Source organism: Rhinolophus ferrumequinum, chromosome X (genome assembly GCF_004115265.2).
Source record: "Rhinolophus ferrumequinum isolate MPI-CBG mRhiFer1 chromosome X, mRhiFer1_v1.p, whole genome shotgun sequence".
NCBI lineage: Eukaryota > Metazoa > Chordata > Mammalia > Chiroptera > Rhinolophidae > Rhinolophus > Rhinolophus ferrumequinum.
In genome coordinates, this window is record NC_046284.1 from 20,182,416 (window position 1) to 20,254,504 (window position 72,089).

Sequence of the window (72,089 nt, forward strand, 5' to 3'; positions counted from 1 at the left end):
AGAAGCTGAGGGGCCGGTTTGGGCTCCAGGTGCTCCTCGTTGATTGCTGGGTACTACCTCCTGTCTTCCATGTGTGAGTGCCAAGAGAGGAGCCCGCATCTATTTATTCCTCTGTATATGGACATAGCACAGCACATGGTATGTTGGTCACGCAGTAACTATGTGATTGCATGTTGTATGGAAGATCCATTGTAGGTGGAGAGCTGTGACTCTTCACTCTGACCAGCGAGTTCCTCATCCTCAGTCCCTCCATCGAGTTGCCTCTTTGCTTACTTTTGAGGGCTAAGCTGAAATATCACCTGGTCAGGAAAATCCTCCCTCTTCCCCTACCACCAGAGCGAGTCCCCTCACAGACTCTCGTAGTTTCCCATCATAGCCTTACGACTATTGTGTTCGAAGTTATTTGCTGATTATTTAAGACAGATATTACCTTAACAGAAGGCAGTCTTTCTTGCATGAATGATTTCGAACAACCTGATAGCTGTTAGCATCTCCTTCCTGTAGAATATGCTCTGTGAGAGCAGGCGTTGTTGTTTGCTGCTATATCCCCTGTGTGGCACAAAAGAAGCACTCAAATATTCCTCGAATGAATTAACTTTACGGCTAAGAAAGTGGAAAGGCTCAGCAAAGTCAAGTAACTGGCCGATGGGACACAGTAAGCAAGCAGCAGAATCTGGATTTCAACCCGGGTCTGTATAACGCCAAAGTCTGCATTTTTTTCTGGTACGCCAAACTATGTGGCCACAGAGCCATTGTTCTGACCACAAGCTCTGCCATTAGACATGGGCCCCGTGGTGAAAACATTGGAAAGTGGAGTGTGAAGGCGTGGTGCTCGGCAGGGTGCCCTGCCCACGGGCTCAGACACACAGGAGAGCACTTCACTAAGAATTTGAGAAACATCCCATCCGGGGAACTCATGTCTGCAGGCAACAATACAGCAAGTGGAGGGACAGAGCTGAGACCTCATGCCCTAGCCTGGCCTGATGCCAAGCAGGTGGTGGGCAAGACAAGTCTGCAACGCCCTTCACCAGCCTTGTAGGTCTCCTCCAGCTGGGTTAGCCCGGAGCCTGCCGCTGGAGCCAGTACAGAAAGGGTGAACAGTCCAGTCTTCCGGTCAAGACTGGGTTTGAGCCCTGGCTATTTCACTTACTAGCAGCGTGACAACTTCCCTGAACCTGTTTCCTAATCATTGAAATGAGAATAGAATGTACCCTCATGGCATGAATATGATTAAATTAAAATGGAGATTTAAAAATACCGCATATACACATTGTCTTACCTAAGAGGGGCTCAAAAGAGGAACTACTGTTACCATTTCCAAGTTACTTCTAGCCTCCTACCTCATACTGCATCCTATCTGTGGGGGGTACTTCCTATCAAGGACTTTCTGATTAAGTCAAAACATCACTGCTTTCACCTCCTTACACTCCTGCATTGAGTCAGGTTAACGAATGTACTTGCTCAAATCTAACGTAGCATTTGATCTGAGAATTAGAAAACAGGGGTTTGGTCAAGAAAAGAACCTGTGGTGTGCAGGCCCACCACCTATACCCAGGACCATGAACGAGGAAGCTGGAGAGGATGGTAACGAAACAGTAAGAGTGTGGTTGGTGCCATTACTAGACTGGATAAAACTGCTGTCAGCAAACTCTAACCTACAAAACTTCTCATTTACAAAAAGAAAGACCTAGCTTTAACTTGGAAAAAGGACTATTTGTGTGATCATGTTTTTAGCCAAACTTTGAACTGCCTTTCTACCTAACTGGATACAGAATTTACTCTCTCCATAGAATGAAACTAACATTTTCATGACATTATCCATTACAGAGCTAACAGGCTACAAATCAATGCGACAGGATTCGACTGCTTTGAGTCACATTGCTGAAATGGTCCAATCGTGACCATAAGCAAATATATCCAGCCTTACACATAAGCACCAAAAATTTGCCACCCCATAAGTTACGTTCTGTTAGGTTTCTGTTTGTTTCTTTTTTAAACATCAGTCTTCCTCCTTTCCCACTAGGTATATAGGTAGAAAAATAAATGAAGTCAGCACTATTTAGTTCTCACTAGAATAAACTGTGACTCAAATACGGTGAGTGGTTATTCGCAAGGCTATAATTTTGTTTTTAATGACAGATTTTCCTAAAAGAAACCACTATAACATCTGTCCAAGCACTCCAAGGGGAAACAAAAAAATACATAAAGATTAAAAGTCTATTACTTTAACAGCACATTGCCAAACACAGACAACTAGGATAAAATGTCAAGGAACCTCAAAAAATAACTTTAAAAGATGCAACATTCAAGTCATTCAAACGTGTAGGGTCCACAAATAACAGAAAAACAAGTCCGAGAGCAGTTCTACTTGTGCATGATGGCAACTCAGACTACTTCATCTAGGTTCATTCAGGTATCTAAACCCAGCAGATGGATGAGCAGTTTGGTTTTTACTTCTTTGCTTGCAGATGTGCACACAGATTAGAGGAGAGGAGAATCTTCCAGGTGCTGATGGAAGCACGGCAGGCTTGGTTCCCCTTTGATAATGTATGAAGGCAGATTTAGTTGAGTCAAGCGTTATCAGTTTCCCTAAGAAACAGTCTTATGCATGCTGAAACAGACAAGTTACTGAATTTGTCATGCTAAGTATTTACAGTCATTTTCATAAAGTGAGCTCAGTAACCTGACAGAATAAAAAAGGTAGTTAATTTCTTGTATAACCTTTTACAATGTGAATAACTTCATGGGTAAATGACGGTGAAGTTCAAAGCCCCTCAAACATACATTAACAAGAAATTATTGACTGCATGAAGAGGCACACATCATATAAAATGCACACTTCACAGGTTCCTGCATAGCAGGAAAGTCGCTACCACTACATAACAAATGGCTCTGCCAACAGTTAGAGCTGCCACTCGAGGGTTCAACTGTAGGATTCCCTTAAAATCTCAAGGAGTGTCTGGAACTGCACAGATACCTTTGGGAGAATACGTACATTTTGGGGGGCAAGTTATTTTTCATTGGAAAATTTGAATATCATGTAAATAAACCAATTTTTGAACTGGGTATGATTTAAGGCAATGCTACTAAGACCCGAGCGGGGGGGGAAGGTGGGGGGAGTCCACAAAAGTTTCTGTTTTCCTTCTGAAACATTAACAGGTCAGAATCAACATCAGAAAGTATCCCCCTCCCAAGCGTTGAATGCCCCTTTAGGTATTTTCGGCATTACAAAATAGTATCCACTTTCATACTCTGAATATGAAATGGAAAACTGTTACGTACTCTTCCTGGAAAACTGTAAAAAACAAAAACACATGGCAGCTTAGGTATTTCATATTAAAAAGTAACACAAAAATGAAGACAACTACACCGGTACGCAGACGCATCACGGCTCTCAGGATAAGCTCTCCGGAGCACAGAATTTCTCTTATGACAGACTTCAGTGTAGTGTGCAATGATCATGGATTCATAAATTAACTTTTAACATCAACTACAGACTAACAAATGACAATTAGACACAGTAAGTTCAAAATTTTTCCATTTTGCTCCTGTTGGCTGCTAAAGAGCAGCGATTTAAATTGATATAAAAACTTCTGACCACAAAGCTTACTATACAGATAAAGTACAGAATCAAAAAGTAAGCAGCAATTGAGTTTCTTATTTAAACTTATCCGGTATAGAATATTTACATATTTGGGAAGAAACCTCCGAAACCATCATTCCGTTTATTCCCCTCCTGCCCTCCCAGCCCTTCCAAATCGAAATCGGGTACCCTGAACTATATACACCTGTCCTTTGGCTAAGCTGGCTGGATGCGTCTCCTCCTATGGTCTTGGTCTGAAAGCAAAGAAACCAAGTCTTGGAAGTCATCTGCAGCCTTCTTTTCCCAACAGCAGTGTACTGTCATCAGTGGATCTGGTCTTTCAGAGCAGGGGGGAGAAAGGGTCCTGCACTCCACTCCCCAACCTGAACAGGGCAAGATCCGAATGCCATCAGCCTCTTGCGCCACAACAGGTCACCAGAGAAAACGGAAAGAAAAAGGTCATGACAAAGGCAGCAGCAATCAACACTGAGTTTCCCAACAAAGGAACCTCTCCCCGCTGGGCTCCCCCAGAAATAACACTCCCTCGTTCCTCTCCCCCGCCCCTCCCACAAAACAAAATTAATTTACATCACAAGAACATGGTACTCTGGTTAAGGGTCAGGTAAATACAACAAAGAGTAAATCTGTCACTTTTTATACTTTAACTGAGACATAAAGCTAATGAAACACACAACATCACTGTGAAAATAACTTTCTAAAACAGTGCAGCCAATAAAACATAAAAAAAAGTTTGTTCACAATCTGCCTTGTACAGGATATTTATATTCTTTCGATGCCATATAAATAGCATTTATATAGCTTAAACATTCAGAGACATGCACTGGGACTTTTTAGGTAGTACGAATTTCTTCACAATCACATGTGCAAATTTTACAAATCACTAAATGAGTATTAGTAAGTTTAGGCTGGACTGTGTCTCGTATTATCTAACAAATTTAATGGGGGTTCAGAATCATCCATAGGAAGAACCAGGCGTGTTCCCCGAATGACCAGTTCATGGTCTCCAAATGCAACCTCCCGATCCAAGGCATCTTCAGAACTGTTTCCCACAAATCTCCTCGGTGCACCAGCTGTGGCTGATTCGGTGTTCACAGTGGAATCCCCATACGTCAAACTAATATCGCCATCATTGAGAATAAGATCAGAGTCATCATCTTTCAATTGTTCCTGGTTCTAAAAGCAAATAAAATACGTTTTAAGAATTGTTGTGAAATTCAAGAAACATTTCCAATAAAGACTCTCCATGTGAACGCCTCCGGGGAGGCCTGCTGTCCTTGGGATAGTCTAAAGTCCTTGCCTTGGCCTAAAAGATGCTGTTGACTTTGGCCTTCAGCTTCATCTCCCACCACAGTCTGCTTTCCCTATCCCAAGAGCCCCACTGTGTGCCCGCTGGACTGAACTGCTGACAGCTGCTCAAATCTCTCAAGCTTTCTCCTACCTCCTGTCCCCTTTGCCCTCCTCCACATGATGAGGTCTTGGCTTAAAAGTCACTTTCTCCCGGAAGTTATCCTTAATCTTCCAAGGCTCGCTCAGGTGTCCCTCCTGTGTTCTCCCCTGGCATCCTGTACTTAGCCCTCTCCCTAGAGCGGCACTCGCCCATGTACCATAACTGCATGGGCACTGGTCTGTTCTGTGTGCCCCGCCCCGGTACTAGGCTAAGTCCCTTCTATGCTCTAGTACAACAACCTAACAGTTTGAAGCATGCAGAAAGCATTCACTAAATATAGGTTCAATTGATTATTGGATAGATTTATATAAATGAAGCTTTTACTTCTGTATTAACAATGCCTAGGAATACAATATCCCCCAAATACAGGGGGTGCCAAAACAATGTATACACATGACTTGCATTCATCTTTTGTTACTGGTATACAATGAGTCTTACAATTTTAATACAGTTTCTTTCCTTTCTTAAAATGTGTACACATTTGTTTGGCACCCTCTGTATATTGAACGTTCAACTGCATACTTGTCTCCCAGGTTGATAAGCTTTGGTTCTAATGGAAACTTTATGGCCAAAGGAGTATAATTAAAGTTCTACAAAAGGGAAATAAGTCAAGAATATATAGTGCCATTTTGGTAAAAAAAAAAAAAAATGTATGTGTGCATAGAAAAGTCTGGAAGGGTATTCAGCTAAAATGATGATAGTTAGCTGTGCGTGACAGGATTGCTACTGATTTTTATTTTCTTCTTTATGTTTCTGTACTATCTGAAATTTCATTATAATAAATACATACTATTTTTAAAAATCAGAAAGTCATTTTTTAATGTAAAGAGTGATAATGAGTCTAAATACTCATACTGACCGAGCAAAAACAGTCTGTGACTACACTCCTTGAGGGAAATAGAGCTGATAGAAACATCTTACATCCAGCTGTCCAACCCTATGTGTGTTTGAAAATTTTACATTTATCCAAAAGAGTCAAACAGACTGCGAAGACCATTAGATAAAAATAACAAAAACGTAATTTGTTGTTGCTAGAAATTTGCTTAAATACTCAAAGACATGTGAATTGAAAACCAAACCCATAACCACCAACCAGTCATAATCCCTTCCTGCCCAAACTAGTTAGAACACTAAGTGTAACTAGTGTCTGTCACTTGATTCATCAATACTCACAATAAAGCTCTGTGGCACCTTCACACGTCAGCAGGGGCTCTTTAGCACCTTCTCATGTCTTTATTAAGTTTGAGGTTTGGGGCAACAGCTATCAAATTTTTAAATGCATATGCCTTTTCACCCAGCAATTTAACCTTTAAAATCTATTCTATACACCTTTATATACTTGAGTAAATTTATATGCACAAGGACATTCACCATAAACACTGTTTGCAAAAACAAAAAAGAAAAGGAAACAGCTTAAAGGTCTATCCATAGGAGACTGATGAAATCACTCTCGGCGTAGCCACACAGCGGGCCACTATGAAGCCACAAATAAAGAGAAGGTAATGCACCTCGTGTACTCATAGAAAGGTATCCATGATGTATCATTAAGCAAACAAAAGCAAGCAGCAGGACAATACACTGATTGTGATCCCATTTGTGTAAAACAATAATAAACAGCTGTATATACACATATAAGTCTGTGACCATAAAATATATCAGGAAGTAGCCACAATAAACCCTTAATAAAGACTGCCTCTGGGGGATACAGGTGGGAGAAGGAAGGCAACTTTTATCTCTCACTGTACATTCCATATCGTTTGAATATTTGACCACAGCATATTACTTTTATAACTAAAAAGAGTCGTTAACAACAAAAGTAACATTAAAAATTAATTTTATGGTTGTCGTGAGTTACACTGTGTCCCTGCAAAAGACGTTTAAATCCTAACCCCCAGTACCTATGAATGTTAACATCAGGTCGTTAGCATGGGCCCTGATCCAATATGACTGACTGCTGGGTGTCCTTATAAAAAAGGGGAAATTTGTATGTACACACACCCACACACAGAGAACGCCATGTGAAGATGAAGACAGAGATCTGTGTGATGAATCTATAAGCCAAGGAATGCCAAAGCTTGCGAGCAAAGCAGCAGGAGCCAGGAGAGGAGCATGAAACAGGTTGTCCCTCACAGACCTCAGAAGGAACCAACCCTGCCCACACCTTGACCTCAGACTTCCAGCCTCCAGAACTGTGAGACAATCAATTTCTGTTGTTAAACCCTTCAGTTGTGCTACTGTATTACAGCAGCACTAGGATACTAATACAATGATGTTGTATTTTGCTTTATTCCACAGGACACACGGTTCTTGTGGAACTCGTCTGGCTTTTTGTGATGGCCAAGTGGGTCTCTGGAATCCAAGGGCCAAGCCTCACTGACTTACCAACAGAGCCGGCTGACCCCTCTGCACAGAGCCACGTGGGCTAACAGGGCAGAGGGAACGGAGAATGTGCTTGGGGGTAGGGGGTGGGCAATGAGGGAGGGGGAGACAACATGGGGTGTTCCCCTTACCCCACCAGCACAATCTGTCGGAAATGCGCGTGAGTCAGTGTAACACAAAGCTGTAGGGGACTCCTCCCTGACCCAGGCGCCATCCCCAGTAAGTCTCCTCTTCCCCACACCTTCCGTGTGGGGTCTGCACTAACACAGCACAGAGAAGGCCGGAGGGAACTGGGAGGTGCAGGCCTACACTGCTTCACCACAGCCTCACCTCTCTACTCAAGGTGTTGCATCAGAGTAGTCAAAACTGGTGGGTTTTGTTATCATGGGCACTGTCTTTGATGCCAGATTACTTTTGAAGGGTTAAGTTAGAAGCAAAAGTTTTTTTAAAAAGAACTTGAAAAATAAAATGTTCATATTTTAAAATAAAAGCTGGTTAGCATTTGTCATTCCTTTCTTTGTTGCAATACTTGCTGAATCACCAATCATATCTTGGTAGCTAAGAAAAAAATGTGGTATGTAGATTACATCTAGATATGCACATCTAGATATGCTCACGCCTCCCAGCAATGTGGAACAAAGGTAGATAAACCTTTCCTAATATCCAAAGATGAAAAGTATGAAATAAAAGATCATCTGATTAATAAATTGTTTTATTAATCCTCTCAATATGACTGTGACAATCCTAATTTATAGATTAAAACATACACATTTAGTACTGAGCTCAGGCACATACTGCAAATCAATGAAAATCAGCATGGAAACAGAAAGAAAAAAAAATTGCCAACAGCAAGATGAGGTACTATTCTAGATCTGTTTTCAAATGATGTTTCAAAGGCTATGATTTATAGATTTCAGTGTATTTTCTGGCTGAGCAAAACATGGAGCTTATACCTTAAAGGCAAGCAAAACAAAACAAAACAAAACTAGTAACCCAGCCACAGAGCAGATAAATTCAACCTAATCAAGAACTCAGGTTTTGGATAAAACCCACTTACTTCATAAGCCTGGGGGCTGGTTAGGCATCTCGCAATGGGTCCACAGCAGGCAGGCAGTGTTGTTGTAAGAGGAGGCCCACTGTGTGTGAGCAGAGGCTTCAGATAGCTGTGCTGGTTAAGGAAGAGCTCTGTTCCTTTCTTCATAAAAATTTAAAAGAACAACTCATTTGACACAGCGTATCACAGTGTATCAACCATTTCAGAGGACAGCAAAGGGCTTTCACATATGTCATCTCATTTCATTACCACATTATGTCCGTCAGCTAGCATAGGGCGATTTATTATCTCTATTTCACAAGTATGGAAACTGAGGCTCAGAGAGGTCCATGATCTGCCTAAAGTCACACAATTAAGTAAATGAAGGACCAATACTCAACCCCAGATTGGTTTGATTCCAAATCCTGTGCCCTTTCCACCACGTCTTGTTGCCTTTCTGGCTTCACTGAAACCAAAAAGACAAAATCTCTCTCAATTTAGCACTGAAGGAGATACGAAGTAAAGAATGATTAACAGTCAGAAAAGAGATGAAATATTCCAGTAGTGTACAATACACTAATAAATGGTTTGAATCATTTATTGTGGATTTAGCTGGCCCTTTGCATGAGTTGAAACTTTAGTATTAAAGGAAATTCAATCCTATTTTTTTAAATTATACAATATTTTAATTCTATATAAAACATAATATACACTTGGATAAGCTGCTTTAATTTCCCCAGTAGATAGTTTATAAATATTTGTTAAACTGATATAAAATACATACTCTTTTCACTTTAAAAAGACTGTTTTATTTAATGTTAGTTACATTAAATTGAATAGTAATATTTTAATTCATCTGCAGTTGAATATACAACTGTCAATAACTTATGTTGCTGATTATTCAGATTTAATATTTAGTGATTTAAAATTTTTAATAAGGTTTCCAGCCAAGATGACACAGTAGGTGAATGCTGTATTTACCTTCTCTCACAACCACATCAAAATTACAACTAAACTACAGAACAACCATCATTGAGAAACACCTAAAATCTTGCTGAACCAAAGCCCTACAAGTTCAGTATTAAAGGAAATTCAATTCTAAAAACATTGTAAAAAATTATGTATCACTAGTTCCTCTATCATAGACCCTCACTTCAGTATTTGTTTATTCTCCAAAAACTAAAAATAAAAATAGACGTGATAATATATACAATACTCAGAAGAAAAAAAAAGAGTGAATCAAAAAAAAAAAAGTAAAGAAAGGGAAAAAGACGCATATATATTCCCACTTTCTAAAATTACAACCTAAGGTTTTCAATTAAAAATGAGGAAGTCAGAGAAAATAATGAATTCCCGTATTTATAAATTCTAAGTAAAGATTAAACTACTATACATAAATGCACTTCTGTTACTTTATAAAACATCTGGCCATACAAAACCACTGAAAACCTGGAATGATAAAGTCCACTGGTGCACTGTGTATAGAAACTACCAGATCTTAGTCTAATGGTACTTAATAGGGTAGTAGTGAGGCTACCAAGTCTTGGTTTTTAACTCTATATAAACAAATTCCTTAAAAACCAAAACTTACCAAAGATTGACAGAAGAAAAAAAAAGAAAATCTGAATGGTCCTATATCTATCAAAGAAATTAAAAACCTTCTTATACAAAACACTTCAGGCCCAGGTGGCTTCACTGGTAAAAATCTCTCCAGCACTTAAGGAAGAAATAACACCAATCCTCCAGAAAATGGAAAAAAGAGAAAAATTCTTCCCCACTCATTTTATAACACCAGCATAATCTTGTTATAGAAACTTGACAAGACATTACAAGGAAAAATATCACAAGCCAGTGTCGCTCATGAAAATACACAAAAATTGGACACAAAATATTAGCAAATTAAATCCAGTGTCATATACAAAGAATAACACATCGTGACCAAGTGGGACTTGTTCTAGCAATGCAAGATTGGTTTAACATTCAAATAATCAATGAAAATCAGCACAATTACACAATTACAGGAGAATAAAATAAATACATGATCTCAATTGATACAGAAAAAGTATCTGATAATTATTAAATACCTGTTCACGATAAAAAAAAAACTCTCAGCAGACTAGAAATAGAAGGGAATATTCTTAATTTGAAAAGGATATTTCAACAACTTACAGCTAATATAACACTTTATAATGAAATACCAGAAAATGTCCCCCTGAGGTCAGGAATAAGACAAAAATGTCCACCATCATCATTTATATTCTATACTATAGTGCAGAGGTCCAGCTAGTATAGTAAGACATGAAAAGGAAATACAAGGTATTGGGGAAAGAAAACATTATTATTCACTTGTTTGTATGTACAGAAACCAAAAAGAATCTACAAATTATTAAAAATAATAAGTGAACTTAACAAGATTGCTGGATACAAGGTCAATATCTAAAAATCCAACTGTGTATCTAAAATACAACAAACACGTAGGAAATAAAAAAAAACATTTGCAATAGCATAAAAATATCAAATACTTTGGGATAAATCTAATGAAAGATGTGCAAAGCTTGTCACTGAAAACTACAAAACATTAATGAGAGAAATTAAAGAAGGTTTAAATAAATGGAGGGAAATATTGTGCTCAAGGATTGGAAGACTAGACGTTGTTAAAATGTCAGTTCTCTCCAAATTCATCTATAGATTTAATACAAACCCAATAAAATTGCCAGTGGATTTATTTTTTTGTGTGTGTGAGTATATGGGAAATTACAAACTGTTTCTAAAATTTAGATGAAAGTGCAATGAGCCAAAAATAGCCAAAGCAATACTTAAGAATAACAAACATAGAGGATAAAGTACAATAATTAAGCGAGTTTGGTATTGATGTAAAAATAGATAAATAGAAAGGAGTCCAGCAACAGATCCCCACTTATATGGCCTTAGTGATTTACAACAAAAGCTCCTCTGCAATTCAGTGGGTTAAGGATGGTATTTTAAATAAATGATACTGGGTCAGTTGAATAGCCCTATAGAAAAAAGCAGATCTTGACCCATACTACACATCATACACAAACTCAAATATGATAGCTTAGAACAATCACATTTTTAGAAGAAAACAAGAAAATACGTTCATGACCTTGGGATATAAAAGATTTCTTAAGATATAAAAAGTACTACCCATAAAAGAAAAAGTCTGATAAAATGAAGCTCATTAAAATGAAGAATATCTGTTCCTCAAAAGACAGGATTAAGAGCACAAAAAAATGAGCTAGAGATGGGGAGAAGATATTCATGATACATATAACCAATAAAGAACCCATTCAGGAATATAGAAAGAACTTCAAATCAGACAAGACAACTCAATAATGGGCAAAAAAGAACTGAACAAACACACTTCGCAAATGAGGATATTCAAATGGCCAAGGAAGGTAGGAAAGGATGCTCAACCTCACTGGTTATCACAGAAATGCAAATTAAACCACAGGAGGTATCACCACACACCCATCAAAATGGCTAAAAATTAAAAGGCTGACAGATACAAAGTTTTGGTGGAGATGTGGGACAACTGGAACTCCCTTGGCTTGCTGGTGCAGGTGTAAATTAGTTACAACAACTCTGGAAAACTGGTTGGCAATATTTATAAAAGCTAAACACACACTTGCCCTAAATTCCACTCCTAGGTATCTAACTCAAGAAACGGGTGCCTGTGTTTATCAAAAGATACATACTCGTACATGAATGTTTAGCTTTATTTGCAATAGCCAAAAGCTGGAAACAAACCAAGTGTTTATCAACAGTAGGTGGTTAAAAAAAACCCCAACCCTGTTGTATGTTCATACTATGGAATACTAACTAGCAATGAAAAAGAATGAATTACTGGCACAGGCAACAACACGGATAAATTTTACAACGTTGGGTGAAAGAAGCAAGGCATAAAATAATACATAATATATGATTGCATTTATATGAAGAACAAAATGAGGTAAAACTAATCCACGTTGCTAGAAATGAGAATAGTGGTTGTCCTTTGCAGGTGGATGGGGAAGGCATTACTGACTACAAGGGAACACAGTGGGTGCGTGTTCTGGGGTGCTGAACACGGTGCTTTCTGGGGTGCTGAAAATGTTGTATATACTTTATATGCATGGCAGGCACACAGGTGCATACGTAGGTCAAGATTCATTACGCTGTACACTTAAGATTTGTGTACATTACTGTGTTTAAGTTGTATCTCAATTAAAACAAACAATCTGGCTACACGAAGAAACTGTAATCTAGAATGAGGAATGCTTCATTCCACTAGAGCACTAGGTTTTATAATTACCAGGTCGTACTACTTAATAGGGTAGTAACTGAGTCAAACAAGTTTTGGTGGTTAGTTCTATGAGAATACACAGAAAAAATAAGCTATTATTCTACCCTTTCTCTACATTAGGATCATTTCATTGTTTTGCATATTATGCAGAAAATATACAGGACATTTTATGCAGGAAACACTAAACAATTTTTGTTAAATCAGAGGGATGAAAAGTCCCAAGAGAGATGGGAGTGGCTTATACCCAAAATGCTGAAAATGGAGCCAAAAGTAATGACATAATCATTAAGCAATTTTAAAGAGCCAGGATCTTTTTCCCTAATGGGAGTCTTAATACCACAGATATGCTTACATTTTTATTTCCATACAGTAATTTAATTTTGAGTACTGGAAAAAGTGAACGTAAAATTCTATCCAACAGACTACAGTAAGTAGTAGATTCTAATGATAAGTTTCAAGTGCATTTTTCTTAAATATACAATACTTTGATCAGAAAGGCGAAAGCAGGGGGAAAATGTTGTGGTTGTCCCAAATTTGCTTCAATGGAACATAAACCAGGTTTTGATTCACTTACTGATAAGTGTGAGCCAGAACTCCATGGTACCTCTTACTAGTTCCATTTTCAAATAAATTAATTTTAATAGTGAGTGTTAAAATGTTTTTTTTTAAAAAAAGGCATAATTTAAACAGGTTATAGAATATAACATGACCCAAAGTATAGCTATAAAGAAGACTGTTACAAAGAACAATAAAGAAAGTGGCAAACAGTGAAACACGGGCGTTCTGAGTAGAGAGGAGAATCTGCCGGTTTTTGGAAAGGTCCGAGAAAAAAGGCCTATCGCTGACTGTTGTGGCATCTAACATTACGTGCTTTTTCCTAAGGCAGTCTTTCCTCTCTTATTCTAACAAGTACACTGACAAGAATCGACAAATACTTTAGGATTCACTAAATTAGCTACAGTACAACAAATATTCAAGTTTGCTCAGTAAATAAACCTATATAGCAAAGAGAGTCTATCATAAGGGCTCCTGAATCCCCTTCACACAGCCAGTTTCTGCAATAACCAATCCCTATCTTGGGTTTTTCAGAGGAATTCATTTGTGCGGGTTTCCTTTAACGACCTTCTCTACCTACTAAACTGAAGGGGAAAGGGAAGACCAAAGGCAGGTTTTATAGTCTGCTTCAGGAAGGGAATGGTCAAAAGAGTCGCTCTATTGAACTGTAATTGTCCATGTCCATACTAACATGTTTTTCTCAGTTAAGGATACTTATGATCAAAGTTGTACCACATCCGGAAGAGCCAGGCACTCTCCGCTTTGGTAGTTCTTCTTTCATTTTCAGGAATACCCTGCAAACAAATAATGAAGAAATCAATACATACACAAAGATAAGAACACATTTATTTAGGGTCATTTCTTTATAGAATCAGAAATATAACGCTTTATGTATGAGATACTCTCCAACATAGAGAACATTAGAAGTTTAATAGCTTGTACATTGTGGTTTTGGAATAAGAAATTGAAATGTTTTTCTGAACACTTCCATCACGTAGGCTGCTTGCTGATTTGTGAGTTTACTATCATTTTAAAAAATCAATGTGAGATAATTCATCCCTTAAATGTGAAAGGTTTACACCCACAGTGCGAATTGCACCTTAAGTAGAAAATATCACACTGACAACCCTATCTTGGGGAGTTATCATGGGTCCCAAAAGTAATGGACGTTTTCAAAGTTGCTACTATGTTCTTAGAACACTAGCAAAATGAAAGCAGACACATTTTATGGTAAGCCTGACTGGCTAGGAAGTTTGAAAACTAACATAGCAAGCAGGCCTCTTCAAAAACAGCTTCTAAAAACATCAGCTGGGTCCTTATCTGTAATATGGTGCTGTCAGTAGCGGGGCAGTTAGGCAATCTGGTTCATCTGAGCTCTGACATGAACTAGTTAGGCAAGTCCCTTTCCCTCTGTGGGCCTGAATTTCTTCATGCATACAATGTAAGGGTTAGAGGACTTCGAAGGCCCTTTCTAGCACGAATGTTCTATGATTCCACGATTTTTGAAGAGCACAGAGTTTAGATTCTGGGTTGTGGTTCCTTCCTATCCCTCACGATCTTCGAAATAAATGACAGTTCCTTTCAACATGTATACATAATATAAAAATGTCTGAGAACACTGCATGGCCTTACAAGAGTCGAAAAATACCTGCATTTCCTTTCACATCAGCAGGCCCAGGTTTAAGTGTCTGGCTTTTTGAAGATCAATTAATGTATAAATCTCACGATCCCCTCACCACATAAACATCTGCACACCCAACCTCCACACACTCCATTTTTACTATACTGTTTCTCTGTGCTTCTCAGTGGACCCTCAAAATACTGAGTTAACAATACAACAAACCAAGACACCCACAGGATTTTCAAGGCAAGGGAAAAACGTTATTTTTTTCTGTATGTCACAGGTGGTACTCAGCAACCTGGCTCTCTCCCTGCCACTCTATTTTCATTTCTCCTCTGTGGTGACAGAGGTGACATATGTAGCAGGTGGAGATTTATGAGATAGTGATCCAGCATTTGTCTGGTGGGCTGCATAACTTTGTTTTTGTTTGGATACTGAGTGGGCCCTAAGGCGCTATTACCGCCTGGGGAGCTACCCCCAGCAGCTCAGCATCATGGGAATTCAGCCAGCCTGGTTTGTTCAGGTATTTCAAGCCCATGGAATTACACTTTAAGGTCTGACCACAAAAGAGGCAAATACTACATCACATACACAACGCATCACTCAACAGCTAAGAAAATTTGTATTTAGGAAATAAGCCTGGTGAAGGTTTTCTTGCACCACACACTGAACACAAATAGACCAGGGCTTCTTTCAGAGATGAAACAGAATTATGTTTTGAAAGAGATGCTTTCCATCTTCAAAAACCTGATTTCTGTGATTTCCCATCTAAAATCTAGGGCAGAGCCATGTATTCAGTGGTGCTCGGAAATCATTAAAAAGTGGATAGAAAATACCAGAAAAGAATGGTTAGTCTAGAGAAGGCACCGAGTCACACTGTGCTCGGTCTCCCAGGTCCAGGGGCAGAGGAAGAAAGTGACACACAGAAGCAGGCAGGGACATGTGGGCCAGGCTGAGCAAGGGGCAAGACAGTGCTGTCTCCTGAACAGGCACAGAAGACTGGCTGAGAAGTCCAAAGCTTCCAGGCAGTTCTCAAGGGCAGCTGCTGGTCATCCAATTTGAAAGCTACACAGGAACAGCAGCTGGAGTGGGGCTTACATCAGAGACAAGCCTTCATGCGCAAACCAAAGTGGAAAAAGGCTCCCTGTGCCAGAGAAGTCACTTGAAAACCCAGGAGTGCTTATGGGACTGCTCTCCTCTGTAGCCAAAGACCAGGCTGGACCACAGATACGAGAGCTGTCACCCCTGATAATGACACACTGTCTAAAAGTTGGTTTTGTCTCTATCGTTCCATGAGAAAAGCCAGAAATGATGCTACTTAAAAGCTGAAGAAAATAGGACAGGGATCTAAATAATAGTGGCATGAAGTCTACAGCAGACTGTTTTCTTTCCAAACAACTGCACATTCGACAGAAATGCCAGGGACAACACAAATGCATATTTACCAAATGTTCTTGGTCTGAATCAACGCCAACCCTACAGGAGAAAACACAAAAGGCAAATGAGATTTTGAAGCCAAAAAAAAAAAAAATAAAGTCTATTTACATATGTATATTGTCAGGCAACTACTTATTTCATTGCAGAAGCTATGGAATGGTTAATGTTTTCTTGCTTCTCTGGTTGTTGACATAAAATTTTGGCTCCTGCCACTTTCCTTAGCAACAGCTTGGATCCTCAGGCAAGCAGGGTGTACTAATGACTCTCTTCTTGAAACCCCACTTCCCAGTTTCAGAAGAATACCACTTGCTTCTCTGAATATAAGTCCACTGTAAGAAGGCAGCATTGCCCCAGCTACTGAATAAGAACTCCGGGTAGTTCCAAAAACAAGGCTGGCACAATGCAGTTCCAAGAGGGAGTTGTATGTTTTCAGATCCCTCAGCTCTCATGGTAACATTCTGTTGTGATGACTGAAGAGAGGGTCCAATTACAGTTTTGTTTTGTTTTCCCCCCACAGGCTAATGGATAGACATTAGCCTTGGTTCTTCATAATTTTTTTTCATCTGCTTAGAATCCCTGCTTTCCATATCCCAGGGAACAGCTTCACTACGAAGAAGTTCTCTTTGACTCCTCTCTATCTCCTCAACACGAGCACTCACCAACTCTGCTCGTTCTTTCTCTAAGCTCTCTCCGATCCTGTCTCCTTTCCACTCCAACTGCTCAGACTCAGGCCTCGTTCTGACTCACAGGATCTGTAGCAACTGGATATAAGGTTTGTCAGCTGCCAAACTCTCCCCTAGATTTAGCTGTCTAAAGCACAGAGCTCACTGGATTATTCCCTTGACAAAAGACTCTGAGAGCGGCTTCCCACCAGGAGGGTCAAGTCTAAAGTCCTTTGTGTGGCATTCAAGACTCTCTACAAATCAGCACCTGGCCACCCACTCCAGCCTCCCTTTCCCCTTATTCTATTTTACACACCCTCCATTAGCCATACCCGACTGACTGCTCCTCTCCCAAATCTCTGTCCTCTCCCGAGCCTCCATGCCTTCGCTCATGCTGCTGGGTCCCTGTGTCTAAAATGCACTGTCCCTCATTTTTTCCTACTCCTTTCCGAGTTCCAAATGAACCATCCTATGACCCCTTCAAGCAGAATCATTTTTTTGTCTTTGTGCTTTTATCGCACTTTCTAGATTCCTCTTTATAATATTAAGCACAGTATAGTTATTTACCTGTCAGTCTCCCCAAATAGACTGTGAGCTCCTTGAGGGTAAAGGCCATGTCTCAATTCATGTCTGTATCCCCAGAGTCTAGCACAGTACCTGACACACAATAGGTGCTCAAATGTTTATCGATTAAGGTGACTACTACAGACAACACAGAAGAAACAGCAGTGTGAGAAGCTGTAGCAGTAGCATCCCAGAATACAAATAACACCGAAGGGAAGAAAATGATACAAGACCTCATCTGGAAGGCAAGTGAATCATGGTCAAGCACTTGAAAACAGATGGCCATGACCAGATTCGTAATTCCAAGAAAGGCTTATTTCTTCTTTGTTAAAATGGCCAGAAGCTGTTCAGGATCTTCTTAGCCACATTACACTCTAACCACATTTGTGCATCTAAAGTGACACCTAGTGGTCCTGGAGAGAGCACATCTGTAATGCTCGGAATATTGTTGGAAGCCAATTCAATGTAATAAACACTTAGAGAGCACTTATTATCTGCCAGGCACTGCGCTAGGCACAGGGCACAGACATGAATTAGACACAGCCTCTGCCCTCAAGGGGCTCTCAGACTAGCGGGGAGGCAGACACAACTGGAGCATAATCCATCCCCACGGGCTTTGCAATCAGGAAGAGCTGGGTTACAATCCGCCCACAGCTCCTGTCTAGCTGTGTCAAGTTATGCAGCCCAATGAACCGCGATTTTATCACCTGGGAGATGGGGATAATATCCACTGCACAGTGTTGCTGCAAGGATTAAATGAGAAAATGCATCTAAAGATTTTAAGAGTGTCTGATACATGGTTAACACAAGTGGTGTTAACAATATTATTACAATGTTATAACAATATTATTACAAGTCTGATACCCTGTGTTAAACAAACGGAAGAGGGCAGAAAGGGATATGCACTTGAGCTGTGGCATTTCTTGGGAGTGAAAGAGAATTCAGGCAGAACAGTAGGAGCAAAGGCTCGGAGACAGAGAAGTGTCAAGTATGTGTGGTAAATGACAGGGAGCCAAATGTGACTGTCACAAACTATGCAAGGATACAGGGATAGCTAGCTGGCTGGTTGGCTCTAACTCACTGAGGATCCGTTGTCCACACAACAGCTGGAGTGCTGCTTTTACCCTGCAAAATAGATCATATCAGTCCCTTGCTTTATAATCCTACAAGATTTCCAGTTGGATTTTCAAATCCAAACTCCTTACCATGTCCTACAAGACCTGAAAGCAGAGGTCCACAAACTATGGCCCACAGGCCACCTCTGGTTCACCTCCTTTTTGTGTAAATAAAGTCTTGTTGGAACACAGCCATGCCACCTGATTTACGTACTGTCTGTGGGGCTTTCTCGCTAGAGTTGAGTACTTGAGACAGAGACCATATGGCCTGCAAGGCCTAAAATATTTACTCTCTGGCCCTTTACAGGGCGCATTTGCTAACCCCTGCCCTGGTAGGATTTTGCCCACCCCATTTCCTACCTATCCTTCATCACTATATTCTAGCTATGCGGGCTTTTTTCCTGTTCATTAAACAGGCCAAGACTATTCTTGCTTCAGGGCCTTTGCACTTGCTTTCCTCTCTGCTCGGACTGCTCTTCTTCCTGCTCACTGTTTAACTGGCAATACCTTGTCCTTCAGGTAGACTGAACTTAAATGGAACCTGAGAGAGACCGTTCCTGACCTCTCCTGACCTCTGCCTATAAAATACACTTGGGCCCCACTTACTGTCACAGTACCTTCTTTGTCATCACAGCATGTATTATCATCTAAGATTGTCGTTTTCATTTATTTAGTAGTTTATTGTCTTTTCCCACTAAAGTATAGACTTTTCGAGACCAGGGACCTTTTCTATCTTATTACTACCACTGTACTTCTCTAGAGCAGGGTCTCAACCTTTGCATTACTGACATTTTGGCCCAGATCATTCTCTGTTGTGGGGGGCTGCTCTGGGCACTGCAGTGTTTAGCAGCACCCCTGGCCTCTACCAACTAGATGCCACTACTGGCATCCTTTGATTGTGACAATCAAAAATGCTCCAGACATTGCCAAATGTCCCATGGGGGAAGGGTAAAATCACCCCCAGTTGAGAACCACTAAGTTAGAGCTTAAATCAGTGCCTGGCACATGGTTGGTGCTCAATCGGTATTTACCAAATGGATGACTAAAAGGCACATTTGCAATGCTGTGCTAAGAGCTTTACAGACATTAGCTCACTGAATCCTTACAACAACCCTAGAAGGTGGGTCCTACCAAACACACATTACAAATGAAGAAACTGAGGCTTAAAAAGAGTAGAGCTTGCTTAAGATCACAGAATTAGTAAAGGAAGGAGTAAGAACTCAAAGTCAAGTCTAAGTCTGCATTAATCTTAAATTTTAAGGACTTATCAGCATCCTCAAAATTGTACTAGAAAAATTTCAGGGGAAGGAAGAGAAACTTATATTCCAGTCTTTCATGGCAAAAGGGCCAAAATAACCCCAAAGAATAGCAACAAGAATTAACCTAAGACTGTAAGGTAATGTACATAACTAAGTGCCAAACTACACTTACAGGACAGGCAAGATGGGGTCAGAAAGCTTGCAAAGCTGGTGAGGGGGATTCAACTTTATGTGAGTAGAGGGGTTTTGTGGGGTTCTTAGGGAGGAGTAAGAGTGGGTATTTTGTTTGGGGTTTGTGTGGACGGCAGTTAGGGCAGAGAACTGATTTTACTTAAACAATGAGACTCTGTTTAAGAGTATTATTTTCCCTAAATCATCTTACATTTAATTTTGTTTTTCTTAGTAGAAGAGTCTTCATTTACAAGCTCTTGAGAAAAGGAAGGAGTTTAATCCTTCCAAAATTTACTACCCTCATTTCTTGATGAGGCTCCTCTGTCCAGTATTTAAGTAGACAATTATGACCTTGAGCAACTTTGCAACTTTTTAAGCCTTTATTTCCTCATTTGGAAAATGGAGCTATTGTGATTAGATAAACGTGTAAAATGCACTTAGCACAATGCCCAGCACATAGTAGGTGCTCAACAAATGTCAGGTCCTCCCTGAAATAATAATCAGGGTTATACGAACATTGTTTTGTGTATTTTCGAGTATATACAATAACAGCACAGAAACAGTGATAAAGGGATTTGAATAGTAAAAAGAGAAAAAGAGAATAAGAACAACATTCAAAGTGTGATTTAGGGTTGGCTGGTCGTTAGAATGTTAAAAGAAAGGCATTACAGGACGAAAAAATGGAGAACAGATTCTATAAAATGTGAAACAGTTGTTTTCTCTAATGAACTCTACACATTCTGAAAGCTCAGTAGCTCTTAAGGTCTATGAAATTTCAGCCAAACACAGAACTAAAATCTACAAAGGCCATAGCAACATAGGCTGCTGTATCCATGGAAACACTGCAGAACTCTTGAGATACAAGGAAGCTTTCCAATTGAATACATTAACTAGTGAGTGTGCATTTAAGATGGAGACCTTCCATTCTCTACATTGGATTGGCAGCTTAGAAACCGTGCTGATCACAAAGATGAGAAAGAATGATAATATCTAGCATTGATTAGGGGTGGGATAAACAGGACTGTCTCATGGGCTTCAAATAAAAGAAAAAATTTTGATCCAATCTGGTGATATGGATCAAAAGCCTTAAATACATACATATCCTTTGACCAAGCAATTCCACTTCTAGGAATGCATTGTAAGGAAATAATCAAACAAATGCACATGGGAATGCATTTACAAATGTTCACATTGTTAATGATAACAGTAATAGCAAAATCCTCGAATGCTAATAGTGATAGCAAAATCCTAGAAACAATACAAAAGTCCAACGGTAGGGATTTGGTTAAATAAATTATGATACATCCAGCCATTAAAATAATGATTAACATAAATGTCCATGCTATCTCATATTTAAAAATCAGTTTACAACACTACCTGTAGTGTTGCCCCTTTTTGTTAAAAAATATATATAATATACCGCAAGAGGTCTGGAAAGGCATCCCTCAAAGTGTTAACAACATTTTTTATTTTCCTTTTGCATATTTTCCATTTTTTCTATACTACATATTATACACTTTTTAAAAGGAAAAAAGTGAAAGATAATAGATTTGTCAAAGCTTAAAACCTTTTCATGATTAAAGAAAAATAACCTGAATTTTAATTTAATGTTAAAATGAAGTCCCTGCTCACGACTTACCTTATATGCAAGCACGACAGCATGGCAGTGGTGCCACCCCCAAATACCCACACAGTAAAAAACACAATGAGAAGTGTCGTGCTGAACATCATTTGTCGGGCGTAAGTGGCAGTATCCCGAATGGCCAAGGCAAATGCCATTGCGCCACGAAGACCTAAAAGGGAACGGAAGAGGTACTTCTTCAGTAACTCATTACCGATGCGAGCTTCGTAAACTCAAGAGAAATACAGCACATTCTGAGAACTTAGAAGCATGTGAACAAATACGTGATACACAGAGAGTACCAAAAAACGTACACATTTTAAGAAAGAAAAACACTATTAAAATTGCAATACTATATACAGGTAACAAAAGGTAAATACAAGTCACGTTTGACTTCTGCAATGACAAGAGGTGCTCAAAGTGGTTCCCATCAGCGTCCAGACACTTCTGATTATGGCGAACTACTGCTTGAGTCACGCTGACCAAAGTGTCCACTTGTATACATTTTTTTTGGAACCCCCGGTATATCAACATATGTAAGTATATACAAATACAAAGACTTAGTAGATAATACTGACATGCATTCTTTTAACAATATTTTGAAATTTATTTTTAAATTTACATACAGTAAAATTCACTCTTTCTGGTGTCCAGTTCCATGAGTTTTGACAAATACACAGAGGTGTGTGACCACGACCACAACCAAGACACAGAACCGTTTCATTACCCGCCCTCCCCCCAAATTCCTTTGTGCAACTTTTTAGTCCAACCTCTTCATCAAACTGCCAAAATCCTGGCAGTCACTGATCTGTTCTCCCTCACTATGCTTTTGTCTTCCCGAGAATGTCATATAAGAGGAATCATACAGTATGTGACCTTTTGAGACTAGCTTCTTTCACTCAGCACAACGCCCCTGAGGTTCATCCACGTTATTATGTGGATCAGTTTGTTCTTTTTAGTGCTAGGTAGTATTCCATGGCATGACGTGCCAAACTTTGCTGATTCATTCACCCATTGCCAACACAGACAATTGGGCTGCTTCCAGATTTTCGCAATTGTGAATAGAACTGCCATAAACATTCACATACAGGTTTTTGTGTGAAAATACATTAATCTTTATCTTCTCCATTTATGTGTGACATATTTCTGAACTGGGAATTTGGAACCAGCACGTGAAAAAGTTGCCATAGAAAGGAATGGGTCACTATAAAGAAGTTTTCTACTGGCAGTTGCAATTTCAATGTTTAAGGGAGTCTTATGTTACCAGCATATCATTTCCATTTAAAAGCAAGCTGGCATATACATTGTGAGTGGTTTCTTGGAGTGAGCAAAGAGGGAAAGTGATAACTTACCGGCAAACATCATCATGTGTTGAAAATTTGATCCAATCTTACTTCTTCTACCCAAGTTAAGTAAGAGGGACAAGGGGTAAATATTGGCAGCTCTTCCCAAGAAAATAGCAATCTAAAATTATTAATAGGTTAAGGACAATTTCTTTTCACTATTAATATTATTTAGAGTCTACATTCAAGATTGTGAAAGACTATCTTAGGAAGCTCCGTTTCTAACACACAATCTTTTGATCCCACTGTCTGACACAGAGCAGTCCAATGAACTTTCCGCACTATCCAACATGCTGTGTACCTGAAATGTGGCTAGTGTGACCGAGGAACTGAAAGTATAATTTTATTTCATTCAAATTAATTTAAATTTAAATAATCACAAGTGGTTAGCTGCTACCAATTTGGACAGTGCAGATCTAACATACAGAAAACTCTGAGATGAAAGGAAATATGTTTAAAAGCAGAGCTTCTTTGGTATAATCTTAAGATTATTAATATAATAAGCTAATTCATTTTAATTGTCCATGTTGGTGGATACTTGCCTTTGCTTCCTCAGAACACAGAAAAGAGCAGCTCATGTATACCTGAAACTAATATAATATTGTATGTCAACTGTAATTAAAAAATAAAATATTATTTTTAAAAAAGTAAGAAAAGGCAGCTCAAACACCTCTTATCACTGAAATTTCTGCTAGTCCCAATGTGTTCCTCTGAGTCTGTAACTTCCACCCTGCTTCAAAGGGAAGACTTAATGGGAATTCAGAATAGTTTTAACTAGAAACCAATGCTAGTGTCTTTTCCTCCACTTTGCTGTCTATAGACACTCCTACTTTACAATTACTATGTTTATTTCTGGGGTTACAATATAGCCTCCACCCCATTTTATGAAAGGAATATAAAGGAAAGTCTAAGATTAAAAACAAAACAAGGTGGAAACAGTGCTGTACCTTTGGAAATGGGTAGTGTCTGTGAGAGTAAAGCAAAAGGAACTGCATATAAGCATTGTATGCTCTTTGATGAACTTCTATCTTGTTTAAACCGTGGTTAATTTGGGTCTTTGTCATATTAAACTAAACCCACATCCTAACTAACATAGTCACCAAGAGAACAACTCCCCCTGGTCAGGATAAATTTTCATGGTAGGATTTTGTATTAAGGAACTTCAAGTCCTAACGGACTCAGAAACCTAGGGAAAATATTTAGCCTCATTTCCGGTTAAGTACAGTGGGTCAAGCCACTTGACTGCTCAGAAATTTCTCAAAGACTAGCAAGGTATATGAAGTTACTGATCTCATGGGAGTCTTCCAGCTAAGGTTCTTTTATTAACAGGGCTTTATCTTTTTTGCCTGAAGTTCATTCCCAGAAGACTAAGACTCTGCAGAATGGCATTTCAGTAATAACTCACTTTCTAACAGAGATCCTACTTAGAGTTTTAATTTAAAAAATATTTCTGCTATTCTGTTTGGCAGAATCTGCATTCTTAGGTGGTTTTTTAAAATACTTCTTTTGAAAAGCATGAATTCAAACATCCTTCTTTCTAACCACAATCTCTCCTTTTTCACGTTTCGTGTTCTATCCCACTCAAAAAATTCTTCCACGTCACTGGGACCTCCAGCCCAAAGACCCCACTACTTTTCCCTCAGTCAGTCCTCTCCCTGCTTCACTTCCCTTCTTAGCCACATCTCAATACTCACCAATACCTAACATTCACTCGCCCCTCTCTGTGCTTTCTTTGCACCCACTTGACAAAACCCCACACCTAGACAGTTTTCTCCATGCTTACAGCTAAGTACTCCAGAACAAAGTCATCCAGCAGGGCAGACTGATTCTACTTTTAACAGCTATTCCCCTGACTCAAATGGGTCCCTAATACTGCTCAGCAATCCTACTGCATGTCTTTGATCAACTCACTCTCCCACTCTCTACAACTATTTCCAAACCTTCTCCTTAAAACTCCTGTCACCTGTGGGAACCTGCCTCCAAGATGCTCTCCAGTGACCCCTGCCTGCGAGCACTCATAGCCTTATTTAGTCTCTGCTTGTACTGTACCGGGGTCCGTCTGCGTGACCAACAGAATACAGCAGAAGGGATGATGGTATATCACTTCCAAGATTAGGTTATAAAAGGCACTTTGGCTTCCATCTTGAGTCTCTCTCAGCTCACTCCCTTTGGGGGAAGTTGTGTTGTGAGCTGCCCCAGTGGGGAAGTCCAAGTGGCAGAGCTGAAGGCTCTAGTCAACAGCTGTGTGAGTGAGCTTTGGGTGGATCCTGCAGCCCCAGTCAAGTCTGCAGAGTGCAGTCCCAGCCCAGAGCATGACTGCAACCTCATGAGAGATCCTTGAGCCAGAACAGCCCAGCTAAGCTGCCGCTGGATTCCAGACTCTCAGAAACTGTGTGAGATAATACATGATGATTGTTTTTAAGCTGCTAAATTTTAGGGCAATTTGTTACATAACAGATAACTGATAGGCCACCTGCTCCTACGTCACTTTCAGCAGATAACCTCACCTCCTACTTTGCAGATTAAAATAGAGGTTACAGAAAGGAATACCATCTCGCAAATGTACCTTCATCTCTACATAACCTGTCCCGTCCTGGAACCATGGTGGAGCGGTGCCTCCTCCCGCTGAAGCCCAATCGCTCCTCGCATGCTCTGGATTTCATCTCCTCTTGCCTTCTCATGAGGCTGGCACTACTGATTGCTCTCTTTCATGTACTCAGCCTCTCCCTTTCAACTGGGTTTTGAAGACTCAACAAGAGAGACTGAGTGAGAGAGAGAGAGAGAGAGAGAGAGAAAAGCAGCCTCCTTCCGCCTTTCATCATCTTTCAACTACAGCCCTGTGGCATAGACCGCATTGCTACTCTTTCTTCCCTTTAGTAAGAGAGGACAAACAGTTTTATCTTTTGGGGTTGGCACAAGGGTAGGAGACTTTTTTTCTGTCATTTCAATCTGTCGGTATGATTTGTGCAATAAACAAAAACAAAAATAGAATAAATAAAACAGAGTAGGAAAAAAACAGTTAAAATCCTTACTTGTTATACTCAGAGGAAAACACACCCGAATCTCAACTTTCAAAAAAGTTTTCAAAATTGAACACATAATAAAGGATACGAATGCTCCTACTATAAATGTTGGGTTAAAGACATGGTTCTGAAAGGTGAACAGTGTCAGTCCCATGTAGGAGAAGATGAAATTCTCTGCCAAGAAATTTAGAAGCTCAAACAACTGGAACGAAATTTTAAAAGGTTAGTCCAGTAAATAAGTTACATAATTTGAAAATATGAGTATTACTAAGATAATGAAACACACTTCAAATATGTAAAGTTCACATACATCCCCCAAAACACATGATTCAGAGGGGAGCAAATGTAGAGATGTCATGTCCAGTCCCACAGAAAAAGCCAGAAATGTTGCCTCTCACTTTCCCCAATCAGCTTTCCTTCTCCCCTCCCCATATCCAGCCATTCTTTTCCTCCTCCTCCAAAACCTGTCACTTTTTCTTTTGGAACATTCCTTGTTGTCCCTGCCACTGCCTTCGTCTACCTTTCACTTCCCACCCATCATGCTGCAGAAGGACCCTAACTGGTATGCCTGCCACCCGTCTTCTACACCCCATCCAATGAATAGCTCTAAATATGGCAGTTTCAAGACACTTCCCTCTTCACGGGCTGTAAGATCCCGTTCAAATTCTTCTGTCCTGGCACAGAGTGCTTCATGAAAACTCTCATATCGCCCCCTCGCTGTGTGATGTCACTTTTTCCGTGAAATCTTAGCCCTCATTTAGGAAGTAAGGGCTTGTGCATTATTGTCTTGTGCTCTGATCCCTGTCCAGCTGCCTGCTCAGCCCCCACCCATTCACATCACTGCCTCATCAAGGGGTAGTAACAGGGCAGGGATATGAGACTTGATGAATGAATGAATTCAAGGACCCCGTAACCCGACATCTCTCTGTCCACCAGAGTTATCTACCACTGCTCTTTAGCACGAGCCCTCTGCCCCACAAAACAGGGTAGTCACAACATGGGCTCAGGAGTCAAAATGCCTTCTGCACTTGCTGTGTGGCTTTGGGCAAGTTAGTTAGTTAATCTTTATAAACCAGGGTTGCCTTATTACTGAAAACTGGGAATAAAAAATAAGTGTACATTTAATTTACTTTAAATGACTGAATATGCTATTACTTATTATTTGTTTAATGACAATAGCTAAACTTTATCCAGTTTTTACTATGTGCCCGACACTATGCTAAGAAGTTGGCGTGCATTATCTCGTTTTAATCTCACAGCAACTCTGTGAGGTAGGTACTATTATCATCCTCATCTTCAAGATGACAAAACTAAAGCACAGAGAAGTCACGTAACGTGCCCCTGGTCACACAGCCAGCTAATAGTGGAACCAGGATCTGGAACAATACAGTGACTCCTCAGTCCCTGTTTTAATCCACACGAGGAGGGATCGGCAAACTTTCCTTGTGAAGGGCCAGACAGTAAATATTTGAGGCTTTGCAGGCCACATGGTCCCTGTCACAACCACTCAGCTCTGCGGCTGTAACACAAAAGCAGCCACAGTCCATACATTACAAAACAGGCGCGGCTGTGTGCCAATAAAACTACTGATGGACACTAATATCAGAATTTCATATAACTTTCACATCTCACAAAATATTCTTCTTCTTTTGTTTCCAACCACTTAGAAATGTGAAAACCATCCTTAGCTCGTAGACCTCACAGGGAGGCCTGGCTGACGTTTGCCAACCCCTGCTCTGCACTTCACTGCCTTCCATTCGAGAACGTTAGCTGCCTTTTTATTTCTGCCTGTACTGGTATTGTTTCCCTTAGGCTTTTCTGAATCCTTCCCAGCTTTCTAGGCTCACCAGTTCCTCTACAGTAACTTTCCAGCTTCTCAAGCTTCAAACCATTTCCCCCTTCTCTGACCTCTTATATGACATATAATCTGAAACACACAACTAAAAGTTCTATTAGTGTTTTTTATGTACACAAACTTCATATCAATAAGATTAAATATGCCTAGTTTTTTTTATTCCCCATCCCACTGCCTAGAAAAATGTGAACCTACCCCCACCAGCTGATTTTCTTCTCTATACTTATTGTACTGAATTAATTTGTAGAAGGGATTTGTAATCTCATGTATATGCTTGAGGGAAGGAGCCTAATCTCTTTTGAGGTATTGGGAAAAAACACAAGTCATGCACTAAATTTGTGGCTACAGAAAAAAGAAAAAGTGGGCCAGTCCGGTGGCTCAGGTGGTTGGAGTGCCATGCTCATAACGCCAAGGTTGCCGGTTCGATTCCCACATGGGCCAGTGAGCTGCGCCCTCTACAGCTACAATTGTGAACAATGGCTCTCCCTGGAGCTGGGCTGCAGTGAGCAGCCGGCAGCCAGCGAGAGCTGCTGTGAGCTGCTGTGAGCAGCTGACAGACAACCGGTAACCGACTGTCTCAGCGGGGGGCAGCACAAGGCTCATAATACCAGCATGGGCCAGGGAGCTGTGTCCTACACAACTAGACTGAGAAACAACGGCTTGAACCAGAGTGGTGGGGGGAGGTAAAAGGGGGGGGGGAAGAAAAAAGAAAAAGCACCTTTGCTCCTGCTTTATCATGAGTCCTTTCCATGCTAATCCTACTGTGTTGTAATCATGTGGCAAAACTTAAAGCTTCTAATTCTAGATGTAAGCATAATCAAGTATGCATCTGTTTCTATTGCAGACATTACATATTTGTCATGTCTTTGTCCCATAAACCTCCTAAGACTAGAAAACGCTATGCCTATTTCCTTTATAATTCCCTTCAGGTACCCTGCACGGCTGAGCATTCAGTACCACATGAGGCCCAACCAGATGTTTTGACATTTCTGGAAACACAGCAGCCTCGAAGTGCTTGAAGAAGACGGAAGGAAATTCACCTTCCCTGTTATCACCCAGCAGCAGATCTAGTCAGATCAGAAGTTAACCCTACCTATGTCACACAGCAACAGTTCTAGTCAGACCTGAGTGAGCTTCTAAAACATTCCTCTTAAAAGCCGATAGATTAGAAAAACAGGAAAGGAAGCTAACTGGAGCCACAACAGTAACAATAACCCCTGGCTATTCTGCTGACCTACCTCTACCCGAAAAGCTGTCACCCTTCAACCTGCCAATCCCATTTACTTCTGGAGTCAAAAGAGGAGGAGATGAAATGAGGAGACATCATTTTGAACAGATCAAGAATTATTTTTTCAGTATTAAAGGACTTCGGTTTTGCTGCAGGGAGGAAAAGTTTATTCACAAACTAGAACATTTCTCTTACCTGTTTAGTTCTATGCTGAGACTCCGTGGACAAATTATTGTATGTATAATGGGCCTGTGTGATGCCACAGAACAACACTGCAACCACACCTACAAAGACAACGAGTTCAAAGTTCACATAAAGAGAGTTGCCGAATTTTCTACTGAGGCTCTTCTTTTACAGAAGTGGATTATTTACTCAGTGTTGACATTTTCAGTTGTGACTTACTTTGTTGAGAGGAACCACTTCCGTTGAAAATCTTTTTTACATTCTAAAGTGACAGCATAAATCCTAATCCCAACAAGTGTGTCCAAGTACTTGAGGAGTTGGTCCACTTGTAGAGAAAAATCACTGGCAAAGTCAGTGTAAGGGTTTACAATCAAAAGGAGAAAGTAACCTACCTGTGAAACCCCATGCTTCGGCCAAGAGGAAGGTACTCCAGGACATCAAGAAGAACAAGCCTGTCTCCAACAACTGGAACTCCCGTAACTTGGTGAACTTTGTCACGTAAGACTGTCAAGGTTGGTAACAAGATCTCATAATACAGAAGTGTGACTAGAAAAAAAATAATAGTCAAAGCAAGCCAACTATGAAAGCAAAAGAAGGGTTCTCCAGCCTCTCTAACACAAAAGTCACAGAATAATGGCACCAGAGTGAATAAGCTCTTCAAATGAGCATTTTATTGAGGAGTGAGCAGCCATACCTACTAGAAGGAAGTCTTACAGCTTAGTCAATCCAATTGTTTTATGGATATCACAAGCCTTGCCAGAAACCATGCAGGAAAGGACGGGTAGAGATAGGAGCAACAATGAGACACACAACATGCCAACTCGGACTATAAATGTGTGACCCAAAGCAAGACAGCTTCCATAATTATAGCAATTTACATTTATTACAATTTCATTTAGAGATTTCACTTTTATTTGATCCACTAATAACTCTATGATGTGGAGCACTCCGTAATGAAGAAACTGAGGCACGTCACTCACTTATACTAGTCAAAAAAGTATTTGTTAGTTGACAGTGGAAAGCTCCGTGTTAAGCTGTGACAAATCTTGAGCTGAATTTTACATTCACTTTAACAATGGTGTCCTTCAACAAAAAGATTAATAAGATATACTTCCTACACTCAAGGAACTTGCCATGGGGAAGAAATACTATCCTGGCTCCTCCTTCAGAATTCTTCATACTGCTGCTTTGTGCCTCAGTTCATCTGTAAAAAGCCATTAGACAAATCTCTTCCAGCACAAAGGTGAAGTATAGCAAACTTACAGATTCTTGAAAAAAGTATTTGTTTTATATGAAAGTATCCTAGAAGTTTTAGAGCTGGAAGTTCTTCAGAGATCATCCAGTCCTACTTATCTTCCCCGCTGTCCCTGCCCTCCACTTTCCTACACCAAGGTCCCACGAGGTGAAATGTCAATGCTTCTATACCAGAAGCTCCCAGAAGGTAGAGGCCATGTTTGTCTCGTTTATCTTTGATACCCAGAACATAGCATCTGACATGTAGCAGGCAATCAAGAAATGTTTTTTGAATGAATACAAGAATGAATTACCCAATATTTCAAATAGAAAACTAGTGGCAGTGCTTAGGACTCTGGAGCAGAAGGTTAAAAATCAGTGAGAGCTGAGATGAATTCCCATCTTCCCTAACTCAGGAACCCTATCTTGTTCAATTGGCGTCATGGTCATGTTTCCTATTTGTCCTTTTAAACAAAGAGCAAAACACTGCCAGGCTGAACAGTGGCATGGAATACCCAGAGGCTCTTTGGAGTATTTCTACCTTTATACCAATTTAGTCTACAACCTTAAAATTCACCTCAAAGGGTCCCTGTGTCTAATTAGACTTTTGCAGTTAAAGTTTGAGGACATGGAGCCCTATGCAAAACAATTAAATTATTTTATTTCTTGGTCAAGATGATTGCCTAATGTTTTCAAACCAAGTACTTGGCTGTAATGTTAATAATTATAATACAATGCCAATTATGGAACTCAGAGATATCATGGAACACAGCATTCAGTTACTTTGTTAGGTTAACAAGAAAAGATAAATATAATAGAAGGATATTAAAGCTGTCACCACTCCAGTAGCAGCACCCATTGCAAAAGATCCACTGAAGATCCCAAGGAAAATGCCAATAGACTTGAACATGGCTGTGACATCAAAGGTGTGGCTATTGTCTCCTGCTGGCTGGTATGCCACTATGGAGCTACAAAACAGAGAACACGCTTTTACTTCTAGAAGCAACTTCTACTTTAAAAACATGATCTGAAAACGAGAAAATGAATAAATAAAAACATTATCTAGTGTACGGCTTAAAAGGTGAAATCAGAGGGGGGGAAAACACCAAAACTTTGGATTCAAATTGCCAAAGTAAGCACAAAAGGTTACCAAAACACTCTGTAGTGGATCCAGCTAGCAAGAAAATTCAGCTTTTACTTAAATGACAATTTCAGGAGGTAGAACATTGGAAGGTCCCTTATATGAAAGGTGTACTGAGCCTCTTTCTCCAGCCTCAAGGTATTGTGCAGTGCTACTCTTTTGTGACTCTGTTTAAGATTTACTAGTACTAAGTGCCTAAAAGCCCTAACACATGTGAACAAGCTAATGAAAAAGTCCACTTGTTTCCAGCACAGGCATAAGAATATAAAGAATATTGTTCAACACTCAACCCAGTCACATCTTGTTTTTTTCCTATGGGAAAAAAAGATGACTGAAGTACCCTTTCAATTTTTAGAACACCAGAATGGGCCCAATGCCTAATATCTATTCACTCACTGAAATGGACTTTGACAGAAAAAAGGGCTTGAACGACCTTCCAAGGAATTAGAATCCACTGAACAGTACTGTTAGCATACTCAAATGGATCCTCCATCTGAAGCTTCTGAAAGAAAGTCACTCTGTAATAGGCCAAGACAGGCAATTACAGGAGACACACTCTCCATCCTGAACTCACAGTTCAAACCTGGTCTAAAATGCTTCTTTTAAAGTAGTCACCCTAGGAATAGAAATAGCTGAGAAAATCACTGTTGCCAGCAGGTCTCCGGCAAGAGTGCCTACCATTACTAAATCAGTTCTCATTTCAGTTAATTGAGGTGCCAGTGTTTTCATAAAAAGTCCAGACTCAAAGACATCACACAAGTCATGTCAAAGAAAAGGAGAGAAAACACACATTTTTTTTTTTAATATAATGAAGTCTCCCTGTGGTTACTGCAATGTTTCTGATTCAAGGCTATAAAATGGGCTTGCTATACCATGTACACCAAGTTCTTTTCATACCTCCAAGTTAAAAAAAAAAAAAAAAAAAAAAAAAAACTAAGACCAAACTAAAATTTCCTAATTTTACCTATTTTATTAAAATATAGCACTAACATTAACTTCTGGTAATAGCATCCAGAAATTCCTGACATTTGATCTGCGTTGAAAATTTTTAAACATTTGTGTTTAAATGTTCAAAATAACCAGGTTGTTTTGGGACCAGTAGATTTGATATTGTTTTAATAAATACAAAATGACCTTTAACGTCAGGTTTTCTTACCTACACATAAAGGGTCCCACCACCATAAATGAAATCTGACCACATTATAACATGAAAATATAGCAGCTGGCTGGAGAAAAGAAAGGACATTGCTATGACAACCTTCTTTCTCCCTAGCGATAGTCTTCAAAATGCTGCCGGGAACAAAATATCTAACACCATGCCTCCTGAGACTGCTTTCCCTAGATTAGTTCATGTGAATTCAAGATTCACACTAATCATTATTTTATGCTTTAATCACTAAAATCCATGAGAACACATGAAAAGCATGTGGGCTGAGAACAAATGAGAGGTTTGTTTTCTTTTTTAGTCAAACACTAGCCTCTGGATTGAAATCTTAACTCATCTTTTCCACATCAATCAACATTTTATCTTGAGGCAGCAACATTTTTTATGAATACTTTTTTAAAAATTCTGAAAGTAATACAATGTGCAATTTGGGGGGCATCACCCCATCATTCCACTACTCTGACAGATCTTAGTTTCCTTCCGTGTTTCTTTCCCCTCTTTTTCATGTTTAGTTGTAATCATAGTAAACATATGCTTTTGAATTCTGCTTCAACTGACAATGGCATAAGAATTATTACAGTCTCTCTATCTGTGGTGTTTCAGACTTCAGAAATGGAAATAACAATTTATTTAACCATTTCCCCACTGTTACACATTTAAAAGCTTCTTCTTTTTTTTTTTTTTTTTGCTCCTATTAATAACAGTGTGAAAGAACATACTGGGGGTGTCAAAAAATGTATACAAGTGGACACTTTGGTCAACGTTGCTCAAGCAGCAGTTCACCGTAATCAGAAGTGTCTGGATGCTGATGGTAACCACTTTGAGCACCTCTTGTCATTGCAGAAGTCAAACGTGACTTGTATTCATCTTTTGTTATTGGTATATATTGAGTATTACAATTTTAATCGTTTTTTCCTTTCTTAAAATTTGTATACATTTTTTGACACCCTCTGTATTTGTGCTTTTTACAAATTTTGGACTATTTCTTTGTGCTACATTCCTAGAAATAGGGTATTACTATGCCTATGGCTCTTTTTACATGTTGCACAACTGCTTTCAAATAGATCTGTATTACAGTTTTGGAGAGAAATATGATTGTATCTCTTAAGTTTTTAGTGATCATATCCATTGACTTAGAAATTCTAGTTCTAAAAAATATACAGAGATAATCTCAAGGATTCAGAGATTTACACATAAGTATGTTCACTGCAGTGCTATTCACAATATTACAAAACACCAAACATGAATCAACAAGGCACTGGAGATGTAAGTTTGTAGTGCATCCTTATAATGGGATAATACAGGTATTAATATAGTACAATGTCCAAGTAAAAAAAGCAAGTCACAGGACAGTATGTATAGTACTCTTCCATTTTAGCTTAAAAATTGTTAATATTTACATGTATGTTACTATCCTAAAGGAAAAAGTCTAGATGAAAACCTTAATAGTGGTTATTTCTGAGAGCTGAAATTTCAAGAATTTCCTACTTTCTAAGCCAAATACTTTGAATTTTTGTTACAAACATGTTTTAATTGCATTATCATAAATAGTGACAAAAAAATAAAATATAGAATAGTCGGTAATACCAATTTCAATGTTAACACCAACATACAAGTGATCTTGTTTTATGACACCAGGGTTTCTCAATCCAGGCGTTGGTATTTGGGGCCAGATAATTTACTTGTTGGATGGTAGGTGCTGTCCTGTGTATTGAAGGATATTTAGCAGCTCCCCTGGCCTCTACCCACTAGATGCCAGTAGCAACCTCCTCCCATTCATGACAACCAAAATGTTCCGAGACATTGCCAAATCTCCCCTCAGGGAGACAAAATTGCCCCTAGTTAAGAAGGACTGCACTAGAGCATTACCAGCAGTAACTACTTTCATTAACAAAATTTTCTTATTAACAGAATCGGTACAAATGGCCACATATTTGAACATGTATATCTCTGGTAACTAGTAAACTTAAACAGTCTGTCATATTTGTTTATTCACTGTACTTCCTCTTTTACAAAATGTAAATGACCCTAAAAACATATTATAAACTAGTATGAATTTAGGTCTCCAGGCTAACTATGACATATCCATTCAGCAGAATACTGTGAAGCTTAGGCTTTAGCTCTAACTAGATATATATACTACACTATATCAGTACAGATAGATCCACCTCCTACAGTGATGTATAAGGGAATCCGTTTCACTCCACCCTCTCACCATATTAAAAGTATTAACATTAACAAAAAAGTACTACTACCGTATTTCCCCGAAAATAAGACCTTATAAGGTCTTATATTAATTTTTGCTCCAAAAGACGCATTTGGGCTAGGTCTTATTTTCAGGGAAACGGTAATCTAACAGGTCAACAAACAAACAAAAACAACTTCCAACATAAATTTCAAGACGGGTTGCCTTAACCTGTTCATTGCCAAACAGAAGTACTTCTGTTTGGAGTTCCCCGCTTTATGCAAGGCTACTTCTATAGAATATATACATTAGAGAATTATCAAACTAACAGAACTCAACACAAAGTAGACTATCTCTACCTAATGTACTTTAAAAGGTAAATGAAAGATGATGATAAACATATCACCCAGCACTCCAGCTAGTAACCTCCTACAGCCAGCAACACAACTGGTTTCCCTTCGGTGTTTGGACAGGAACTCATTTGCTCACCTCCATTAAGACACACAGTTAATAATTTCCCTTATATGATACTCTCTAGACGCAGTCCTTCTCATCTCCACTAGAGTTCCACCAAACTATGTAATGAGTTAACTCATCTCTTGTGAATCTAGAATAATATTAGCTATGCACCATCCTTAGGAGAATTAGAAAAGAATCACTCGAATCATTTTTATAAGGCTTTTTCTCTCACAGAACCCCGTTTGAGAAAGGCTGCAATAGACAGATGAGCATGGCGCTTTGTGAGAAGTGTTTTGGGGAGGGCATTCTCTTTCTAACACATTTATCCTTCACCAGCACTAATACGTATACCCCCAAACTCAAAATTTTTCAGTGAGTTATTTTTCCTTTAATACTACTTAACTGTTTTTGAAGTTACAGGAATTAAGTTACTTTACCAATGGAAAAATTAAGGCACAGGGCACATCAGTTTAAGATAGAACCAGAACAGAGATTTTTCTGACTCTTCATCCATTAGGGCAATGAGGAAGGAACACTTATTAGTAAGATGACTGAGTAGCAGAATAATTATTTAGGATGGGGAATTGATGATAAAAGTAACTGCCTGTACTTTTTTTTCTTCATCTGATAGTACTGGTGATCTTACATGTCCCTATGTACTGAAAGCTTCAACAATCTTCGTAGCTTCCTATTTTTTATAACACCTGAATTATAACTACACTATCCATTTCTTCCTCCCTTTAAGTAATATAAAGCTTTTATTTTGCACCTACTGTCATTGAAGTCACATGTGTTCAGTATCAATATTAGTTCTAGCCTTTAGACTTGATTTCTTAAACCAAATTTACATTAGTTGTAGATAGCTACAAAAAAGTCTGGCAATAGATATGACAGAGGGGATGGACTTTACATACATCACATTCACAAAAAGGATTTGACCTTTTGCATATCTTTATATACAACATTTAAGAGATTAGTGTTACATCTCAGAAAGTATAATTTTTCACTTGGCAGTAAGGCAATGGGGGCACCCAAGCTACGCAAACCAGAGTCAGTGACTGATTACTCTTTTATAATTAATAAAATAGAAATTAAGGAGAGAAATAAAAATAAACAGAAAATGTTGTAGGGCTTTTTACTTTTTATCCTCATAGAAAGTTCTGGTATGGAGTAAAGGCAACAGAGTTAGATATTTGCTTAGTAGGAGTTGGTCGGCAGGATCGAGCCCCTCAGATGTTGAGATCCCTTCTTTCACCTGCAAACACCTTCTATTAACTTGTATAGTGATCTTTATAATTAGATTAAAATATTGCTCATTTCAATAGTTGTCTTTAAAAAGTATTAACACGTCTAAAAATTAAAAATGTTTCTGAAATGATTATGTTAAATAACAGAAATACGAATTAAACTACAATGAGATATTTCACAATCATCAAATTAGCAAAATTACAAAAGTCTGACAAATATTCTGTTGGCAAAGCTGTGAAGAAATAGGTACTCCCGTAATTCAGTGATTTCAAGTGCAAAATGGTATAACCCCTTTGGGGGGCAATTTAGCAATGTCTAACAAAATTACAAATGTATTCACTGCAGCATTATTTGGACTGTTTCCAATAATAGGAGACTGATTAAATAAGGTATAGTTCAGTTCATAGTATACTAGTACGTAGAACACTATGTAGCTGCAAACAAAGAATGAGAAAACTCTGTTTTGATATGGAAAGATCTGCAGAATACAGTTATGTGCGAGAAAGCTAGGTATAGAACATATATAACATGCTACTTTTAAAATAAGAAGTAAGTGGCAAATAAGGATATTCATTTATGTGTGTGCTTTCATTTGAATAAAGAAATACTAGGATACACAAGAAACTAACAAAAATGGTTACCTCTAAGGAGCTGGGGGGACAGGCCAGGAGTAAAGGCAGAAGTGGATGAGGACAGGAGTAGGAATCTGACTTTTCAACATTTACCTTTCTATATAGCACTGATTTTTGAACGATGTGAATATATTACCTAAAAAAATTTACTTTAATTCAAAATGTTCATGTTATAATGATAGAACAGAACATAAAATTATATGCTACAATCACAATCACGTAAAAATACTATGCATTGGAAAAATATTAAGGAAATGTCTTAGAATGTTTACAGTAATTGTCTTTCTGTGCTAGGAGTACATTTTTCCCCCTTTTTTCTTCCCTGCACTTTCCATGTTATTCATAAGTGTGCATTTCTTCAAGAGTAAAAGAATGCCTCATTCTTTTGAATGTTTCAGTTCATAATGCACTTCATTCAATAAGTGACTTTCAGTTCCTAGTACCCTAACATTTAACATACAGAATATAGTAAGAAAACAAACACTTACGAAGACAGCACTATGGCAACAGCATCATTGAGGACACTTTCACCAAAAAGAAGTGCATAGAGTTCAACATCAACTTGAAGCTCGTGGAATATGGCAAGAACAGTCACTAGCAAGTAGAAAGAGGCAGAGGAATATTTAGACATTACAAATATAACATATTCCACTCCACAGATGGCTATAATAGTTATTTAGAAATTAATTTCTTTGTCTCAGAATTCAATCTTAATAAACATTCTCTTACCATATTAAAGATTCAATAATTTTATGTATTTTTCTTTTTCCTAAATGTGTACAGGCAATATCTCCTTTCTCCTACAAACAGCTGAAAATAACCTTGGAATACTGAGTTGGCCTATATTCCTCATGTGAATGCTAATAATCTTGTGTTGTACCTTTCTTGTCCATAAAGAAATGTATTCAGAATTTATTACAGACCAGGTGATCATTCATCTTTGAAGAAGAATACTATGAAAAGCATTTCCTGCTGCAAACTTCATTTTTTCCTTGGAGCCTTACAACTCACTTCTATTTGACTTGCAAATTTCAAGCACACTGGTTTAGCAAAGACAGTAGGAAATGAAAACACAAGTTTGGTTTTTGGTTGGGATAAAATTTATGACCAAATTACAGCTGCTATATTTAACTTAAGAAGAAGCCAACTATCAAGCTATTACAGCTTAAGAAAAAAGAACCCTTCTTTTAGGAAACAATTATATGAGAATTCTTAGAAAATCAGATGAGCTTGAAGTTGCATTATAACCTTAATTGCTGAGTCACATACAGCGCACTAAATAAACCCAAGCAGACACAATAGATTATTATAACCGGAGATGGGAGAGCCTCTTCAAATGCCAACCAGAAAACAGGAAACTTACATTTAAAAGACATAGTGTCTACTGCAAAGCATTTCATCTGGAATATGCTGATACCAAAGCTTACCAAGAGAAGGAGAAAAAGAGGGCATAAGCAATGCTGCAGAATTTTGAAGAGAACCTACAGCTCACCCTTCTATCAAGTGAACAATTGCAAAATAAAAGAATTCTTATAGGGGCAAATGCCTTTATAATTCAGAAGAGATATAACTGCCCAACTTTATCTAAGCAAAAGATTTTTGCTTGAGCCATTCAGGCAATACTTCTATCAAAACAAAACCAAAAGGTTGAAGCAACGTAGCCAGTCCTATTGACTTAAGATTTCTCATAGGCTTTCAGTCAAGGAGCTTGCTTCTAGTGAGAGGACTCAGAAAAGAGAGATCATGGGCTCCTTGCAAAAACCATCCTGTCTTCACATTGCTAATGGGAGCATCTAAAAAAACTGTGGGGTAGTCTTGATGGTCTTTAAGGAAGCAATCTGATTTTCAGTTTGAAAAATGCTAAACTACACAAATGTCTCTCTAAAATATCTTCTGGTCTTTTCAAAGCATTTCTTATCGCGCGTAAAACATCTTTTCCTACTTCCTATAACGCCCTCCATTATCAGAGTTAACCCAGAAATTGAGAGACAACCTTAAGATCCTACCTTTAATTGTGCTGGATGGCAATTAGAGAAGGTAATTAACTTAGAAGGTCAAAAGGTACAACAGAAGAAACCTTTACCAAGTTCTAAAGTCTAGTTAAAGAAAACGCGAATCCTTAGTTCAAAAACTGCAGTCTGTGCTCCTATCCCTTTCTCTTCAGCCTATATATTCTCTAAATGCCTAATGTGAATGTAGCTGTAAGCCCATCAATACTATATTTGGAAAACTATGACCTAACTCAGTGCAATTAAATTTACTCTCCAGCTTTGCTAATACCAAAATCATTTTATATTAATAAGGCAAATTTTAGAAAAACAATCCTTTCATGTATATGAAAGCCCACCAGTGACCCTAAGTCACACTTGCAGTAGCACAACTGCCTTCTAACAATCATTTAAAAACTTCTTTTCTTACTCTTAAATGCAGATAGCTGAAAGTAAACAGAAGATTTCTAGGGAACTGGTTTTCTTGAAACCTGAAAGGAAGTATATTGTTATCACTCATTTTAACTAATCTAGTTCATCTCCTATACCGAATCCCTAGAAATAGAGACCAACCTAGAATTCTGAAGAAAATACCTTATAGCATGTATCTAAACAGCATCAAATTATGAACCAGTAACAGGCAAATGTAATAAAGTTAAAGACAAAATAATGTGTGCTGAAACCAAAAGGAACCATGAATTTCATTTTTTCCTCCATAATTGGAAAGTACAGTACTATGGGAAGTACCCAATCCTGAATTCTACACATCAGATGAAGAGTTACCCACATGTGCTTTGCTGGCAAAACACTGTTCCTTAAGTACTTAAACCCCACTCTCATGTAAAACATACCTGGGTCAGTTGCTGATACGATGGCACCAAACAGCAGGCAATCTGTAAAGTAAAAATCTCCCGCAAGTTGTCCTGTTACTTTCATCAGCGTTACACAGCCGTACATTATTGACCTGTTCAATAAATATATTTCTACTTTAGAAAAATATCAACTGTTCAATCAGAATATAGTAAGAATAATGAGGGTAAATGGGATCAAATATATGGTGATGAAAGGAGAACGGACTCTGGGTGGTGAACACAAGATGTGATATATAGATGATATATTTCAAAATTGTACTCCGTAACCTATGTAACTTTACTAACCAGTGTCACCCCAATAAACTTTAATTTTTTTTTTTAAAAAAAAGGGACCAGGAAAGGAAAACAAAGAATACAGTAAGAATAAGATGTGTCTACTGTAGTACTTTGTGACTAATCCCAAATTTAATTCATCTCAGTTAAATATGGTAATACCTTGGCCTTAAGGAAAACTCAAACGACTTCTCTATGTTGAACGCATTTTACTGAAAAAGTCCTTAGACACATTCAGGAATACAATACTGCATACATCAAACATGCATTATTTTAAAACCACAATTTGAAGGCTAAAAAGTGTTTTAAACTTCAAGTACTTACCCAATTACGAAACAAGAAATTGCTGTTCCAAGAAAAGCGTATGCTAGAATAGACCCAAGGTTTCGAAAGAAATGTCTCTGACAAAAGACAAGGTTACACTGTGTTAGAATGCTTACCAATTATTTGAAAAAGAAAAGAATTTCTATTCTATTGTGCTGAGCTAATATTAAACGCATTATTCATTAAAGGAATTAAGAGAGAATTTTTGTACAGGCATAAATTTCAGCATCTAAAAAGGATAAGGAGAGGAAAAGGAAGGGAAACCTGGAAAGAACTGCCTGTTTCTAAAGTGTCAAAGATGAGAAAGCCCGTGGGGTTTCAGGTTGTTCAAAGTATATGAAATACAAAAGCACTTACTCTTTTTAGACTATATCCTGCATAAAATATGATAGGAGGAAGTAATATGTTGAAAAATACTTCCGGATCAAAAGTAACCTGTTGAAATAAAGAATTCTTTTAGATGAATTCCCTTAGAAGACCTCACATTACATTATCACGTTATCAAAAGGAAAAAAGATGAAATGTTAAACTGGTGAAAGGTAAGGATATTACAGTGGTAACTGAAAAATGTTTCATATAGGATTTGCTGTTGTTCTGCTTCTCAACCAAACAACAAGGAGATAGATTTGGAACAACCAGTTAAGTCGTATCTGTGGAAAGTGTGTTAAAATACTATAATATTAAAAATAGGAGAAAGCATGAACATATCTTTGCTTTAAATAAGAGACCCAAAACTGGTAACATAAAATTGAGGGATACGACATTATTGTTGGCAAGAGGAAACAGTCCTTCTTCTTGTCCACGTAACATCTCTAAAGGTATATAACATAATATTATGGTAAAAAGTTTCTGCACAACTCAGATTTCTAATTCGGACAGCCCATTTCTTTCAATACTTACTCCCTAGAATAATACAGACACCTCTTTCTGTTCATAAGGCAGTAGTGTAGGATTTGACATGAACACAAAGCAGCTACACACATACCCATGCTAAAAGTTCGTTTACTAGAACTTTTAAGGAACTGGAATTTTCCACAGGTGGAAAGAACTCTTGCTGCAAAGTAAACTTGAAGTTCATATGAAATTTTAAAAAGCATTCAAGATGGCCAGGAACACAATCAAGTAGTTATAAAAGCCAAGCACTGCCAATGTAGACGACAGAAGTGGAGGGAAATGGCCAAGGGTGGGCAGAAACAAAGAGACCCTGAAAGCCTTCAGCACAGAAACTATGAGGGAGACAGGGGAAAGCAGCTCCAACAATGTCTGGGAGCTGGTAAGACTGCAAGCCAACCTCCTACACAAAGTTTTACATACAGCATGGTACAATAATTGGTACTCAGACTGAGCCCCTGAAATTGTGCCAGATTTTGAATCAAAGAAAGATTAAATTGTCCTCAGTACAGAATACCATCAAGGCAAGAAAGAATTCAAAGAAATATTAATAGAATATTTTAGGTATTATCAAATAAACTCAATGTGCTGAAGTACTATAAAACTCTAAGGACCAGCTGCAAATTGAAAGAAGCACTCATAAATTATGCTTAACTCAATACTGGTCACCATTTATTACAACTGCAAATATCACAGAGTGAAACTAAAAGGGTTATAGTACTTAGCCTCAGTCAGAAAATGAAATGTACAGACATGTCCATTTCCTTAACATTACATTTGGTGAGGTTTTACTCCATTTAAAAGACTAATTATTTTTAAGTATCATTAAAAATTCGTTATTTACTTTTTCTCCTGAATCCCTTTGCTGCTAGTTATATACTAAAAAAAAAAAAAAAATCCAAAGACTCCCGTTAACTAAGAACTTACCTTTCTAAGCATTTCATTATCCTGAACGTTATTGAGTTCATGTGAACTAATCTCTCCTTTCAGCGTATACTCATAAAATTTTCCACTAACATTGACCAATAAGGTAGTCGGGCTTGACTGTACTTCACAGCTCAGGGTCACATTATTTACATCACTTGGAACATGGATGCCATATCGAAGCACAAGGCCCACCAAAAGACCTAGGAATAATAAAAGAACAATATTAGCTCTTCTTTTGGACAGAAATTACTTCTTTTGTACCCCACACATACCTTTGGATTGGTAACAGAAAATCTCTTATGATAGCCCCCTGTGGTTCAGAACCAATTTTTACGCAGAATGCAGTTACATTTTAAAGGATTATTAAATTCACAAATCTAAGAGTCCAATATTCATATAATCTAGTGAGACAGGAGAGAAAAAATATTCCCTAGGGTAACAGCACATATCATTGCATTTCTAGATCAAGATATGAATAAATGATTAGGACGGTAACAAAATGAGAAAATACCTTCAAATCATCTGTACACAGAACGTGCTCCAATGTGTCCCAACCTGACAGTGTAATCATGTTAGAAATGTGTTTACCACCTCCATTCATCAATTCACAAGAATGTTAAACACACATATGTCTCAAGTTATTCCTAAAACACATGGCTGGCCAAATAATACACATTTAACAAATTAGAAAGTCAACAGTATTTGTAGATGAATTGAGCTCTTCTACTCTGAAAAGTTCGGATTTTAATTTAAAAAATATGCTTCAAAATCAAAACATGGAATAGAAGTCTTGATTCTGGAACTATGATATCAGTACATTGCCATAATTTTACCTGGATCCTCATAATGATATTCAAGTACGTACAATGTTCTAAGTACTATAAACCCATATTGACCAAACTGTTTACTAACAGCTTTATGGAGATATAATTCACATACCACAAACTGTACCCTTTTAAACTGTATAATTCAGTGGCTTTTAGTATATTCACATAGCTGTATACTGATCACTGCTATCTAATTCCAAAATTTTTATTGCTCCAAAAAGAAACCCCAAATCTATTAGCAGTCACTCTCTTTCCCCCACCCCAACTCCCAGCCCCTGACAACCACTAATCTACTTTCTCTATATATAGTTTTGCTTATTCTGAACATTTCATATAAATAGAATCCTACAATATGTGACCTTTTATGTCTGACTTCTTTCACTCAGCATAATGTTTTCAAGGTTTATCCACGTTGTAGCATGAATCAGAACTTAATTCCTTTTTTTGGTCAAATAATATTCCATTGCATAGCTATACCTCAACTGCAAATTAAATTCAAACTTCTGGAACTTCTCCTTAACTCCAAGATGCACAGATACTCCCATTAGTTACATTTCACCTTCCTGTCTACTTTCACTCTAACCAGCCAGCCACTCTTTTAATATACGTGTATGGAGCACTACGCTAAGTAGGCCCCTAGAGTTCAGAGTTGAAAACAAGTATCCCCTTTCAAGTAGCTCTCAGATCAAATAAACAATTATAACATGATATATATGTATACAGGTGTTATAAAAACAGAAAACAGGTACCTAAGTAAGCCTAAGGGAGTGGGACATTAGGGAAGTCTTTCCAGAGGTGTCATCTAAGCAGGTAACAAAGTAAAAGGTTTTCCAGGTAGTAGGAATAGTAGTACATATCCAGTCAAAGAAGACTGAGAGAACACAACCCATTCAGGGAATTACACGGAGTTCAGCCTGGCTGGGGTATAAAGTGACAAGAGTAGAAGTGTAAAAGGTAGGCAGGAGCTAAATCATAAAAGACCTTGTGTGTTAAGAAAGGGAATTAGACTTTATCCCAAAAGCAAAAGGAAGTCATAGAAGAGTTATAAGCAGGGGCTTGACATCAGATTTCTACTTTAGAAAGACAGATCTAGACTGAAAAGGCTTGAAAAGGCCAGATAGAAGGCCACTGCAGTCATTCAGGCACTAAGAGTTTCGGTCCTAATTTAAGACAGTAGACCCAGGGAGATAGAGATTTTTAGAAGGTATTATCCTTTAGAAGGATTTAGTAACTAACCAGACTGGGAGGAAAGCAGATGAAAGACTAAGAGGAGCCTAAAATGCCCTGGTACCTAGGCAGGTAAGCTGGCCTGAGCAACCAGGTGGACAGCAGGACCATTCAGTGAGACAGGGAACAGATCTGCAGCTCAGTTGGGGACACGCTGAGTTGGATGTACCTATGACACATGCACCGTGGAGCATGTTGGATCTGGAGCTCAAGGAAGGGGGAGGGTGCCTCAGCCGGAGACACACACTGGGCAGTCATAAGGTGGCCGAGTCAGGTGCAGATGAGACTACCTGGGGAGCAGATAACATGGGAAGAGGACGACAGATATAGGACTGGGATTTTAGTCCAACATTTAACAGCCAACTCGAAGGGGCTGGTAGAGGAGGAGGAGCTGATGAAAGAGTCTACAAAGGAAATGCCACAGGAATAGGAGGAAAAGAGGAACAAGTGATGAAAACTAGCAAATACTCCAGCAGAGTTAAAGTCAAGGAAGACAGATATTAAGGGTCCATTGGGGTTGGCAACACGGAGGTCCTAGGTGACCTCGGTAAGAGCAGTGTCAGCGGAGCAGTGAGGGCAGAAGCCAGACCACTGTGGGAAGTGATGAAACAGAGACAGGGAGTGTAAGAGCAGTAGTTGGTCAGGAAGGGGAAAGGTTTAGTCACCGTATAGCCACACATTGTTTTAAAGTGAGCAGCAATGATTAACTGATGAACAGCACAATCACATCAACTTTTAAAAATCTTTTAACAAAGGCTCATGTTTAAAATAAATGAAAGATACACTTTGAAAATATCTCACCTACAACAAAACAAAATTAAAAATGACAGCTGGGTATCAATTGTGTTTGATAAACATAACTTGAAAGAGAAAAGGCTATAGATCTGGTCATTGTGCCTATATGACGGACAGCGTTTCCCCGAAAGTAAGACCTAGCCAGACAATCAGCTCTAATGGGTCTTTTGAAGCAAAAATTAATATGAGACCCGGTCTTATTTTACTATAATATGAGACCGGGTATAATATAATATAATATAATATAATATAATATAATATAATATAATATAATATAATACTGGGTCTTATATTAATATTTGTTCCAAAAGACACATTAGAGCTGATTGTCCAGCTAGGTCTTATTTTCGGGGAAACAGGGTAGTAACAGCTGTTTTCTCTACTACCCCATAAGAGCTCCTAATTAAGAAGCTCAGTAAACGTTGTCCCCTTATATATGTGCAGAAATCACAGTTAAGCTAATACAAACACCAATAACAGTAGCAAAAATTCTCCCCATATCTCCAAGCCAAACTGTGTAACGAACAGTGCTCACTGGTTCTACTGTACCCCAAACTGATGCTGAAACATTTCTGGGTACCAAGGAGGACTCGGCAATTGGACAAATTTGAGACACCATGGCAGTTAAAACATCAAAAGGAGAATCATTACTTAGGTTGGAAAAAATCAAGATCCTTTTATTACAGCACCAGGCATCTGAAAAATTGGTATTTGTTTCAATCAAATTAATTTGGGTTCTGTGAAAGGTCAAATCCTAATCATGGTATTACAGCAATTCTCAGTAAAGAACATATGTACACAAAAAGAGTATTTGGTTAAGGGGACAAGACAGAAACTTCTAGCCTCCTACACAGGCAGAGGCACAAAAAATATTGGTATCATGAAATTCAAAATGACCACTAACGGGCAACATAGAATACAACCATAAAGGGCTTTCTTTCACAAAACAGAGAGGTCCCACCCCGCCTACATATTCCAGACCCTCTTGTGCTGGAAAGCCTCCTGGGGATAAAGAACTCAGTGTCACCCAAGGCCACACCACTGTATATGAGTCTTACAGTTAGTAGAAATTGGTTTTCTAATGGATTTCAGCCCATACTTCCAGCTTATCACACTACAAGCCTCTGACAGTCAAAAATATGGAAGGAACATCACGGGGGTGTTAAGTGTGGTTAAAATTGATAACATTTCTACATATTGAAAAGTATGTGAGAAATATATATATATATATATATACTATATTTATGTATATACAAAGGGTGACAAAAAATGTATACACATTTTAAGAAATGAAAAAAACTGTATTAAAATTTAGTGCTCAATATATACCGACAACAAAAGATGAATACAAGTCATGTTTGACTTCTGCAATTACAAGAGGTGCTCAAAGTAGTTACCATCAGCATAATTTTAATATAGTTTTTGCCTTTCTTAAAATGCATATACATTTTTTGGGGACACTCTTTTTGGCACCCTCTGTATGTGTGTGCACATATATGTGTGTATGTATATCATGCTGTTAGATTCTGTCTTAAAAGCTTATCCAACTTTAAGATAGCCAAAAGAGTGAAGGCTTTTGCTGACATCAAGTTACCGTGTTTCCCCGAAAATAAGACCTAGCCGGACCATCAGCTCTAACGCATCTTTTGGAGCAAAAATTAATATAAGACCCGGTCTTATATTATAATATTATATTATATTAATTATATTATATTATAGACCGGGTCTTATATTAAAATAAGACCGGGTCATATGTTAATTTTTAAAAAGACGCTTTAGGGGCCGGCCCGGTGACTCAGGTGGTTAGAGCTCCGTGCTCCTAACTCCGAAGGCTGCAGGCTCGATTCCCACATGGACCAGTGGGCTCTCAACCACAAGGTTGCCAGTTCAATTCCTCGAGTCCCGCAAGGGATGGTGGGCTGCGCCCCCTGCAACTAGTAACGGCAACTGGACCTGGAGCTGAGCTGCACCCTCCACAACTAAGATTGAAAGGACAACAACTTGACTTGGAAAAAAGTCCTTGAAGTACACACTGTTCCCCAATAAAGTCCTGTTCCCCTTCCCCAATAAAATCTTAAAAAAAAAAAAAAGACGCATTAGATCTGATGGTCTGACTAGGTCTTATTTTCGGGGAAACACGGTAGTTTTACATGTACTTAATCATCTCTTTGTCTCCTACAGCGCCTCCAACCTTTATCCTCTTCTCCGGTCCTCAATCTCATTGACTATGTTTCTGAGAAGCTGGAGGCCATCTGATATAAGCTGCCTCAATTCCAAGCCTCTCCATCTCAATATGAGCTCATTTCTCTTGAGCTCCCCTCAGGAAAGATCAACCTGTTTTCCAAAGGGAATCCTTTCACCGGGGACTTTGAGCCAATCTCCATCGCAATTGTTTATGCATATGTTATTTGATCATCATAACCTTAGGAAATAGATACTATTATAAATTTCTCAGTCATTATTTCCTCATCTACAACAAGGAAATGAATGACTTGCCCAACATTACTGGGCATTCAGTGACAAAGACAGGATTGAAATCTGGGTTTTCTCTTTCCAGACTGACTCTATAATTTCCTAATCATCTCCTTGCTCTCACATCAGCACTAACTTCTTCTCCGGTGGTTTAGGTCTCCATTCTCTCATAGCCCTCCCTCACAATCCAGTCCAAAACCCCTACAACTTTTAAGTATGATCTCCCTACACGTTTTATGTTACGGCATTTAGTATATAGTATGGTGTAGGAGTAAAAGCACAAGTTTGGAAGTCAGAAAGATGTATGAATTCTGGCTCCACCACGTTCTAGTCTGTGACCTCAGGTTAAAAAACCTCTCAATGAACCTCAGTTTCCTCAAACGTAGTCGATGATAATACCAACCTGTTTCATGTTCCTGGTTAAGTTTTACCATTTCAACATGAGGCAATATATAGTTAGGGGTTAAGAGAATGGGGCTTTTGAGCCAGACTGACAGGGTTTGAATCCTGGATCACTAATTCCAAGTTATGTGATGTCAGGCAGGCCATTTAAACTTTCTGTGCCCTGATTTCCTCATCTGTAAAACGGGCAAGACAATAGTACCTATTTCACAGAGTAGTTATGAGGTTTAAATGAAGTGATACTTGTAGAGCGCCTAGCAGTGTCTAACACATTGTAATGCTCGATAAACATTACCTGTTATTAAGTCACTAGATCGTAAGTGCTTTGTGGGCAGGGATGATGACTCACATCTGTATTTCCCATCGCTCATACATCAAAGGCACTTCAATATTTATTGATGAATCACATTAGTTGTCTAGGACTCTAGATGCTGAAAATTTAAGGCAAAACAAATATTTCCTCCTCATCTTGCTTTTTAGACCATCTGTAAGCACATTGCAGTGAGTGATCACTATTCAGACTTAACTACCCTAACATTTTTTACTACCAGCAACTCACTTTTAAGTTTCTTAAGCAAGCTAGCCCAATGAACAGATCGCTTGGGTGCTCTGACATTGTAGAAACTGACCACATTGGCAATTTAATATATATTTTTTACCCTTGCTTCTCAAAAAGATAAATGAGAGGCTTATTTCTAAATAGCATTCTTTCCAGGATTTAGGTAGCTAAATCAACATCACAGAAATAAAATCATCAGTGGGCTGAATCTTGGATGTCGGCACATTCTCAGAGTAAGAAACCTTTTCATCTGGAAGTCAAGCTGAAAATAAAAGTCTTAAAATCATACATTACCATAATAGCCACAATGGTATAAGAGTTGTAAGAAAAAGTAAATGGCAGACAGTAATTAGGATTAGAAAACATCAATTTCCATGGTACTGAACCTACTTTGACCCAATCCCATCTATTCTCAAACTGGATTTGGGAGTTAGGAGGCTGTTTGTCCACAGCCCCCACTACCCAAACTAAGAAAATGGGATAGTCTAAAGAACGCCAAGTTGTGGCAAATCAACCACTCTTCCACTTTATATTCCACAGGAGATACCCTTGTTTTCCTTTCACAAAATACTAACACCAAGGTACCCCATCACTTTTTATTAACTTAGAAACATCAGGAAATGCAATCAGTAATCCCACTTTTTTACTCCAGCCCAAGAGGTAGATGAGGTTAATGCCATCAACTACCAAAGAGCAAATATTTTCAGGGCAATTCCAAGTCTCCACTTGATTTTTGTTTTTAAATACCGTTTGCCTCTTAACTTACAAGACTGAGCGATTTAAAGAAAATTGTTCTGAGCCTAACCTGAGAAAATGCAGTTATTACAACAGCAAAAACAGTATCACAGTTATCATTTACTGAGCATTTACTTAGGAGTCAGGTACTAAGCTAAAAACATCTGTTCCTCACAATAATCCTACTGTCATTGTTCCCAAGTTATAGATAACAGTGTAAGAGAGTAAGGGACTTGCCTAAGATCACACAGAGCTATTGGGACAGTGGCACAGGAACCCAGATCTGACTCTAAAGCGGGGGTTGGCAAATGACGGTGGAAGTCTGTTTTTATATGACCCAAGAGCTAAGAACCATTTTTACGTTCTTAAAGGTTTGTAAAGAGAAAAAAAAAGAAAACAAAGAAGAAAATGCAAGAGACACAGAGACCTACGTGACCCACAAAGTTGACAATATTTACCATCTGGCCCTTTACAGAAAAAATTTGCAGACCTCTTTGTACCTTTTACCAGTACATCATACTCTCTCTATAGGAAAGAGGTTTCTGTGATCGGTTCCTTATTTTAACACCATAATACTCATTTGGCATTTAACCAAATTTAAGAGGCCATTATTTTCTTTACACGACCTGTCTACCCAAAAAGGAGAAGTTCCTCAGAGGCGGGATCTTATATTTCTTTGTATTTTCTGTGCATAATACATAGTAGGCTGATTAGCACATGTTTGTTGAAGATAGTAAATACATCACACAGTCTTATCCAGAGAAATTATATAGAGATGCATAGCTTATCTGGCCAATTTAGCTTAAGGGGCGCTGCACATCAAATCCCCAAAAAAAATGAAATATGAAAACCATTTAATATGTCTAAAAACTAAGAATCCTAGGAGCAGAGAGGCTTAGAATTTAATTACCTTAAAAATGAAAAATAAACCCAAGTTCATGTATTTTCCTGATGCACACAACTGCTTTCCTTGCTACCCTTGAGATGCATGTTCCAGAAGTCTGTATTTACTGGAGAGGGGTGGAGGTGGTGCATGGGGAAATGTCTTTTTATGTCCAGGCTTCTTCTACCTATCTGCAAGTCTGAGAAACAAAGCTCAACAAGCTCATCAGTGTAAGCCTGTTTCAAATGAAGATAATTTTCACCCATCTACTGCACAGAAAAGACCGTTTGCCTGCATCTCTTCAGCCATATATACCTTCACAGGCATCTTAGATTAAGCCAGTCAACAACACGCATCTTTTCCTCTCATGAGGCCCCAGCACAGGCCAAAATGCCTCTGAGCCCATGGTTTTATTTGCCCGTCTCGCCTCATGACCAAAAAATAGAAATAAGTAAATAAATAAATAACCTCAAAATAAAAGCACACCAAGACCCAAGAATAACTTTATGCCACCAGCAAGTCACACTGCATATGCGTGGGGCTCCTAATTGCTGCTTGGCCGGACCTTGCTGATCGCGGTATAGTACAACACACTGCTGGAAGATCTCTAACTCTTCCTTCTCCTCACCTCTGTACGCCTGAATTGGAAGGGTCGACCCTACGTATGCATATCAGATATTACAAACATAGTACAATACATCAGAACGTCATTAAACAATGTCTAAGCCCTCTTTAGCTTCTTTCGCATTGGGGTTTTTACTTGGGCTAAACCGGAGCAAGGTCTTCTTCATTCTCTACCTCGAAAGGACAGGGCTAGCAAGAACTGGGTGATGGGTAAAGGTGGACTCTGGTTCCAAAAGAACGCCAGGTTCCGAAGAGTAAAGATACTACTGCAGCTTCAATGGACCCTAAACAAACTGACACCCCAGAGAAATGGATCGCTAGGCTGTTCCCCTCCCCCAGTCCCCAGCCCAATCCGAGACACCGCACCCACTCCCTTCCGATCCTCAATCCCGGGTCCCAAGCTTAGTAGGCAGAAGCAGGGGGTGCGGAAGAAAAAAGGGGGTGGCGTCCAAGGAAAAAAAAAGGTGCGGGCAGGCAGAGGAAAGGGGGGGCAGGAAAAATGGGGGCGACGCTGAGAAAATGGGGTGAGGCAGAGAAACGGGGGGCGTAGCAGAAAAAAATGGGAGCGAGGCAGAGAAAAGGAGGTGGGGGGAGGGCGAGACAGAAAATGGAAGAAATCAGAAGGGGAATCCAACGTAGGCTGAGCAGGGCCAGGAGAGGAGGCGAAGCAGCGGGCGGGCAGAGGAAGGGGGAGCGCCAGGGGCGGACGTGGGGGTGAGGCACTTGCCATAAATCATAGCCAGGCCGGTTTCGTGCAGGAAGCGGGCCCGGCGGTGCTTGAAGAGCCAGATCGTGAGAATGGTGAGGGTGAGCAGCAGGATAAAGATGAGCAGGTTGGCGCTGTCCTGCCGGTGGCTCTCCTCAGCTTGCTTCTCGGACACGATCTCCTCGTCCATGGCTCTCGCTGCTCCGCCAGCGCCGTCCGAAGCTCCGGCCCAGCCAAAGACGCCCACTGCGAGGAGCAACCAGAGCGGCCGCGTGAGCCAGCGGGCCCGGGGGCCGCCGCCGCCGCCGCCGACACCGCGGCGGAGGGGCGCCCGCAGCCAGCCGCGCCGAGCCATGACTCCTCCCGCCCCCCGCCCCGCTCCTCACCCGCCGCCGCCCGCGGTCGGACCACTCCCCGAGGGCTCACGGGAAGGGGGCGGGGCCCTGGGGAAGACGGCCGAGCGCGCGCCGCCGTCGCCGCTCTTAAAGGGGCCGCTAGACTGGCAGCTCGTTCTGCTGGGTTCCTTCACCCTTCTGTCCTCCGCTGCTCCAGCTACCCCTCGCACCGGACCCACACACTCAGGCGCTGCTAGGAAATGAAAGGCCATCGAATATAGCCCACTGCCTTCTGGAAAAGAAACCTCAGCTCAGTTTAATCAAGCAGCTGCAGATTGCGCTAGGTCTACTTTGATCCTATTCTTGGAGCTCTCAGGGGAATCCATCTTTCATAACCCATCTCAATATTGACCCCCAGTGTCTCTTAACAGGATAAGAAGTTGTCCCCTTGGGAGTGACCTAAATTTCCATGTCTGTAATTGAAATCGGATTCTCCTTGTTCGTCCTCATGGGGAAAAAACAACACTGTAGTAGTTCATTAAAAAATGGACTCAGGCAAGGATTATGCGTGTGGCTATGCTCAGTTTTCTTTACATGTAAACACCTGATATAAGTCATCTCTCACATCGGGAACCTGTACAGAGAAACTCATGAATCTCGCAAAGAAGATTCAATCAGTTTGTGTTCAAATTTACCCAAGGTCCAAACACGCCCTTCGAAGATTTGGTGTGACAGGTCTCTCCCTTCCTCTGCCTCCTTTTCCCTGCTATTTTAAAGCAAATTTCACCCGCTCAGAAGTGTCGACCCTGAGAAAGATGATATCAACCAGGAAGGACTCCTGGTGGCTAACTGTGCGGGAATTTGAAAACATAGCCTAGCAACCATTTATAAACAGGGACCTCTCACTGCAAGCCACCTGCCACTAACATTGAACAGTTTCCGCCATCTGAGCCAACCCTTATAAAGGAGGTACTGGAATCATATTTCAACCAATAGGACTGAGCTGATCCCTGTCCCATCAGAGCTGCCTAGCTATAGCCTAATTATCATTTTCGCCAACCAGTCAGGACAGTGCTTTTTGGACCAATCAAACTGTGAGGATTGGAGTCTTCATTTGTTGAGGTCTGGCCACTCAGGAACCAGAGTGGGATGAGCTCCCCTCTGGCTGCAGAGCTCTCTTCCCTTGTTCACCAAAAACTGAAGGCTGTGTTTTTCTGGCAAGCAGAGCCAAGCAAGGGTGTAATCAGAGAGAGGCCTCAAGCTGTTTGCACTGAATAAAGTTTCCTTCTCCAGCGCACCTCAAATTGGGGATTCCTGTTGATTTTGAACTTGGTGCCAACGACCATTGGTTAACAAGTCACCTTTGACACCATCTTTTCCCTCTCTTCCTCAAAGAATATTTTCTCTGTTCTCAGCCTCTCAACCTAGCACACCAGAATTTTCAGTTCTCACCTCTTTGAGAACAGTGGATCCGATTTCCCCCATATTTCTGAGATCACTCCTTAGTCTGTGTGGGCTTTTGTTCTCATTAGACTTTCATTTCTACCTCTACATGAATGAACTACAAATCCCAAATGTGGGGACAGAGCCCCAGAGAGCAGTTTCCAGGCTCTCGGCCTCACGTGGAAAGGTGCTGGCTCAGGTAGTAAATGGCCATCAACTGTGATTGGATGGCCATCAGCTGTGGCTAGTTGGCCATCAGCTGTAATCAGTGAGCCATTGGACACTAATATAACCGTTGTGGCTACGCTAGCAGAAAATGGGGGCTAGCAAGAAGATGGTGGCTGAGCCTGCAAGTGGTGCAGTGAGGGTTGCGAACAGTGTGGCTCCTGCTTCCTGTGTCTCCAACCCAGCCGCCAGCGAGAATATATGGTATGACTCCCCTACCTATGGCTCCGTGGGTGTTCCTTTTTGGCCTCACCATATCCTGCGTTCTTATGTGGGGAGCGGGAGCAGAGACCCCCCAGGCCACCCCGCACGGCACCAACCCTTGACCTGCCACCCTCCCTTCAGTCCTCTACCTGTTGGATACTGGATATATATCTTGCTCGGTCTTCTACCATATCAAAAACTAAAAAAAAATTTTTTTAAATGAGCTCATTATTTTCCCATACAAACATGTATTTTTTTCTCGATTTTTCTCATACTATCGATGATACTACTATCTATCCAACTCCTATCATTCTGCCTAGAATTCATGATTCTCAAACATCTTCATCTCATGGCCATATAATTTCCTGGCTAAAACAAGTAACATTCAGGTAACTCCAAGCTGTCCTGGTGTAGATACATTGCCACTAACCAGCTCTTTAAGTTCTGCAAAGACAGGTGAGTTTCAAAACAAAAAGTGGGGTGGTCAGATAGCTCAGCTCTTAACAACAGGGTTGCTGGTTCGATTCCCACATGGGCCAGTGAGCTGCGCCCTCCACAACTAGACTGAAAACAACGGCTTTACATGGAGCTAATGGGTCCTGGAAAAACACACTGTTCCCTAATAAAAAAAAATAAAGTCCTAGAATGGTGTTTGACTCCATGTTGGGTCAAGAACTGTCCTAGTGACTGTGAGCCCATTCTCTCCTCTTAGTACATGGGTCTGTCTGTGGCTTCCCAAAAAACCTTATGGCCACTTGTCCCCTATGCCCTGACTCCAGCCTAACCACACTACCCTGTTCACACAGGGATGGGCTTTGTATATGCAAGAACCCCAGGCGAGGATCCTTCCCAGCCCCAGCACTGCCCCCTTTCCAGACCCATCTTGGTCACCCCCGAAGACTAGCAAAAGCGTTTACCTGGTTCTTCAGGCCTAATCACCCAATCCAAGGCTGTTTTGCCTCAGCACGATACCATTTTTCCTTCTCCTAGTGTTTGAAACTTGAAAAAACGAAGTCACAGATTGCTTGCCTGACTGGTTAGCAAGTCTTCAAGCCTCAGATGCTACCTCTGTTTATGTTACCCCAGCAATTTAGTAGGCAACCCAGCAACCTCTTTATCAGAGTTCCAGGAGGAATACTGAGATGGCAATAATTCTACCAAGTGGGCCAATCCCCATGAGCCCTCAGCTCCCCTCAGAATATACTTCTCTCTCAACCCAACACTGCTTTATGCTTCTGACTCTCGCCTCCCAGTTTCTCCTCTCACTACTGCCCTCCCTACCAATCCTTGTCGTGTGCTCTCTCAGTTGAATGCCCTCCATTATAAACAAAATATTCAACCCTCTCAGTTGCTGCCTTGATGCTTCCTCCATCTCCTTTTAGTAGTACCCGAATCTCACCCAGGACATCACATGCTCTGAAGTTGTTTCAAGTGGAGGATGCTCATTTCCTCAACACTCTACTGTCCTACACACACACACACACACACAACTCACACCCTGTATCATGTGGCCTGAAGAAGGAATTGGCACTTGGCTCTCTTCCCATTATCGTTCCAAGCTCATTACTCCTCCACCCTTCACTGAAGCTCCAACAACCTCTCCTGTCCTTGTTGCAGTCGTCTAATGTCTTCCTGCTCACTCCCACACTTTCACGGAGGTCTTGGGCATATAGTTCAGCTTCCTCTTTCCTGCCCGGCTCCCTCCACCCCAATCTTGTCATCGTCTTGGGTGACTTCCATACTAATACAGACAAGTCACCTGAAATTCGAAACTTGCCTCCTTTTTCACTGGGAAAATCAAGATCCTCAAGAAACTAGTCCTCACCTTCATTACTCTGCAATCTACTTAAATATCCCATCAGTGCCCATCCTTTCTTTCTCCCCTCAGGCCTTATCGGAAGAGGTGTTTCCTCCTCCCTATGAATCTGACTCAGTCTGTACTCTGCATTCCATCACCTCCTTCCTGCCTCTGCTAGGATCTACTCCAACAATCGTCTCACAAAGAAAAGAGGGTAGAAAAAGAACTAGTCTTAGGGCAGTAGAATGGCGAATGACTGTATTTAAGAAGTAGAACAAAAACTAGGTCACAACTATCAGTTAGAACCCAGCATAATTATGCTGGAGTTTTCAGTTTATTTCCTAAACATACCAGCCCAATGTGCTAAAAAAGCAAATAAGATTTTCTGTGTCATTTTCAGTATCAAGTCTATTTGAAATGAATAATCATATTAACCTCAGACAAGTAACCTAGGATACTTTGTGCAGATATGGTAATGAAACCCAAGAGAGATATTAGTAAATCTGGAAATGGTCCAGAGGAAAGCAATTAAAATAATCAGGGGCCGGCCCGGTGGCTCAGGCGGTTGGAGCTCTGTGCTCCTAACTCCGAAGGCTGCCGGTTCGATACCCACATGGGCCAGTGGGCTCCCAACCACAAGGTTGCCAGTTCAATTCCTCGAGTCCCACAAGGGATGATGGGCAGCGCCCCCCGCAACTAAGATTGAACACAGCACCTTGAGCTGTGCTGCCTCCCAGATGGCTCAGTTGGTTGGAGCATGTCCTCTCAACCACAAGGTTGCCGGTTCGACTCCCGCAAGGGATGGTGGGCTGCACCCCCTGCAACTAGCAACGGCAACTGGACCTGGAGCTGAGCTGCGCCCTCCACAACTAAGACCGAAAGGACAACAACTTGAAGCTGAATGGCACCCTCCACAACTAAGATTGACAGGACAACAACTTGACTTGGAAAAAAAAAGTCCTGGAAGTACACACTGTTCCCCCAATAAAGTCCTGTTCCCCTTCCCCAATAAAAATCTTAAAAAATAATAATAATCAAAGGGGAGCAGCAATGTTTTAGGAAAGACTAAAGGGATAAAGAAACTCTTCAGTGTGGAAAAACAACTAGAAGAGTCAGCAGCAGCAACAACAGCAATAATAATAATGGTTAACATTTATTGAGTGCTCACTATGTGTACGATTATTCTAAACAGCTTATTTGTATCGTCTCAATCCTGACAACAATCTTATCAGTAAGTACGATTATTATCCCCACTTTACAGATGGGGAAACTGAGGCACAGTGAAGTTAGGTAACTTATCCAATCTCCCAGATGTAGTAAAGCAGAAGCCATTATTCAAACCCAATCTGATTTAGAGCATATGCTTTTAGTATACATGGTAGTACGTACCTTACAGCAAACAAATCTTAAAGATATGAATCAAGTAACCACAGTTTTGTTTACCAAGATTCAAAACTCTAAATACCAAGAAACCACTTGATGCTTTAAGAGAAATACATTGTTCTGTCGTTTGAATTTCTTACACTGAGCACATGTTACTTTTATAAAGAAAAAAATTAAGAGGATGCAATTTCAATATAAATATTGAAAATACTAGTTTACCCAAAAGGTAGCAAACTTCCAGAATTTGTTACCCAGGGAGGTTGTCATAAGTATAAACAGTTTTGAAAGAAAGCTTTAGTACTCACAATAGACATATTCCTCTCATGGATATCTATCATAGTCAGGAACGTGTTCCTAAGGAAAGTGGAGTTTTGAACCAGCTAGGAAAGGACAGAGTGTGCTAGATGGAGGGAGAATCTGTGTGGAAAACAGAGATGGATGAGTGGTGTATAAAGTTACTCGTCTAATTGAGTGGCATGTAACAAAGTTAATTAACTTGAAAACGATTCTGGAATTGTAGTGGTTTCTCTTTTCAACAGACTATTCTGGGAAAACCAGATGAGTCTTCATAAATAACATCTGGGTAGGAAACACTTTAAAGATCGTTATCCCCACCTTTAACAACACCCACAACATTTATCCATTGTGCATATGGAAAATGGCTGTTTCTCTGGGAAAACTAAAAGCACTTCTGGGGTCACCTAGGAATTTAAAAGCTCTTTCTCATGAAGTTTGACTTGTGTTCCAAGAGCTCCTTAAAACAGTGCTGCCACTAGCTGTACCTTGCACCTTTGAGATGAACTCTGACCTAGACAACAATGTAAGAGTGGACCCAAGGTACTTATTTGAATGATACAGTCTGTGGTAACAGTGACTAAAAATACCTTGGTTTCCCCTTAAGTTGGAATCCACAAATAAGAATTAAAATCCTACTCCATGAATATGAGTTAACCACTTACTTCTAGGAAATGTGAAACCAGCCTAGTTTCTTTTATCCTCAGTACATGGGTAAGATATTCAAAGGAAGAGAGTGGGGAATGCATTTTAAGAGGGTAATGGAGAAAATAAAATCTAATGCCTGGACACAGGTCACTTCCCTGAAGAGCAGCGTAATGTGTTAGTGACCTATACAAATATCAGATTCCTTACCGGCTCTCTCTGTTTTTCTATAATCTCATCTTTTGAAAAGAAAGGAACAAGATCTCAACTCCTTTAAGAAACCTCCTAATCATTTTCTGCTTCAGATAAATTAAGATTAAAAAGGGTAATTTAATAGGGTACCTAAAAAGACTAATTTCAATTTCACCATTATAAAAGCTAAAACAAAGTTTTAAGATTTTTTTTCTGCTCAACTATCTTTTCTATCTTGTTACCTCCCAGGGGTGGAGAAGGAAGTACTTTCCTGTAAAGTAGAGAGAGATTATTTCCTGGTTCTCCCTGATTGTAAGGTTTATAAATAGAACTACATTTGTAAGGAAGACATTATACTATACTTGACATTGACCAAGTGCTGTGTCAAATTTTCACTTAAAAGTTAAGAAATTGGAGAATCTCCACAGAAAAATACTGACCATAATTAACGGTTGGAAAATGAGATCCAGGACAAAAACTATACAGGTTAAATTGAGGAAATCTGATAATTCTTAGAGGTCTTCTTTATTTTCTATTTTTTCAGCTTTGAGTTAGCGCAAGTATATCAGAAAATGTTTATCATCAATCAATGGGTTATAAAAATTTAAGAAAGCTTACAAGTCCACAGGATTTTTGAACCCAATTCAAATTAATGGAAGGACTCTCTGTAGAGATCCTTTCAAACAAGGGCACACCCCTCCTCCATTCTTTCCCATAATTTATCAATTCGTTTAGCAAACACTTATTTGAATGCCTGTCATACGACAGGCAGTGTTCTAGACATAGACGGAAATCTGTGTCTTGCAACTTACATTCATCAGTGGAGTAAGAGAGACAGTAAGCAATAATAACACAACAAATGCAATAAATAGGTAAATTACAGAGTATTTTGTATGTTGATAAAAGTGGATCAGAATTGGGAAGATTGCAAATTTAAAAGAGGTGGTCAGGATAGGCATCTTCCAGTAAGTGAGTGAGCAAATTGGTGCAGTTAAAACGTAGAATTCTGACAGAGTCGAGGGGAAAGAATGGTGATCATATTATGCATTTACCTTGTGATACGCCGTTTACAACCCTGTGCCAGTCAGAGAGCACTGGAGGGATTGGTGCAGAGTTTGGGGGGAAAGGGACAAATTCTATTTTGGCTATATTACGTTTGAAGTGCCACCGGATAGAAATAAATGGCCAGCAGGTAGTCGGAAATGCAGATCTGGAGCTGAGGAGAGATTAGAGATAGAGATGTTGATTTGGAGTCACTGTGATATCTCTGATGACTGAAGCGGTGGAAATGAATAGATGAGCTCACCGAAGAGCAGAGTGAAAAGAGGTCAAGGGGTGAACCTCACTATTGAATGTCTACATTTTAGGGGATGAAAACAAAGAAAAATTTTGAAAGAAGTGTGCATTTTATTCTAATCAGAGAGAGAGAGACAGAGACAGAGAGACAAAGACAAGATGGGCCCGAGTTGTTAGCATCCTTTTATTCCTCCCCTTTCATTTTTCCCTAAAGTAAACTGGTTCTTTTCATGACAAAACACTCCCGCTGCGCTACACCCCTTTGGGCGCGAATCTTTCTTAAAGACCTTTTGAAGGTAAGGAGAAGGAAACTAACTCTTGCTGTGAGCATCCCCCTAAGCGTGCCACGTGTTTGAGGCTCCAAATCCCAGGCTGTTTTCCTTTGCTTTCACATTCTTGCCTCCTTCAGTAGTGCCGGTTCCCAAAGGACTGAAGCATAGGAAAAGCCAACAGAAAACAAAGGACACAGCTTGAGGGAAAAGCAAAACAAACAAACGAAAACCCCCTGCCGGGGACAGAAACCCAACACCCATGGCCTTTAAACCAATCCCTCCAGCCCCCAGCCCCTCGGCCCCACCCGGGCCTCTCCACAGGCCCCGCCCATGCCTCTCCAAAAGTCCTGCCCCTTGCCCCGCGGCCCACGCTCATTTGCTGGCGCCTTTCCTCTCCGTTTCCCCATTGGTCAGCTTTCGCTTCTTCTTTTATTGCCCCCCCCGCAGTTCCCCCGCCCCGCTCAGCTTCGCCCCCTCGCAGAGAGGCAGTGCGGCGCAGGCTCGGCTCGCGGGCACTCGCGGACCTTTTTCAGTGTGCTTGCCTTTTCTTCCCGTCATTCCTGTTTCCGTTTTCTCGGGGCTCTTCGGATTTTCCACCTCTGCGAGGCACTTGGCGCCCAGGGGTCTAGTGACGTCATCATTCTGCGCGGACACCCGCCGGTAAAAGAGGGAACTGCTTTGCTGCCCTACACTGCTTTTGTTGGGCTGCTGTTCGTCCGGAATCATGGCGCCGTCATTGTGGAAGGGGCTGGTGGGCATCGGCCTCTTTGCCCTGGCCCACGCGGCCTTTTCCGCTGCGCAGCGTAAGTGCCTGGGGGACGCGGACAGCTCCTGTGCGGGACTCCAGGGACGGTGTGTGGGCGCACCCCAGAGGGAGTGTCAGACCGAGTGTCCCAGGAAGGGTCATTCAAGACCTCAGAGTTTGGGGTGATTAGGAGAAAAGATGCGGGGCTCCCTGGTGGAAGATTGAAGCAGCGTTAGAAGGCAGGTGTCAGGGAGGGCTCAGAGCGAGACGGGCGGGCTGCAGGGTGGGCAAAGAGGGAGTCTCTGGGAATCCAGGACAAGTGATGTCAAATCCAGCGCGGGGCTGGTCAGGCAGAGAGTCAGACTGAGGACCTTGGATGCTCACGGTCCCATGACAACTAGGTGGACAGCCTCTTGGGCACTCCTGGGCTGTCCAGACAGTGACTGAGAAGTTAGGTGACCGTTTGCCTCAGGGACTGTGGTACAGGGGAAAGACTCTGGACTGGTCGTCTGGAGGGCTGGTTCTTAAAAACTTGCTTTGCCACTAAATCTGTGTGACCTTGGACAAGTCATGTCCCTTCTCTGATGCTTCACTGAGGTTGATTTTAATTCTTGCCCTTTCTATGTCACAGAGTGATTGGGAAGTTTAAATGAAAAAAAAAAAAGTAGAACTACTTTTATCATACAGATAAAATTGTATTGTCAAGAAGAGTCCAGCAGCAGATGCAGTGCAGTCTTGAGACAGCTGATCTGTTTCGATGTCTTCCTTCTCTCCTAGACCAAGGGTCAGCAGACTCTGGCATGTGGGCCAAATGCAGCTTCCCTCCTGTTTTCATAGTGAGCTAAGGATGATTCTACATTTTTAATTTGTTGTGGGTGGGGGGAAGGCAAAAGAATATCATTTTATGATCCATGACAGTTATATAAAATCCAGGTTTCAATATCCATTAATGAAGTTTTTTCACAGTCACATCCATTCATTTAGGTATTATCTGGCTACTTTCTAAGGGCAGAGTTGAGTAGTTGTGATAGAGACAGTATGGCCTGCAAAGCCTAAAATATTTATTATCCGGCCCTTTAAAGGTACAGTTGGCTGACCCCTGTCCTAGCTTACAGAGCCCATGAAGGCAGGGACAAGGTATGTTTTTTATTTATTGCTGTAATATCAGTGCCAGTGCCTAGGATGGTTTTCCCTACAGTAGGTACTCTATAAATTTGTTGAATGAAGGATGTGAATTCAAACTTGAACTTTATTCTCCTTTATTTGCTAGATTACTTTTCCATCTTTAGGAATAAAGTATAATATGAAACGTGAATTCCTTCAAAGCTCCAATTTTTTTTCAAGTTAAATCCTTTTGTTCTGTTTATTATATGTAATTAAAATGATCCAATTATTTTAACTACTTAATACATGCACGTATTATGACATTGTCTAAAGGAAATGCCACTTTTTTTCTTTTTTTAAGGAGGGCACAGCTCACAGTGGCCCATTCGGGGATCGAACCAGCAATCTTGGTGTTATTAGCACCACGCTCTAACCATCTGAGCTAACCGGCCACCCCAACAATGCCACTTAGTTTTCAATACATTTTTATTTAGAAGTTTCAGATTGACAGAAAAGTTGCAAACATACTATAGAAAGTTACTGTGTAGTCTTTACCCAGTTTCTACCATGTGTAACATCTTACCATAGTATACTGTTGCAAGTCAGAAACTGACATTGTTATATTATTATTAATGAAAGTCTAGCTTTTGTTTGGAGTCACCAGTTTTTCCATTAATGTCTTCTTTCTGTTCTAGGAATCAATCCCGGGTATCACATTACATTTAGTTGTCATGTTTCCCCAGTCTCCTCTGTTCTGTGCATGTTTCTCCAAAGCTCCAATCTTTAATGATAATGACAATAGTTAACATTATTAAGTACTTACCTAGTGCCAGGGACCGAACTAAGCACTTTACGTGTATTAGGTTGGTGCAAAAGTAATTGCGGTTTAAAAGGTTAAAAATAATTGCAAAAACAGCAATTATTTTTGCACCAACCTAATATTATATAATTCAGTCCTACCAAAATCCCTGTGAGGTAGCTATTATTGTTATTATCGTCTTTGAAAGATGAAGAAATTGAGACACAGCTAGAAAACTTGCACAAAATTAGAGATGAGAAATGGTGGGGCCAGGATTTAAAGACGAGCGATTTGACTCTAGAGCCTATGTGCTACACTGCTTTATAGAATTTAGTCTTGGAGAATTGGTTGAAATTGTGTGTGCTTAGGTGCTAGAGGTACAGTGATACCCTGAGGGAGTTCAAAGGCAAGTGGAGAAACAAATGGATCAAGAAATAATTGCAATAAAGTGATACAGATGCCACGCTGAAAGTATGTAAAGCTACCAGGAGACTGGCTTAGTCCTAGATAGAGCTTTGCTACGCAAGTATGTTCAACAGACCAGCAGGGTTGTAATCACCTAGGAGCTTGTTAGAAATGCCCGCCCCAGATCTGTTGAATCCAAATCTGCATTTCAGTGAGATCCCCAGGTGACTTGTGTGCGTATTCCTTTGAGAAGCACCGCCCTAGGGGAAGGGAGGATTCTGTGGAGTACTGCGGCATTTTCTACAGTTAGAGTTCAGCCGTAAAATTTTAAGGTACTGGAGCCAGATCATTGCTCCAGTAAAACCCCTTAGTTTTACGGATGAGGACATGCCTGGGTAAAGGCAGTGTTAGAGTCAGATTAGGCTTCATGCAAAGAAAAAAGCTAGCTGGGAACTGCACAGACAGTAGGAAGTCAGCCAAAACCTATTTTTGGTATTGGTTTGATTTTTTTTCTTTTGCACTTGTCCTTATGATAAACCCTGTAAGAGAAAACTTCAGAAGTGTCTCAAAACGCATTCTCTTTTGAGAGTCAATACACATCCACTCAAACAATTTGGGTTTTTTTGGTTCACGATACATTATTAAATAGGGATTATGCAAGGTTCCAGTAGAATTAGGATTTTGTGTTTTTGTGTTTCCAGTGAGATGAAAATGCCTTGTGACATTTCACTGCAGTAGGACCTCTTTATAATGCTCATGTTGGAAAGAGACTAATATTTACCTGTGAGGCTAATTGTGTAATGTCAGATTGTGGCAGCAGATAGCATACAATGGTGATGAACTTTATTATGGCAGAACATGTATCAGGTATCTTGTCTAATCCTCACATTATTCCCCTTTTACTGTTGCAGAAACTTAGGCAGTGAAAAGATAGCTCCTGTATTTCTTTGATTCTAAGACACACTTGCCCTCCCACTCCTCCGTTGTAACACTGAAATTGAGCTACATGTTACTTTTTGTGTGTGAGAATGTCTTACGTTGAATGAGATAACGTCAGTTACAGTAATTGAAGACCTGGTATTTATGATCCAAGCTTATCAGCTTCCAAATCCTGATCCTTTTCCTTCATACCTTGTTGCTTCCCGAGGCTAATAAGCAGCAGCATTATAATTTAATCTCAGAGACAGAAACTGATGTCCTGGAATTTTTCCTGTTCCACCAATGCCCCCAGCATATTCTCTCAGGAAAAACATTTCCATACCAATTCTATGTGATGGTGGTGCTATTTCAGAGTTGAGATTTTCTGTAGGCTTATTAATTTTTAAATAATTGTGATTTCTGTGACCAATTAGTGAAAGAAATGGTTCATTTCAGAGGATTATATTAATAGTTTTCCTGTAGTAATATGTTTAGTTATTTCTTCCTCATACTTGCTCACCTTTCACTCTTACCCGTTGTATAAGGTGACAAAGCAGGTCATGAAGAAAATAAAATAGTTCAAGATAAGTCTGACAGCCTTAGTAAATAGAGGTATTTGAGGAATCCAGGATTAGCGTTACTTTATGTAGCATACGTCAGCTGCTCCTTTGGTATATTGATTTGCTTGCATTTTAAGAAAGAAAAATGGGTTACAATTTCCTTAATGGTGTGCTTCTGGTTTATAGATCGTTCTTATATGCGATTAACAGAAAAGGAAGATGAATCACTGCCAATAGATGTAAGTTGGTCATTTATATTCTATTAACATATATTTTAAAAATTAGCCGTATAGCTTACTTATAATAATATTTTTAATGGTTTTTATTCTCTTAAAATTTTACAGACATGAAATTACATCTGTTCTCTACTTTCTGTCGCTCATTGTAAAACCCAAAGAGTTGGAAACAAAAGATTTGTTTGTTTTCTAGAACTGTACTTTAAATAGTCTTTCTAGAAGTTGCTCTGTCCGTAGTCTGAGATGGATTTAAAACGTTGATTGGCTTTATTTTTTTTGAACAGTTCCTTTTCGTATAAAGTTTAAGAACAAGCAAACCTAACAAAACATTGTTTAGGGACATATACATAGGTGGTAAAACTAAGAAACAAGGAAGTGTTTTTTAATTTAAAATGATATGTGGGCTTCAGTCACAATTTTTATCTTTATTGGATTTTAAATTAAAAAATAATAAGTTCTTTGTAACAGAATCAAACAGTAACTGTAAAAAGGAAAACTGAACCCGTAATAACAACAGAAAAACAACCTGACCCCATTGCTCAGCAATTCTACTTCTATTCTGAACAGTTTGGAGTGTATCAGTAGTTCAGTTTTCTTCCTGTACATAAAGAATATTATCTTTATTTATGTCTGTATAGTTTTACCTAATCAAAGCGTGCAGAATTTTGCTTTAAAAGTTATTATGCCTCTGTATATATGTATAGTTTTATAATTAGGTTTTTTATTACCTGACAATCTGTCTTGATACATTTTCCTGATGACTCATAGATTTACCACATTCTTGTTAATGGTGCCCATGATTGCAGTATATGAAATAGATCTTGCTGCACTACTGGTGGGAATGTAAACTGGTGCAACATGACATCTGGTTTTAATTTAGAAAGTTAGAGTAATAGCTTGTGGCTAATTTTAAGTTTAGTTGTCTGTGATTAAAGATATGGTCGATATGGCTATTAACTTCATTTTCCCGTCACTTCTGCTTTGTGGTAGATACACACACACACACACACACACACACACACACACACAGGCACATTCATTTATATCTGTTTAGAATAACTTTTTTCGGTTTGCAAATTGGAGATTTTGAAAAATAGACAAAATCACAATTAAGAAAATAAAATATACCTGTAATCCCATGTTGGTTAATATCAAGCATTTATTGCAAGTTTTTTTCTTGCACAACCTCTTTGGAAAGCAGCTTAGTATTACTTAATGAAGTTGAACGTGCATCTACTTGACACCTGTGATTCTACTCCCATGCACCAGGAGACGACACAAGGATATCCATGTTGACATTGTAAAAGGAACACACAGGAAACAGCCCACATAACCATTGACAGTGGAATGGATAAATCGTTTTATTTTCATATAATGAAACATAAAACGTAATGAAAATGAATGGACTGTAACTACCGCGTTTCCCTGAAAACAAGACCTAGCTGGACAATCAGCTCTAATGTATCTTTTGGAGCAAAAATTAACGTAAAACCAGGTCTTATTTTACTATAACATAAGACTTGGTGTTATATAATGTAATATATAATATAATGTAATATAATATAATATGAATTATAAAATAATATAATACCGGGTCTTATATTAATTTTTGCTCCAAAAGACACATTAGAGCATTAGAGTTGATTGTCCCGCTGGGTCTTATTTTCGGGGAAACACGGTATATACTACAACAGGGATGACTCTCATGAAAAAGTTCAAAATGGGGAAAAGTAAGCAATATATGTTTTAGAGGTGCATATGTAGCTGGTAAAATTATAAAGCAAAGCAAAGTACTGATTAATACACAATTTGGGACAATAGTTAACTTTGAGAGGGAGGGTGAAGGCTATAAGTGCAGAGAGACACATGAGATTTAAAAGGTACTGGTAACGTTCTGTTTCTTAAGCTGGGTGGTAGGTAAAAGGTGTTCTTTTGATAGTGTGATATTTTTTTTGATAGTCTGATATTTAACAATAATACATTAAAAAATTCTTATTTGCTCTTGGAAGCAGGTAATAGTTGATAACTTAGTTTTGAATGGCTCAGTATTTTTTTTTTTTTTTTTTTTTTTTTTTTGCTATTTGAGCAAACTGCATAAGCAGTTTTGCAGGCAATCCACAGAATTTATAGAAGATTTTATTGTGTCTAAGTTCAAATCATTCAAAATGAGAATTGACTCCTTGATAGGATCTGGGAGAAATACCTATTGGCGGTTAAAAAGAGATGGGGAGAAAATTGTAAATTTTTATAATAATATTTGTATGTTATTTGGTAATCTCAGTCTTTATACTCACAGATAGTTCTTCAGACACTTCTGGCCTTTGCAGTTACCTGTTATGGTATAGTTCATATTGCAGGGGAGTTTAAAGACATGGATGCCACTTCAGAACTAAAAAATAAGTAAGTCTTTTCCTTTTTTGTATGCATTTAATTTCTTGGGGGTTTTGCTTCATTTACATGATGTTAAGTGTATATATTCTGGTACATAAAAGTCGGTTTTGTTTTTATATTTTGATTATACAGTCTTTATGAGTAATGAAGTAAGAATATTGAGGCAGTGTTTGAGATGATAGGAAAGATGGAAGTTGAATGGCACATTATTGACATTAGCATAAGATGTTATATGTGGTTGCTTAAAATTATTTGTTTGTTGGGTGGATGGATGGGTGGATGGAAATAGGTATATAGGAAGATGTAAGATATTCCCTCAGTACTTTTTCCCTTCTTTCCTCCCTCTCTGCCTCCCCTTCCCTCTCTTTCCTTGCTTTCTCCCTTCCTTTTTCCTCTTTTTATCTTGTCCCAGCTTAGTCTTTGTAATAAGGGGTCTTCTGTTTCCTCTGTTACTTGAACCTAGTCTGTTATATAAACTCTGCTCTCAGGCCCTTTTCTATCCCTGGATTAAGATGTATTTGTTATTCTGCTTTCTTTTTTTCTTCTGTACTTCTAAGCTATTTTTGTGAGCTTTGCTTGCTTTTCTTTGTCATATTTCTTACTTTCGTAAAATCACCCTTTAGCTTTGTTCACTTCCATCTCTGGACTTTACCCACTTTCTTGATCCTGGAAAATTTAACCCTTTACGGTATTTCCTTAGGAGGATTTACAATAAACATTTATGTGTTAGAGGAAACTCACTCTCTTTTTACTTTTACTTTTTAGTTTGTATTTCAAATGGTCACATCTCAGCCTTTTTGTTTTATGTAGGGGTATGCTTGGATTTTTAGGTGGGCTGAGTTTGATATTAGAGTTGTTATCAAAGGAGGAATTTGTTTTTTTCCAGGAAAATAATGTTTAAAAACAAACCACCACTAAAAGCCATACATTTAGGTACACATAGTTTAAAAAGAACTTTTTTAAAGACTATGTATCTCTCACTGGAAAAGAAGGAAGGCTACTCCGCTATCACGACCCACTACTGTTCTTACAAAGAATCTACTAAGAATCACAGGCAAGGGACCAGGAGAGAAAGAAGTAAAACAGAATCACATTAAGTGGGTGGTAGCAAAATACATGAATTTGGACAACAGCAGGTACAGAAGGGCCAAAGCAATTTTTTCATTGTACTTGAAAGATTCTTGGAAAACAGATCTGTGAAATGACCACAGGGCTTGAAGACCGAGGACCAAATGAGAATAATCAAAGGTACAAACTCTGTACTGGTTTTTAAAAAAGACTATTTGGCATGGGCTAGTGTTAGATCTACAGAGGTGATTAAAGTTGAACGATTACTTGTGTTATTCATAGGCATGCTGGAAAGGATGGCTGAATAAAATATTTGAGTGCTATATGTTGTGTTGCTTTTCCAGGTTTTCCATTTTCCTTATACAGGAAAAAAATGACATACAGTGTAATTACTATTTATAGTCTGATGTCATGGATTTAAACTTAGTTTAAAATATTCATAATTCATCATTCAAATTCATAATTCATCAGAAGCCTGCTTATTTTCAAATAGGCTTTTATAAAGGTCTATCTAAAATGCATGCTGTTTTTTTTTTTAAGGACGTTTGACACATTAAGAAATCACCCATCATTTTATGTGTTTAATCATCGTGGTAGCGTGCTGTTCCGGCCTTCAGATACAACAAATTCTTCAAACCAAGATGCCCTGTCCTCCAACACATCGTTGAAGTTACGAAAACTTGAATCACTGCGTCGTTAAGATTTTTACAAATCAAATCATGACAACAGGACAGCACACAGAGCTGGAATATCGGAGTTTGGGGTATAAAACACTCCCCCCCCATCAGTATTTATATTGATCTTTCAGACCTAATTAAAAAAAAGCTTATGGCCCTTGTTTGTAAACTGTTAATCAAATCATTGATGCAGTATAAATTATCTGTGAAATGAGTCTTTGATCTTTCATAGAGAGAATTCTTTTTGTTTGTTTAAAACAAATTCTCATCTTTTGTAAAAGTCACTGTTTTGAACACAGTTCTTTGAAAAAAATGATGGTTTTGTAATTATTTATTTTCTTAGATTTCTCTTTCTTTTGCACTACAGTTTTCAGGATCCTTTTGGAAATAGTGTGACTACTGCATTTTGCAGCATGAGTGATAGTAAAATGTTCTTCAGTGCTTAACAACAAATGGACTTCTCTAAAGAGATTTTAAAAGGTGACTTAATCGGGTTTTTTAATGCCCCCTAAAATGGCTCTGCTTCAGCAGATAGTTGTCAGTTTTTAATTTATCCGTGACTTTTCACCCCACCTGACTCCCATATACCTTCTAACATCAGCTGTCTTGTTTAATCACTTCTCTGGGGTTCTGTGCGCAGTGAGCAATTTTTATGTCCAAAATTCTTTGTCACAACAAATATATTTAACAAACTCAACTTGCTGTAAAAGCTACTTGTGATCTTTTATCGGTAAGAAGTTTCCCTAATTGATTATGTAATATAAGAATAGTTGAAGATAGACCAAAAAGACCATTTGTGATTTAATTATCATGCTTACCTAGAAGACTAGTAATCATGGAGGAAAGCTGATTTTTCATTAGGCAGTTTAACTTATTCGAGGTCTGTTATTTTATTGCACGCCATGCTAGTGAATTAGTAAAAATAAACTTCTCATTAAAAGTAGACTTCAAAGGAATTGGGCCAAATATGGTCTAAATATTTGAAACTAATGTCTTTAATTTAAAAAACAATTAAGGTAAAAAAAATTAAGAAACTGTTTTGTAGCTTCTGACTTCTAGCAGGCTTAGAGTTTTTCATCTCCATTGTATGTTGCTGAAGATGAGGAAGTGGATACAGAGTAGAATATTTTTAGAAACAGTAATTTTAGTTTTAGGGAAATTTGGCTAGCTCTTTGATCTGCAGAAAGCTTAACATTTCTTTGTAGAGAACATTGCTTTTATTGAATTCTACAGGTATGAAAACATTGCTTGTGTTGAATTCTATAGATGTAAAGGGAATAACTACAGAGATTTGAAGAGGAAATGTGCTTTAGGCAAGAATCAGATGATGCCTTTACACTTGATGGTATTTTTTTCCATTAGAAATGAACCTCAGCTCTTCTGTTCTGCCTGGTAACACAGCCCCAAAGCAGAAGATGATTTATTTTGTCTTTGGGTTTTTATTGTTGTTTTAGTTTTGTTTTGCCAACCTAGTCTGTCTGTGGAACACTGACTCTGCTTTCTAAGGAGAACAAAGTTAGCAATGTTCTGATAACCCGAAATCATTTAGACATGAGTTAAAAATGTGAAGTCAGGGGTTGAAAGTGGTGATGATAAAATCAAAGTAGTAGGGCTTGTATACCGTTTGCTCGGGTATGACATGATCTGTAATAGCCTTTTGCTTGCTTCTCTCTTGGGGATGTGTTCCTTTCCTAATATGGCTTTATAACAACTTTAGTGAGATGTAATTCACATAGCTTACAATTTACCCATTTAACAGGTACATTTCAGTGATTTTGTAACATAGTCCTAAGTTGTGCAACCATGCCCACAGTCAATTTGGGAATATTGTCATCGTCACCCCAAAAAGAAACCCTGCATCCTCTAGCAGTCACATCTCATTTCACCCCAATGCCTCCCAGTCCCAAGCAACCACTAGTCAATCTACTTTTTTTTTTAATCAATCTACTTTTGATCTCTATGATTGGCTATCTAGTCTGGTCATTTAATCTAAATGGATTTGTACAATATCTGGTCTTTCATGACTGGCTTCCCAAATATGGTTTTGTTCTATGTGGAGTGAGAATTTTTTTCTCATCTTGGGAACTAACTGTGACTGCTGTGAAAGGAAGTCGTTGGTAAAATCACTAGCTGTGAGGACGGAGGGTCAGCTACTTAACAGTTTAGTTTCTCAGTTAATCTTATGCCGAATAGTTTTTCCTCATAACCAAACATTCGTGACATACTACTACTTATAATATTTTGGCTAGTTTCTAGAATGGATATTGAAATCTTTGCTTACCTAGTCAGGAAAGTCCTGCTAAAAATGATGCCAAATAATTTGGCAAATAATTGGCATAGCAGTTTTCAGTCGTGTCTCACTTTGCTAGCAGCTTGTATACCTCGGGCCAGGTGAGCTTCCCAAATTTCTCCTTAATTTCCTCCAGTGAATTTCTGCTGTCTTTTTAAAGTATGTACCATAGGATTAAAAGAGATTTGGGTATATCATAACAGTTCTAAATGGATTCAGTTCAGAATTTATAATGTTATGAGACAGGCCATGACTACCTAAGGTAGTCCCCAAAATGGAGTGCTGTGAGCTAGTTCAGCCGGCAGTGGACTATGATTCCAGGGGCATTCCGACATTTGAACTATTGAAGGCTCTCCAGAATATAGGAAAACTCATTTTTTAACCAGGGAACCAGCCAAATGCTATGGGCTGTTGGCCCAGCTGTGGAAAATGTAGGTCGGGGGAACTGGAGACTACAATGCTCTGTAGCTCCCGAGTGATTGTTTCCTAAGCACTGTAGCTTCTTTTTCAGTGGCATGGCAGCATCTTCCTGGTTGTATGTGGCCTGTTTCCATGATGTATTGAGTAGTGTTTGTCGTGAGCATCGATGCCTGTAACACCAAGCTAAACACAGTCTTTTGGATATGTTTCCTCTCTTTAAATGACCTTGCCCTGTCTAATAAATAAATGATTGTCTCACCCTCACCCTGTTTTTGGTAGTGTTTTTTTTTTTTTCTGTTTTACTTTTAATCTCTTTTTTTTTCTGTTTCTCTGTCCCCAGAAAAATGTAAGAGCTAATTTTATGACTCTTTTTTTTCCAGTGTGATGCTATTTTACTAAATTCAATAGATACTTTAAT

At 39.3% G+C, this 72,089-nt stretch overlaps 2 protein-coding genes across 4 annotated transcripts; one reads left to right on the top strand and one right to left on the bottom strand.

Annotated features, from left to right (window-relative positions):
* Window positions 1-1,963: 1,963 nt before the first annotated feature.
* Window positions 1,964-52,444, bottom strand: SLC9A6 (solute carrier family 9 member A6). Of its 3 annotated transcripts, XM_033109139.1 has the most exons (18): window positions 52,358-52,444; window positions 51,993-52,217; window positions 42,742-42,941; window positions 41,281-41,358; window positions 40,924-41,000; window positions 40,306-40,418; window positions 37,955-38,060; window positions 31,463-31,604; window positions 29,796-29,901; window positions 29,416-29,504; window positions 26,226-26,339; window positions 23,124-23,235; window positions 21,790-21,943; window positions 17,609-17,698; window positions 16,388-16,418; window positions 14,036-14,115; window positions 8,488-8,593; window positions 2,101-4,777 (listed from the first exon to the last, which is right to left on the bottom strand). In XM_033109139.1, the coding sequence occupies exons 2-18, from the start codon at window positions 52,159-52,161 to the stop codon at window positions 4,505-4,507; spliced, it is 2,040 nt and encodes a 679-aa protein (XP_032965030.1). In that variant the 5' UTR covers window positions 52,162-52,217; window positions 52,358-52,444; the 3' UTR covers window positions 2,101-4,504. The 3 variants fall into 3 exon arrangements, with proteins under 3 accessions (XP_032965021.1, XP_032965030.1, XP_032965012.1); XM_033109121.1 differs by lacking the exon at window positions 52,358-52,444 and having other exon boundaries at window positions 51,993-52,326; XM_033109130.1 differs by lacking the exon at window positions 17,609-17,698 and having other exon boundaries at window positions 1,964-4,777; window positions 51,993-52,402.
* Window positions 52,445-60,529: 8,085 nt separating this feature from the next.
* MMGT1 (membrane magnesium transporter 1) lies at window positions 60,530-71,935 on the top strand. The gene is made up of 4 exons (XM_033116318.1): window positions 60,530-60,861; window positions 64,776-64,828; window positions 67,122-67,225; window positions 68,825-71,935. The coding sequence occupies exons 1-4, from the start codon at window positions 60,783-60,785 to the stop codon at window positions 68,982-68,984; spliced, it is 396 nt and encodes a 131-aa protein (XP_032972209.1). The 5' UTR covers window positions 60,530-60,782; the 3' UTR covers window positions 68,985-71,935.
* Window positions 71,936-72,089: the final 154 nt, after the last annotated feature.

Coding starts and splice junctions, on each gene's coding strand:
- SLC9A6 (XM_033109121.1), bottom strand. CDS start 52,326: ATGGCTCGGCGCGGCTGGCTGCGGGCGCCCCTCCGCCGCGGTGTCGGC. Junction 38,061..40,305: donor CGTATCAGCAACTGACCCAG/GTATGTTTTACA, acceptor TCTACTTGCTAG/TGACTGTTCTTGCCATATTC. Junction 8,594..14,035: donor TGGTACAACTTTGATCATAA/GTATCCTTAACT, acceptor TAACCAGCACAG/CTATCTGAAGCCTCTGCTCA.
- MMGT1 (XM_033116318.1), top strand. CDS start 60,783: ATGGCGCCGTCATTGTGGAAGGGGCTGGTGGGCATCGGCCTCTTTGCC. Junction 60,862..64,775: donor GGCCTTTTCCGCTGCGCAGC/GTAAGTGCCTGG, acceptor TCTGGTTTATAG/ATCGTTCTTATATGCGATTA. Junction 67,226..68,824: donor ACTTCAGAACTAAAAAATAA/GTAAGTCTTTTC, acceptor TTTTTTTTTAAG/GACGTTTGACACATTAAGAA.